The sequence below is a fragment of the Mus caroli genome, unplaced genomic scaffold, assembly GCF_978045245.1.
Source record: "Mus caroli unplaced genomic scaffold, Mus_caroli_1 scaffold_5, whole genome shotgun sequence".
NCBI lineage: Eukaryota > Metazoa > Chordata > Mammalia > Rodentia > Muridae > Mus > Mus caroli.
In genome coordinates, this window is record NW_028227260.1 from 87,821,907 (window position 1) to 87,893,995 (window position 72,089).

General features: G+C 36.9%; 1 protein-coding gene across 1 annotated transcript; it reads left to right on the plus strand.

Moving 5' to 3' along the window:
* Positions 1-6,738: 6,738 nt before the first annotated feature.
* On the plus strand, positions 6,739-55,029 carry LOC110287468 (uncharacterized). The gene is given in 5 exon segments (XM_021154079.1): positions 6,739-6,883; positions 6,885-7,360; positions 40,288-40,482; positions 51,865-52,041; positions 53,537-55,029. Coding segments are annotated over 5 exon segments (2,484 nt in total). The 5' UTR covers positions 6,739-6,740.
* The last annotated feature ends 17,060 nt before the right edge of the window (positions 55,030-72,089 follow it).

The window sequence follows — 72,089 nt, forward strand, 5'->3', positions numbered from 1 at the left end:
GTCCAATGGACCTCTCTTTCCAGTGGTGGCTGACTAGGCCATCTTTCCATACATAAGCAGCTAGAGACAAGAACTCCGGGGTACTAGTTAGTTCATCATGTTGTTCCAATGATAGGGTTGCAGATCCCTTTAACTCCTTGGGTACTTTCTCTAGCTTCTCCATTGGGAGCCCTGTGATCCATTCAATAGCTGACTTGAGCATTCACTTCTGTGTTTGCTAGGCCTCGGCATAGTCTCACAAGAGACAGCTATATCTGGGTCCTTTCAGCAAAATCTTGCTAGTGTATGCAATGGTGTCAGCGTTTGGAAGCTGATTATGGGGTGGATCCCTGGATATTGCAGTCTCTAGATGGTCCATCCTTTCATCACAGCTCCAAACTTTGTCTCTGTAACTCCTTCCATGGGTGTTTTGTTCCCAATTCTAAAAAGGGGCATAGTGTCCACACTTTGGTCTTCATTCTTCTTGAGTTTCATGCGTTTAGCAAATTGTATCTTGTATCTTGGGTAGCCTAAGTTTTGGGCTAATATGCACTTATCAGTGAGTACATATTGTGTGAGTTCCTTTGTGATTGTGTTACCTCACTCAAGATGATGCCCTCCAGGTCCATCCATTTGGCTAGGAATTTCATAAATTCATTCTTTTTAATAGCTGAGTAGTACTCCATTTTGTAAATGTACCATAATTTCTGTATCCATTCCTCTGTTGAGGGGCATCTGGGTTCTTTCCAGCTTCTGGCTATTATAAATAAGGCTGCTATGAATATAGTGGAGCATGTGTCCTTCTTACCGGTTTGGACATCTTCTGGATATATGCCCAGGAGAGGTATTGCTGGATCCTCCGGTATTACTATGTCCAATTTTCTGAGGAACCGCCAGACTGATTTCCAGAGTGGTTGTACAAGCTTGCAATCCCATGAACAATGGAGGAGTGTTTCTCTGTGGGTTCATTTCTGGGTCTTCAATTCTATTCCATTGGTCTACTTGTCTGTCACTATACCAGTAACACATAGTTTTTATCACAATTGCTCTGTAGTAAAGCTTTAGGTCTATCATGGTGATTCCACCAGAGGTTCTTTTATCCTTGAGAAGAGATTTTGCTATCCTAGGTTTTTTGTTATTCCAGATGAATTTGCAGATTGCACATTCTACTGCATTGAAGAATTGAGTTGGAATTTTGATGGGGATTGCATTGAATCTGTAGATTGCTTTTGGCAAGATAGCCATTTTTACAATGTTGATCCTGCCAATCCATGAGCATGGGAGATACATCTGAAATTCTTACAGAAAAAAAAATTAAGTTAACATTATCTAGCATCCTAAGATATTAACAGAAAAAATAACAAAAGAAAAGACATTTACATTTAGGTGAAAATAAAAATTACTGCCATTTTAAAAAAATTGATCATTGCTGGTCTGTGTAATAACATACACATATTTTATCATTTTTTTTACAAAGGGATATATACATTGTAATAAATCACCCCCTGCAGATACCAAAGAAGTTGTACAGATATGAAACCTTTTTGTATATACAGTTTTCTTTCTGTATTCATATTTTCAGAACAGATCATTTTCCTGGGTATTCTTGATTCTTTGTTGGGTGAGTTTACAAATATAGAATTCCTAAATATGAAGGACATGAATCATGTATATCATATGTACATACATTTACAGTAAATTATATATAAATTAGAAACACTAAGATTTCAATTGCAACAGAATAAAATCAAGCAATTATAATGATATATTGTGGCAAACATTAAATTAATGTTATTTTTCAAAACCTCATATTGTGTTGTATCCACATTGCTGTGGTTATAGAGGATGATATGGTGCCTATATAATAATTTAAAAAATTGGGTCACTCAACCATCATTATGTAGCAATAGCCTAGTACAGATTATATGCATAAACACTCTAATTGTGATATAACCAATTATTTATATATATTGCACAAATATACTGAATAAATGAGAAATACATATCTTTTTTTTCAAGATTTATTTATTTATTATATGTAAGTACACTGTAGCTATCTTCAGACACACCAGAAGAGGGCATCAGATCTCGTTACGGATGGTTGTGAGCCACCATGTGGTTGCTGGGATTTGAACTCCGGACCTTTGGAAGAGCAGTCGGGTACTCTTACCCACTGAGCCTTCTCACCAGCCCGAGAAATACATATCTTAAGTAAGGAGGAGCATGACTACATGGGATACCATTCCCATTCTTAATAGCATGATTGCATGGGATTTAATTCCCAACTCAGCAAAGTATGCAATTTAAAACTTATGAGTTGTTGATTTCTGCAATGTTCTTTTTAATGATTTCAAGCTACTGCTGACCACGGATAACTAAAAGTTTCTGACTACTTTTCTGACTACTACTTACCATATATATATGAACATTGTCATCTCTCTTTGAATTTGAGCAAGAACTCTAATGGATTAATTTAAAAACATGTCCCTTACTTTTGACAGCTGATCAAATTCCTCATTTCATTGATCTTGTATTTGACCACCTTGGTAGTTAAATCCTTTATCTTCCACTTTGCACATCTTATTACTTTGTTCTTTTTTCAACAACACACCTATTAAGTTGATTAGCCAGAATGCTAGAAGGCTACTTGTTCTATAGTTTGTCATTAGTCCTTAATTATTTGCCTTATTTCTTTTCTTTTCTTTTCTTTCTTTCTTTCTTTCTTTCTTTCTTTCTTTCTTTCTTTCTTTCTTTCTTTCTTTCTTTCTTTCTTGTTTTCTTTCTTTCTTTCTTTCTTTCTTTTTTGTTTTGTTTTTGTTTGTTTGTTTGTTTGTTTGTTTGAGACAGGGTTCCTCTGTGTAGCCCTGTCTGTCCTGATACACATGCTGTAGACCAGGCTGGCCTTGAACTTAGAAATTCTCCTGCCTCTGCCTCCCAAGTGCTGGGAATAAAAGCGTGCGCCACCATGCCCAGCAGCCTTATTTCTTGAGTATAAATTTTCACTTGTCCATGTATTGTGAGGTCCTCTGAATAAAATATGTTTATTATCTTTAACAAATATGATTATTTTCCTTTAAAAAACTGCCCTAACATATGATTTCTAAAACCTTCACAATACATTATAATTTGAATATTTTTTTTTCAAAACTAAGAAGAACAGAAAGCATCAGAATACATGTGAGTAACATGTCTTCATTATTTACCAGTGTAAAATAATGATTTGTGTATATAACATACTGTAAATTACTACAAAACTAATACAAGGAATCCTTTCTTTCTAACTATTAACCACATTGGAGATGTTCACACACACTTTTATTCTCAGCATTCAAAAGAAAGAGACAAGCAGATCTTTCTGGGTTTGAAGCCATTCTGGTCTATGTAGTTAGGCACTGTCGCAAGAAACAAAACAAAAAACAAAAACAAAAGCAAAAACAAAAGCAAAAGCAAGAACAAAGACAAACCCCACACTTATTCACCTCTTTGTTCTTCAGCTATAAATTCCCACTAATTGGTATGAGAGTCCTCTGAAGAAAATCTATTACCTTCACTAAAACTTCACTAAAAACTCTTCTATTAAAAGAAATAATAATGAAGAACTATAGATTGTTTAAATTTTCTCTTCTTTTCACACCTCTCACTAGTTTTTCTGCCTTCTTTATTTTATTTCCTTTCACTGTACAAATGCGCCTACATTTTGGTTAAGAAAATAGACTTGATATTTTTCCACTGTTATGTAATCTCTCATTAATTTTTCCAAGTTATTGTTGAGGAACTCAAAGCTCATGGACTTTGAGAGTTATTCATCTCACATAATAAGATAGTCAACAATGTGCACATGTTTATTATAATTAGAATGCTCTTCCAATACCCAAGAGAGAAGTTGATTATAATAGTAAGCTCTCTAAATAAATGCATTGACATTTTTAATGAAGAGGTTCAAGAAAGGCATGCCACTAAGGATCTTTAACATTTCTTAATGGAAAATAGGAGCCAAGGAAATGGAAAAAGAGTAATAGTACACTATTAGACAAGATCTCTGTTTATTATGATTACCTTGAAAAGTCTGTGTCTTTCTATGGGTTCTTGATTTTTTATAAATGCATAGAATACTCAGAAACAAAACTCTTTTAAATGGAATGTATCAATGACACCAAAATGAGAAGAAAGAGAAGAATCACTTTTTTTTCAACAACCTTGGCAACATTTGAGCAACAAAAATATATTTGTCAGATTCGTATGCAAAATATAGTTTACTGCATTGAAGATGTAGACAGTGGATATCTCCTTTCTTAGAGATTCTCCTTGAAACATATGATTAACAGAATGCTGACATCTTCTAATATAAGTAAGTGGCAATGGTCAGTATTTCCTTTTAAAATTTGTCAGTGTATGACTATACATTTTAGAGGTAAATAGAAGATTTCTCACTTACTTGGACAAGGGCATAGACCTCTTTTGGTGATTATAAAATCTTGTTTTAAATTCTAAAGGAAACAAGGCTTTAAAAACTTATTCTTGAAGATATAGTCAATGAATGGTAAGACATGATAAGAAATGGGGTTGGACAGTGTTTGTATAGAGGACCTGGTTTCAGCTCCCAGATCCCTTACTGGGCAGCTTACAACTATCTGTAATTAAAATTCCAGACAGTCTGATACTCACTAGCCTCATTAAGCACCTACACATATATTGGGCACAATAGTCCTGCACAAATGTGCGCCTAAACACATAAATAAAAATACATGGGAGAAATAAACTCAATTACATGTAGGTATGGACCCCAAATCATCTTGTATGAGGTAGTTGCCTGAAAATTCACCATTGAGCCTATCTGCTTTCATACACCTTTTCTCTTTTATCCCTTTCCCTCTTTTATCTACAAATGCCCAAATCTGAAATTTCCTTTTTCAAACACTAGGAGCATTGTCATTGTCTGAAGTGTCATTCCCTAGCCTAATACACTCAATTCACTCGGAGTTTCACTGCCGAGTTGGCACTTTTTTTTTTTTTTTACTTCTAGCTCAGTAATTATTCTTTGTATTTTTTCTCCTTTTGCCAACTCCGTATGCCCAAGTGTTAACATCTCCAGCGTGCTTGAGTGCTTGAATTATTCTTTTCTTTCTCCATTTTCAAAAGGCAGCTTCTTGTATGAGTATATTTTTAAAATTATTGTATCTATAAAACCAAGAACCTAAAAAAAGGATCCAGATGGAATAAACGGTTTGTTGTAATGCATTAGATGCTTATTTCTTTCATGATAAAATACTCTCTCTCTCTCTCTCTCTCTCTCTCTCTCACACACACACACACACACACACACACACACACAAACATATATATATTTGTCAGCATCATATATATATGTTCCTAAATCAGCTCTTGTATGGTATAGTATGGAACCGCCTTTTCAGAGTCTCTTACTCATTTCTATTAATATTCTTTTATTTTCATTAATATTTACTTCTCTTCATGAGCTTTGGATAAAAAGTAAAACAAACAAGTTATTGGTTCCACTTTCTGCTTTCCTCTTTAAAGTCATTTTTGAACTATCACTAGATATGTACACCATCATTTGAAAGAATGGTATTTTCTAAACTTAAAATAATTATTTTTGTCAGTGTAAAGAAGTATTGCTTCTTAGTTGAATGAGATAATAAAATAATTTGGTTTAGCTGACAGAGAATCATGAATTTTTTTCAGAAATTGGCGAGTCCACAAAGAGAAAACTACATGTTCAGTGGTTTATAATTTTCAGTAGATTTTACTTATCTGTATACTTATTTTTCTTATATTTAATATATTTATTTAAAATATGTACACCAATGGAACTTGACTAGAACGTATGAGGATTTGGATTCAACTCCTAATACTGTAAAAAAATTATTTTGGGGGTCCAGGCTTGAGGGCACAGATCCTTCATCTCAGTACTTGGGAAACAGAAGCAGGTGGAGCCCCATAAATTTAAGGCCATCATTATCTACAATGTGAATTACAGGAAAGCCAGGGCTACATAAAGAAATTCTGTCTTAAAATAAATAAATAAAACAAAAAATTTTCATTTAATTTAAAATAAATAGAGGAACATTGTTTGGACAAAATAAATTATCAATTAGCCCCTCTGGAAAAATATTTCTTAATGAATAATCCTCTTCTTTCATATTGTTGCTATAGGGATTACTGAATGAAAGGGGAAAAATACTTTAGTAAATTTATGCCACTTTATGACTAAGATATTGGAAGCTGAAAGTTATATTAAGTATAAATAAATCCAGTTCTAATCATTTACTGGTGCTACATGATGGGATTTATACTGAATATTTAAAAGAATTGTGCTGTGATTATATGACTTGTTTAAACTGGAAAGCAGGGGACTGGAGCAGTGGCTCAGCAGTTAAGAGCACTCGTTCTTCCAGAAGTTCTAAGTTCAATTCCAGTAACTACACAGTGGCTCACAACCATCTGTAAACATTGCCTCCTCTGGTATGAAGATAGTCAAACACATAAAATAACCGTATAAAATACTTTTATTTATTCATATTACTCTATTTCTTAAATGGTTTCAGTCTTATGACTCAGTGGGGCTATGTGAACCATTCTAGAATGCCTGGGGGAATAACTGAATTCTAACAGTCCAAGCCTCGTGGTATCGTGGTCAAATGAACCGGAGCAAACGTTCAGAGCCGTTTCTTCTCTTACAGATCCTACGTATTTTCCATTAAAAACTGCTCAATTCAGAGGATCCAGCTCTATCAAGGTTCATGCGTTGCTCTCATGCTCTTCTCAATGTAGATGGAATGACCTGCCTCAAGGTTGAAAACTTGGCACACCACACTTCATCTTATACTTTGAAGCACGTCTTTGAGGATTATGGACCTCTTGGTGATGTATACATCCCCCGAAATAACTGAAGAGCACTGTGGCTTTGCTTTCAGCCATTTCTACAACAAATGTGATGCCAATGATGCCGTACATTCCCTAAATGGATTTTTACTGGATGGTTGTAAACTGAAGGTACAGATGGTATACAATGATGATCCACATTATGCTCAACCTGATTCTAGCTCGGGAAGGCAATACCATTACAAGGAAGAAAACCATGACCTTCAGAGCGAATGTGAAAGACACCATTTTTCCAACACCAGAATCCAAACCAGATCTCACAGCAGATTTTCTGGAGACCACTCAGAATTCAAATCTCAATCTTCTAATCACTTGCATAGAAGATCATCATCAACCAGATCCAAGACCCAGTCTTCAGTGTCTACTCAACAACTGCCAAACAGGGCCTGTCCAAAGTCCAGAAACCTTCCAGGAAAAAAGAAGAAACCCAAACCTAAACCTTCATATAAGAGTGCCTCCAAATATCCTTCAGGAGGAGGTAGGCATAAATAGGTTAAATATTTCTGAACAAGTATTCTATGTTAGGAATTTTATCCATATCTTTCAGATTTTCCATTTGTTGGAGAACAGATTTTTAAAATATATCCTTAATATTTTCTGGATTTTCTTGGTGTCTGTTTTTATATCCCCCATTTTGTCTCTAATTCTATTAATTTGGATATTGTCTCTCTACCTTTTAGTTAATTTGGGTAGGTGTTTATCAATCTTATTGGTTTTCTCAAAGAACCAATTCTTCATTTCATTGATTCTTTATGTACTGTTTTGTTTGTTTCTGTTTTATTATCAGACCTATTGATTATTTATTGTTCTCTATTCCTTTGAGATTTAATTTCTCATTTTTCATCTAGAGCACTAATGTCTGCCCTTAAGTTGGTAATATGAAACCTCTCCAGTTTTTTCTATGTAAGTATTTGATGCTATGCATTTTCCTCTACAACACCTTCCTTTTGTCCTATAAGTTTGTATATATTGTGTTTTCAGTTTCATTCAATTCTAAATATTTTTAATTTCCTTCTTAATTTATATCTTGACCAACTTTCACTCAGGAGTAAGTTGCTCAGTTTTAATGAGTTGGTAAACATTTTGTTGTTTCTGTTCTTGGTGTTCAGCTTTAATCTATGGTGCTCATGTAGGATACAAGGTGCTATTTAAATTTTCTTATAATCATTGAGGTGTGCTTTGTGTTCAAGCTCTTGATCAACTTTGGAACAAGTTCCACCAACTACTGACAAGCTGGGTTGAAATGTTATATAAATGTTTGCTAAGTTCAATTGATTTGTGATGTTATTTGCTACAGTATTTCTCTATTTAGTTTTTGTCTGGAGAGCCTGTCTATTGGTGAGAGTGGGGTATTAAATTTAAGCATTATCACTGTGAGGATTACAATATACAGTTTTATCTGTATTAGTATATTTTTTATGAAGTTGTGTGCCCTCAGGTTTGGTATCTAAATGCTTAGAATTGCAATATCCTCTTGGTAGATTTTTTTTTCTTTGTTGAGTATATAGTGTCCTCTGTATCTTCTGATTAGGTTTTGTTGAATTATTTTGCATCAGATGTTTAAATGGCTCCACTTGCTTGCTTCTTGGGCCCATTTGCTTAGATTGTATTTATCCATCCTTCTATCCTGAGGTGATGTCTATTTTTGATGTGAAGGTGCTTTCCTTGCACACAGCAGAAAGCTGGTTCCTGTTTTTTATAATCCAATATGTTAGATTGTATCTTTTTACTGATGAATTATTAATATTGACAAGTATCAGTGAGAAGTCCTTATTGACTTCAGGTATATTGTTACTATTGTTTTGGTCCCACCCCCATCTTTTTATTTGTTGGCTGGAGATTATTTATTAATTGTGTTTTATTGAGTTTGAACAACCAGTTTTGGTTGAAGATTTTCCTCTAGTGCCTTTTGTCAAGCAGAATTTGTAAGATAAGATACTGTATAAATTACATTTTATCATGAAATTATTTTCTTCATATATTGTGATTGATAGTTTTACTGCATATAGTACTCTAGTCTGGCATCTTTTGTTTTTTTTTCCATTTGAAGAACAGGTACATGCTCTTCAGGGTCTAAGAGTCTCCACTAAAAAGTTAGGTGTTCTCATACAGGCAAAAGAGAGGGGGGAGGGCACATGTGGGATGGGGACATTGGTGGGTGGTTGGGGGGTAACAGGGAACTCGGATAGCATTTGAGATGTAAAGAAATGGAATGATTAATAATTTAAAAAAGTCAGGTGTTAATATAATGGTTCTGCCTTCATATAATACTTTCTCATTTTATTTTTCAGCTTTTAATACTCTTTCTTTGTTTTTTATGATTATTACTTTAAGTATCATGTTCTAAGGGGACTTTCTTTTCTGATTCAGTCTAATTGATGTGTTATATGCTTCTTGTGCCTTGATACACAACTTGCTTTGGAAGTTAGTGAAATTTTCTTCTATGATTTTTAGAATATTTTATGGGCCTTTGACATATTTCTTCTAACTTATTACTATTGTCATTGATTTGACCTTTTCATGGTATCCCAGATTTCCTGGATGTGTTTTGCTTGGGCATTTTTAGACTTAACACTTTCTTTAACAGATACATACATTTCTTCTGCCTTGCAGTCAATAATTGAAAAATCTCTTTTTAAAGACTCTGTTGGTGCAGCTTATTTCTGAGAGGTTTGTTAAATTTTCTAAGTTTTCCATTTCCAGTTTAATCGGAGTTTGCATTTCCTTAGTAATTTTATTTCTTTGTAAATTCTAGTGTAATGTCAGGGATTTCTTTCATTATTTCATTCCACTGTAATTTCACAGAATCCATTAGGCTGCATAGTTGAGGGTTCTTCTGCAGGTAGGTAGGTGGCAAAAATGAATAGATGTGAGCTAGGAGAAAAATCTAACAGGGGCCTCAGGAAAGAATTAAGGGGATCATGATTACACTTTAAAAGTGAGTGCCCATATGGAGTCAGAGCTGTGGTAGAAAGAGAAGATCCTGTATGAAGGTTGCAGTAAGGCAAAGAAACATCTAGAGAGATAGAAATTAATGGGCTATGAGAATCTTGGGTCAGAAACAGGAGTGGGACTCTTGAATAATTGAAGTTGAAATGGGAGGAAGGACACCTGTAAGCAGGTTATTACCATTCAGAGGGTGAGAATTAAGAGTTCTTTGTTCTTTTCAGAGGGCAAAAAATAATTTGTGGACCTGAGGCCCTGGCAAGTGTGTTCACTAGTAGTGTAGAAAATGTTTCTAGGTAGCGATGCTCAAAGAAAAAGATGAGGGTAGACTAGAAAGGTGGATGAATGGGCTCACAAAATATAGGAATGCTGGGATTCTATATCTAACTGTAAGCAGAGTTGCCAAGGAGGGGGAGCTGGGATCACAGACTGTTCCAAATGTACTACTGCAAGACTGGCAATGTAGCTAGAAGAATTATGGAGAGAGAGAGAGAGAGAGAGAGAGAGAGAGAGAGAGAGAGAGAGAGAGAGAGAGAGAGAGAGAGAGAGAGATTCCTTTTTTGGATTTTTTATTAGATATTTTCTTTATTTACATTTCAAATGAAATCCCCTTTACTCGTTTCCCCTCCAGAAATCCCCTAAGCCATCCCCTCTCCCCCTGCTTCTATGACAGTGTTCAACATGCACCCACCCACTCCCACTTCTGTGTCTTGGCATTTCCCTACATTGGAGCATCGAGCCTTCATAGGACCAAGGACCTTTCCTCCCATTGATGCCCAACAAGGCCATCCTATGCTACATATGCAGCTAGAGCCATGGGTCCCTCTATGTTTACTCTTTGGTTGGTGGTTTATTCCCTGGGAGCTCTGGGGGATCTGGTAGGTTGATATTGTTGTCCCTGCCCTTCTTGATTCTAAGTTCTGAGATAGAGAGTTAGATTTAATATTTAATTTGACTGGTTTATGTCATGCTTAAGCCAGTGATCATTACTAGCAATGAAAATGACTATTTAGATATATAACATGGCATATTTAGATATGGCTTATTCTAAATCCCTCCCTTAGGACAATTTATTCAGTTGTACTAAACCAAATAGACCAAGATTTTGGAGGTAAATTATTTCTCTTTGGTAAAGAAGAATACTGAAATAAGTAGGTTAAGTAGATATTAAGCAGGCAAAAATTAATAATTTCTAACAAAAAGTAATAAAACACCTATGTCTATTATTTTGATCAAACAATGCAAAATCCAAATTATAGACTGCATTGATTATTTCTTAATGAATCAATTTCACATTCTTATCATAAGCCCTTAGTTTATAGTCCAGGTTTCAAGGTGAGTGAAATCCTTTCAATATTGTTGCTAGTCTCAGACATATTTATTTCCCCAACACATGCAAATGCAGAATTACAAAATCTTCTATTTAAAAACTCACAGTTACATTTCAGGATTCAGATTTAATTATAATAACTTTGTGGAAGATTTTCCAACTTCTTTTTTTTAATATTTTTATTACATATTTTCCTCAATTACATTTCCAATGCTATCCCAAAAGTCCCCCATACTTTCCCCCACTTCCCTACCCACCCATTCCCATTTTTTTTTGGCCCGGGCGTTCCCCTGTACTGGAGCATATAAAGTTACAAGTCCAATGGGCCTCTCTTTCCATTGATGGCCGACTAGGCCATCTTTTGATACATATGCAGCTAGAGTCAAGAGCTCCGGGGTACTGGTTAGTTCATAATGTTGTTCCACCTATAGGGTTGCAGATCCCTTTAGCTCCTTGGGTACTTTCTCTAGCCCCTCCATTGGGAGCCCTGTGATCCATCCACTAGCTGACTGTGAGCATCCATTTTTGTGTTTGCTAGGCCCCGGCATAGTCTCACAAGAGACAGCTATATCTGGGTCCTTTCAGCAAATTCTTGCTGGTGTATGCAATGGTGTAAGCGTTTGGAAGCTGATTATGGGGTGGATCCCTGGATATGGCAGTCTCTAGATGGTCCATCCTTTCTTCACAGCTCCAAACTTTATCTCTGTAACTCTTTCCATGGGTGTTTTGTTCCCAATTCTAAGGAGGGGCATAGTGTCCACACTTCAGTCTTCATTCTTCTTGAGTTTCATGTGTTTAGCAAATTGTATCTTATATCTTGGGTATCCTAAGTTTTGGGCTAATATCCACTTATCAGTGAGTACATATTGTGTGAGTTCCTTTGTGATTGTGTTACCTCACTCAGGATGATGCCCTCCAGGTCAATTCTTATGCTTCTGAAAATGAATATTGCTTCATATAATTAGCATTACCTTGGGAGGGCATTTTGAAGCACATGGCCTATTTATTATACAACTAGCACTAATCCCTATAACTTAGCTTAAAATAATTGGAACACATTAGAAAATATAAGGGTCTATAAAAACAAGAACCGGTGGTTGAAAGCCAGTGATAGGTAGTGGTTTGTATACCAAAGTAACATGGAAATACTTTCTGATTTGGGGTGAAATAAAACTTAATAAGCATTTGGTACCCACTTTGAAAAATGCAAAAGATAATGAGAACCTTCTCTTTGTTGGCACTGTTACAGATTGTGTATGTAGGAAAGTTTTGTCTTAGGCTGAGAGTCATAGAGATGAGAGAGTCTTGGATAAGGAGGAACCACTTCTGAGGCAAAATTAAAAGTATTGAATTCTGCTACTAATATTTTAAGAGTCAAGAAGATTAAAACACACCTCTTGTTTTTTAACACTGGGGTAAGAGTCATTGTTCAAATTGTTCAACAAGATAGAAAGGCTGATTTTCTAATAGTGAAAGGAGTGAAAGTATAGCACTCAAGAGATAACAAATATAGATTGGCTCAGGATGAAGTTTTCTATCAATTTCTGAACAACCTGGAGGAAGATCATAAGTTTATTAGGGAAAACACTGTACCAGGCATCATAAGTTAAAGTGCAATTCTTCTTTGATTTTTCTCAAGTGTTATAAACTTTTTATTGTAATGGCCTTTTAGCTTCTTTCTCAATTTTATTTCAAATATTCAATTAGTTTTAGAGGAGATATTAAGTGGAACAGTTCAACCTGATTTTCTAGTAGCATCCTCATTGTCAATGTATAGAAAGTTTCTTTTTCTGAAAATATTTACCAAATCTCAGAGTTTTATAATAAAATTCTGGATTTTTAAAATATAGCATCATATATTCTGCAAGAATAATTCTAGGATTTTATGAAACTATGGTGTGAATACCAATGTCTTCTTCCTGATATTTAGAGGAAATATTTTCTGATTTCCCTGAACTTATTATATAGTATTTACTTTAAGTATGTCATGTGTAGCATCCATTTTTATGAATTCTTTTTAAAAAAATTATTAGATATTTTCTTTATTTGCATTTCAAATGTTATCTCCTTTCCTAGTTTCCTATCTGAAAATCACTTATCCCCTCCCAACTCTCCCTGAACCCAACCCACATACACCCATTCCTGGTCCTGGCATTCACATATACTGGGGCATAGAACCTTCACAGGACCTAGGGCCTCTCCTCCCATTGATGACTTACTAGGTCATCCTATGATACTACCTATACAGCTAGAGCCACAAGTTCCACCTTGTGTTTTCTTTGATTAGTGGTATAGTTCCAAGGAGCTCTGGGGGTACTGGTTAGTTAATATTGATGTTCCTCCTATGGGGTTTCAGACCCCTTCAGCTCCCTGAGTACTTTCTCTAGCTCCTTCATTGGGGACCCTGTGTTCCATCCTATAGATGACTGTGAGCATCCACTTCTGTATTTACTAGGCACTGGCATAGCCTCACAAGAGAAAGCTATATCAGGGTCCTGTCAGGAAGCTCTTGTTGGCATCTACCATACTGTCTGAGTTTGGTTGTTTATGGGATGGATGCCCAAGTTGGGCAGTCTCTGGGTGGTTGTTCCTTCAGTATCTACTCTGAATTTTGTCTCTGTAACTCCTTCCATGGTTATTTTGTTCCCCTTTAGAAAAAGGATTCTGAGCTTCTGGGATAATATTCACTTATTGGTGAGTGCACATCATGTGTGTTTTTGTGATTGGGTTACCTCACTTAAGATGATATCCTCCAGATCCATCGATTTGTCTAAGAATTTCATAAATTCTTTGTTTTTAATAGCTGAGTAGTACTCCATTGTGTAAATGTGCCACATTTTCTGTATCCATTCCAATGTTGAGGAACATTTGTGTTCTTTCCAGCTTCTGGCTATTAAAATACGGCTGCTATGAACATTGTGAAGCATATATCCTTATTACAAGTTGGAAACTCTTCTGGGTATATGCCCAGGAGTGGTAACACTGGATATTCTGGTAGAACTATGTCCAATTTTCAGAGGAACCACCAAACTGATTTCCAGAGTAGTTGTACCAGCTTGTAGTCCCACAAACAATGGAGGAGTGTTCCTCTTTCTCCATATCCTTGCCAGTATCTGATGTCACCTGGATTTTTTATCTTAGCCATTCTGACTGGTGTGAGGTGGAATCTCAGGGTTGTTTTGATTTGCATTTCCCTGATGATTAAGGATGTTGAACATTTTTTCAGGTGCTTCTCAGCCATTTAGTATTCCTCAGTAGAGAATTCTTTCTTTAGTTCTGTACCACATTTTTTAATAGGGTGGTGTAGTTTTCTGGAGTCCAACTTCTTTAGTTCTTTATATATATTGGATATAAGCCCCCATCAGACTTAGGATTGGTAAAGATCATTTCCCAATTTGTGAGTTGCTTTTTGTCTTATTGACAGTGTCTTTTGCGTTACAAAATCTTTGCAATTTTATGAGGTTCCATTTGTTAATTCTTGATCTTACAGCACAAGCTATTAGTACAAATCAGTGGCATTTCTCTACACAAAGGAGAAACAGGCTGAGAAAGAAATAACGGAAATAACACCCTTCAAAATAGTTACAAATAATATAAAATACCTTGGTGTGACTCTAACTAAGGACTTGAAATATATGTATGATAAGAACTTCAAGTCTCTGAAGAAAGAAATCAATTTATCTCAGAAGATGGAAAGATCTCACATGCTCATGGATTGGCAGGATTAATATAATCAAAATGGCTATCTTGCTGAAAGCAATCTATAGATTCAATGCCATCCCCATCAAAATTCCAACTCAATTCTTCACAGAGTTAGAAAGGGCAATTTGAAAATTCATCTGGAATAATAAAAATCCTAGGAGAGCAAAAACTAGTCTCAACAATAAAAGAACCTCTGGTGGAATCACCATCCCAGAATTCAAGCTGTATTACAGAGCAATTGTGATAAAACAAAACAAAACAAAACAAAAAACAAAAACAAAACAGCAACAAAAAAAACCTGGGTCATTGAACACCCTTATGTCCAAGGGCCTCTCCTTCCACTGATGTCCAATATGGCCAGCACCATGGATCACTCCATGTGTATTCTTTGTTTAGTGGTCCAGTCTCCAGGAGCTCCATATTGTTCTGGCCTGTTGATAATGTGTCTCCCTCCATGGGGATGCAAACCCCCTCAGCTCCTTCAGTCCCTTTTCCAACTTCTCCATTGGAGAACCCCTAGCTCAGTCCGATGGTTGGCTACAAGCTCCCACCTCTGTATTTGTCAAAAGGTTGCCCCACCTTGGGATCCACTCCATATAAGTAGCTTTTAAAAAAGTGTCATCAGGAAACTATTTTAAACTTGATCAAAGGCCTTTTCTGTATTTATTGAGATGGTTAATTATTTCTTTATCAGTCTATTTATGGGGTACATTATAGTTCTTTATTTGCATATATTTAAACATACTTATGTGTCTGTAATAAATTTGGTTCAATTGCAGTGTCTAGTTTTTAAGTATTTTTCATTAAATTAGCAAATATTTTAACATTTGTGTATATATTCAGCCTTAGGCCATGGTGGTCTGATAGGATGCATGGGACAATTTCAATATTTTTGTATCTGTTGAGGCTTGTTTTGTGACCAATTATGTGGTCAGTTTTGGAGAAGGTACCATGAGGTACTGAGAAGAAAGTATATCCTTTTCTTTTAGGATAAAATGTTCTGTAGATATCTGTAAGATCCATTTGTTTCATAACTTCTGTTAGTTTCACTGTGTCCCTGTTTAGTTTCTGTTTCCATGATCTGTCCATTGGTGAAATTGGTGTGTTTAACTCTCCCACTATTATTGTGTGTGGTGCAATGTGTGCTTTGAACTTTACTAAAGATTCTTTTTTTTTTTGAATTAATTTTTTATTAGGTATTTTCCTCATTTACATTTCCAATGCTATCCAAAAAGGACCCAATACACACACCCCCAACTCCCCTACACACCCACTCCCACATTTTGGCCCTGGCATTCCCCTGTACTGGGGCACACAAAGTTTGCAAGACCCATGGGCCTCTCTTGCCAGTGATGACCTACTAGGCCATCTTTTGATATATATGCAGCTAGAGTCAAGAGCTCTGGGGTACTGGTTATTTCATAATGTTGTTCCACCCACAGGGTTGCAGTTCCCTTCAGCTCCTTGGGTACTTTCTCTAGCTCCTCCATTGGGGACCCTGTGATCCATTCAATAGCTGACTGTGAGCATCCACTTCTGTGTTTGCTAGGCCCCGGCATTGTCTCGAAAGAGAGAGCTATATCTGGGAACTTTCAGCAAAATCTTGCTAGTGTATGCAATGGTGTCAGCGTTTGGAAGCTGATTATGGTATGGATCCCTGGATATGGCAGTCTTTAGATGGTCCATCCTTTCTTCACAGGTCCAAACTTTATCTCTGTAACTCTTTCAATGGGTGTTTTGTTCCCAGTTCTAAGAAGGGGCATACTGTCCACACTTTGGTCTTCGTTCTTCTTGAGTTTCATGTGTTTAACAAATTGTATCTTATTTCTTGGGTATCCTAAGTTTTTGGGCTAATATCCACTTATCAGTGAGTAAATATTGTGTGAGTTTCTTTGTGATTGTGTTACCTCACTCAGGATGATGCCCTCCAGGTCCATCCATTTGCCTAGGAATTTCATAAATTCATTCATTTTAATAGCTGAGTAGTACTCCATTGTGTAAATGTACCACATTTTCTGTATCCATTCCTCTGTTGAGGGGCATCTGGGTTCTTTCCAGCTTCTGGCTATTATAAATAAGGCTGCTGTGTACATAGTGGAGCATGTGTCCTTCTTACCGGTTGGAACATCTTCTGGATATATGCCCAGGAGCGATATTGCTGGAGCCTCTGGTAGTATTATGTCCAATTTTCTGAGGAACCGCCAAATTGATTTCCAGAGTGGTTGTACAAGCTTGCAATCCCACCAACACTGAAGGAGTCTCCCTCTTTCTCCACATCCTTGCCAACATCTGCTGTCACCAGAATTTTTGATCTTAGCCATTCTGACTGGTGTGAGGTGGAATCTCAAGGTTGTTTTGATTTGCATTTCCCTGATGATTAAGGATGTTGAACAATTTTTCAGGTGCTTCTCTGCCATTCAGTATTCCTCAGGTGAGAATTCTTTGTTCAGTTCTGAGCCCCATTTTTTAATGGGGTTATTTGATTTTCTGGACTCCACCTTCTTGAGTTCTTTATATATATTGGATATTAGTCCCCTATCTGATTTAGGATAGGTAAAGATACTTAACCAATCTGTTGGTGGTCTTTTTGTCTTATTGACAGTGTCTTTTGCCTTGCAGAAACTTTGCAACTTTATGAGGTCCCATTTATCGATTCTCAATCTTATAGCACAAGCCTTTGCTGTTCAATTCAGGAATTTTTCCCCTGTACCCATATCTTCGAGGATTTTCCCTACTTTATCCTCTATAAGTTTCAGTGCCTCTGGTTTTATGTGGAGTTCCTTAATCCACTTAGATTTGACCTTAGTACAAGGTGATAGGAATGGAACGATTCAAATTCTTCTACATGATAACAGCCAGTTGTGCCAGCACCATTTGTTGAAAATGCTTTTTTTTTCCACTGGATGGTTTTAGCTCCCTTGTCAAAGATCAAGTAACCATAGGTTTGTGGGTTCATCTCAGGATCTTCAATTCTCTTTTGTTGGTCTACTTGTCTGTCCTTATACCAGTACCATGCAGTTCTTATCACAATTGCTCTGTAGTACAGCTTTAGGTCAGGCGTGGTGATTCCACCAGAGGATCTTTTATCCTTGAGAAGAGTTTTTGCTATCCTAGGTTTTTTGTTGTTCCAGATGAATTTGCAGATTGCCCTTTCTAATTAGTTGAAGAATTGAGTTGGAATTTTGATGGGGATTGCATTGAATCTGTAGATTGCTTTTGGTAAGATAGCCATTTTTACAATGTTGATCCTGCCAATCCATGAGCATGGGAGGTCTTTCCATCTTCTGAGATCTTCTTTAATTTCTTTCTTCAGAGACTTGAAGTTTTTATCATACATATCTTTTACTTCCTTAGTTAGAGTCACACAAAGATATTTTATATTATTTGTGACTATTGAGAAGGGTGTAGTTTTCCTAATTGCTTTCTCAGCCTGGTTATTCTTTGTGTAAAGAAAGGCCATTGACTTGCTTGAGTTAATTTTATATCCAGCTACTTCATTGAAGCTGTTTATCAGGCTTAGGAGTTCTCTGGTGGAATTTTTAGGGTCACTTATATATGCTATCATATCATCTGCAAATAATGATATTTGTACTTCATTCTTTCCAATTTGTGTTCCCTTGATCTCCTTTTGTTGTCGAATTGCTCTGGCTAGGACTTCAATACAATATTGAATAGTTAGGGAGAGAGTGGACAGCCTTGTCTAGTCCCTGATTTTAGTGGGATTTCTTCCAGCTTCTCACCATTTACTTTGATGTTGGCTACTGGTTTGCTGTAATTTGCTTTTATCATGTTGAGGTATGGGACTTGATTTCCTGATCTTTCCAAGACTATTATCATGAAAAGGTGTTGGATTTTGTCAAAAGCTTTCTCAGCATCTAATGAGATGATCATGTGGTTTTTGTCTTTTTGTTTGTTTTTATACTGGATTACATTGATGGATTTCCGTATATTGAACCATCCTTGCATCCCTGGGATGAAACCTACTTGGACAGGATGGATGATTGTTTTGATGTGTTCTTAGATTCGGTTAGTGAGAACTTTATTGAGGATTATTGCATTGATATTCATAAGGGAAATTGGTCTGAAGTTCTCTATCTTTGTTGGGTCTTTTTGGGGTTTAGGTATCAGAGTAATTCTGGCTTCATAGAATGAGTTGGATAGAGTACCTTCTGTTTCTATTTTGTGGAATAGTTTGTGAAGAACTGGGATTAGATCTTCTTTGAAGGTCTGATAGAACTCTGCACTAAACCCATCTGGTCCTGGGCTTTTTTTGGTTGGGAGACTATTAATGACTGCTTCTATTTCTTTAGGGGATATGGGACTATTTAGATCATTAACCTGATCTTTGTTTAACCTTGGTACCTGGTATATGTCTAGATACTTGTCCCTTTCATCCAGGTTCTCCAGTTTTGTTGTGTATAGCCTTTTGTAGAAGGATCTGATGGTGTTTTGGATCTCTTCAGGATCTGTTGTTTTGCCTCCCTTTTCATTTCTGATTTTCTTAATTAGAATACTTTCCCTATGCCCTCTAGTGAGTCTGGCTAATGGTTTATCAATCTTGTTGATTTTCTCAAAGAACCAATTCCTCGATTGGTTGATTCTTTGAATAGTTCTTCTTGTTTCCACTTGGTTGATTTCACTCCTGAGTTTGATTATTTCCTGCAGTCTTCTGCTCTTGTGTGAATTTGCTCCCTTTCGTTCTAGAGCTTTTAGGTGTGTTGTCAAGCTGCTAATGTTTGCTCGCTCTAGTTTCTTTTTGGAGGCACTCAGAGATATGAGTTTTCCTCTTAGAAATGCTTTCATTGTGTCCTATAAGTTTGGGTATGTTGTGGCTTCATTTTTATTAAACTCCAAAAAGTCCTTAATTTCTTTCTTTATTCCTTCTGTGACCACGGTATCATTGAGAAGAGTGTTGTTCAGTTTCCACGTGAATGTTGGCTTTCTATTATTTATTTTGTTATTGAAGATCAGCCTTAGTCCATGGTGATCTGATAGGATGCATGGGGCAATTTCAATATCTTTGTATCTGTTGAGGCTTGTTTTGTGACCAATTATGTGGTCAGTTTTGGAGATGGTCCCGTGAGGTGCTGAGAAGAATGTATATCCTTTTGTTTTAGGATAAAATGTTCTGTAGATATCTGTCAGATCCATTTGTTTCATAACCTCTCTTAGTTTCACTGTGTCTCTGTTTAGTTTCTGCTTCCATGATCTGTCCATTGGTAAAAGTGGTGTGTTAAAGTCTCCCACTATTATTGTGTGAGTTGCAATGTGTGCTTTGAGCTTTACTAAAGTATCTTTAATGAATGTGGCTGCCCTTGTATTTGGAGCATAGATATTCAGAATTGATAGCTCCTCTGGAGGATTTTACCTTTGATGAGAATGAAGTACCCTTCCTTGTCTTTTTTTGATGACTTTGGGTTGGAAGTCGATTTTATTAAATATTAGGATGGCTACTCCAGCTTGTTTCTTCCTACCATTTGCTTGGAAAATTGTTTTCCAGCCTTTCATTCTGAGGTAGTGTCTATCTTTTTCTCTTTGATGAGTTTCCTGTAAGCAGCAAAATGTTGGGTCCTCTTTGTGTAGCCAGTCTGTTAGTCTATGTCTTTTTATTGGGGAGTTGAGTCCATTGATATTAAGAGATATCAAGGAAAAGTAATTGTTGCTTCCTTTTATTTTTGTTGTTAGAGTTGGCATTCAGTTCTTGTGGCAGTCTTCTTTTAGGTTTGTTGAGAGATTACCTTCTTGCTTTTTCTAGGACATGGTTTCCATCCTTGTATTGTTTTTTTTTTTTTTTCTGTTATTATCCTTTGAAGGGCTGGATTCGTGGAAAGATAATGTGTGAATTTGGTTTTGTCGTGGAATACTTTGGTTTCTCCATCTATGGTAATTTAGAGTTTGGCTGGGTATAGTAGCCTGGGCTGGAATTTGTGTTCTCTTAGTTTCTGTATGACATCTGTCCATGCCCTTCTGGCTTTCATAGTCTCTGTTGAAAAATCTGGTGTAATTCTGATAGACTTGCCTTTATATGTTACTTGACCTTTTTCTCTTACTGCTTTTAGTGTTGTATCTTTATTTAGTGCATTTGTTGTTCTGATTATTTTGTGTCGGGAGAAATTTCTTTACTGGTCCAGTCTATTTGGAGTACTGTAGGCTTGTTGTATGTTCATGGGCATCTCTTTCTTTAGGTTTGTGAAGTTTTCTTCTATAATTTTGTTGAAGATGTTTGCTGGTCCTTTGAGTTGAAAATCTTCATTCTCATCTACTCCTATTATCTGTAGGTTTGGTCTTCTCATTGTGTCCTGGATTTCCTGGATGTTTTGAGTTAGGATCTTTTTGCATTTTCCATTTTCTTTGATTGTTGTGCTGATGTTCTCCATGAAATCTTCTGCACCTGAGATTCTCTCTTCCATCTCTTGTATTCTGTTTCTGATGCTCGTATCTATGGTTCCAGATTTCTTTCCTAGGGTTTCTATCTACAGCGTTGCCTCACCTTGGGTTTTCTTCATTGTGTCTACTTACCTTTTTAGGTCTAGTATGGTTTTGTTCATTTCCATCACCTGTTTGGATGCGTTTTCCTGTTTTTCTTTAATGACTTCTACCAGTTTGGTTGTGTTTTCCTGTTTTTCTTTAAGGACTTGTAACTCTTTAGCAGTGTTCTCCTATATTTCTTTAAGTGAGTTATTAAAGTCCTTCTTGATATCCTCTACCATCATCATGAGATATGCTTTTAAATCTGGGTCTAGCTTTTCAGGTGTGTTGGGGTGCCCTGGACTGGGCGAGGTGGGAGTGCTGGGTTCTGATGATGGTGAGTGGTCTTGGTTTCTGTTAGTAAGATTCTTACATTTTCCTTTTGCTATCTGGTAATCTTTGGAGTTAGTTGTTATAGTTGTCTCTGTTTAGAGATTGTTCCTCTTGTGATTCTGTTACCCTCTATCAGCAGACCTGCGAGACTAGCTCTCTCCTCTGAGTTTCAGTGGTCAGAGCATGCAAGCTCACCTCTTACAGGGAAGGTGCACAGTTATTTGGTGTTTGGACCTCCTCCTGGATCAAGATGAAGGGCCAAAGTATAACCTTTCCCGGAAGCTGTGTTGCTTTGGCCTGTCCCAGAAGGTGTTAATTTCAGTAGTCCACACTCTCACCTGTGCGGACTACTTTCTGCGGAGTCCCGGAACCAAAATGGCTTCCGTGTATCCTGAGGCTAGGGACTCCTTTGCTGGGTGTACTCCTGACCTCTGGCCAGGTAGGTGGCTGGATGTCTGGAGCCCATAAATGGTGCTGCCTCAGAACTTCTGTGGCTCTCGCCTGTCCTAGAAGCTGTTAGCTTTTGTGGTCCACACTCTTGCCTGTGCAGACAACTTTCTTCTGATTGTATCTTAAATTCAGTGATCCACTGCATCACCCAGAGGCAGATTGGAATCTGTTGTCCTACCTTTGAAATAAAGGCAAAGATACTTTGTGATGACCAAAACATGAAATGTTATTATAGAATTGACAAGAAATGCTTTTGTAATAGACAGTGATGCTTATGAAACCATCATTAGGAAATCTGTGAAATATGGTGTTTATTTATTTTGATTTATCTGTTTTTACATATTAATTAATTTTATTTTGATATATTTGTTTTTCACATATTAATTAATACTATTCACCATTTTCATATATCTGGGTTAGCAATTTTATTGTTGTATTCTAGGGGTTTCAGACATTCCACACATTTAGCAGCAAATAGAAATATAAAACTTTATCAAATAGAACTTAATTGGAGACAACTGGGCTCTCCAAGAGGGCATACATAAATTTCCTAAAATAGTTATGGGTTTCCAAAATAAAAGCAAGGATGGTACTATACTCATTTAGCTTAACCTATAGTCTAGGGGTGATGATATGCTTCTTACATTAAAGATAACTTCCTGATACAGGTACTAGACACCCAAACTGAAATATATTGATGTTTAGAAATTCAGTTTTAACCACAGGGCTACAATTTTGTCCCAGTGAGAAATGGGAATGAGTAATATCTTTAAAAATCCTCCTGAAAATTAGTTATTGATTATGACAGACTAATATCAGCCTTGAGAATAGTCTTCTTTCAATATATTTATTTATTCACTTTGTAACCCAATATCAGCTCTTTGTCTCCTACCAGTACCCCTTCACACAAGTCCTCCTTTATTCCACCTTTCCCTTATCTTTTGAGAAGAATAAGCCAAACATTTGGTGTCACCACTCACTCTCCCCCTTCACATCATGTTGTTGCACAACCTTTCCCACTGAAGCTAGGTGAAGAGATCCTTTTGAGGGTATTTGATCCATATTGAGGCAAGCAATAATCTTAGGGACAAGTTTGCTTGTCCTTCTGCTCCAGTTGTTGGGGAATGAGCACAAAGACGAAGGTGCTCATCTGCTACATGCATGCAGGGCGTCTAGTTCCAGCCTGTGCTTTGTCTTTGGTTGGTGATTTAATCTCTGGGGGCTCTCAAGGGTCCAGGTTAGTAGATTATCTTAATTTTCCTCTGAAGTCCCTGTTGTTTTCCGGTCCTTCAATCCTTCTCCCAACTCTTCCATAATACTCTGCAAACTCCATATTTGGATGTGAGTCTCTTCATCTCTTTCCATTAGCTGCTAGATAGAAGCTCTCAGAGGATGATTATGCTAGGTTCCGGTCTGCAGGCATAACAGAGTATCATTAATAGTGTCAGTGACTGGTTCTTGCCTGTGGAATGGGTTTCAATTTAGGGCAGAAATTGGCTGTTATTTTTCCTTCCCTTCCCTTCCCTTCCCTTCCCTTCCCTTCCCTTCCCTTCCCTTCCCTTCCCTTCCCTTCCCTTCCCTTCCCTTCCCTTCCCTTCCCTTCCCTTCCCTTCCCTTCCCTTCCCTTCCCTTCCCTTCCCTTCCCTTCCCTTCCCTTCCCTTCCCTTCCCTTCCCTTCCCTTCCCTTCCCTTCCCTTCCCTTCCCTTCCCTTCTTCCCTTCCCTTCCCTTCCCTTCCCTTCCCTTCCCTTCCCTTCCCTTCCCTTCCCTTCCCTTCCCTTCCCTTCCCTTCCTCTTCCTTCCTTCCTTCCTTCCTTCTTCCTTCCTTCCTTCCTTCCTTCCTTCCTTCCTTCCTTCCTTCCTTCCTTCCTTCCTTCCTTCCTTTCTTTCTTTCTTTCTTTCTTTCTTTCTTTCTTTCTTTCTTTCTTTCTTTCTTTCTTTCTTTCTTTCTTTCTTTCTTTCTTTCTTTCTTTCTTTCTGAAAAGTTCCAAAGATTTTTACCAGTATTTTTTACTGGTTATTTTATTTATTTAATCAAATGTTATCCCCCATCCTAGTTTCCCCTTCACAAACACCTTATCCCCTTTGCATCTCTCCTGCCTCTATGAGGGTGGTCCCCCACCCACCCAACTACTCCTGCCCCATTGCCCTTGGATTCCACAATCCTGGGTCACCAATCCTCCACAAGACCAAGGGCTCCCCTCCAATTGATGCCAGGTAATGCAGTCTTCTGATACATAGTCATCTGAAGCCATAAATCACTCCCGCACCCCAACCCCGTGTACTTTTTGGTCCCTGGGCGTTATGGGAGGTCTGATTGGTTAATGTTTTTCTTAACCTTAGTGCTAGAGCTATTGGTGTTTGGTTCAGGATCTTGTCTCTTGTACCAATGAGTTCAAGGCTTTTTGCTTCATTCTCTTCTTTTTGCTCTATTTGAGTTTGTGTATCTAGTTTTACATTGAAGTCTTTGGTGCATTTGCACTTGAGTTTTTTGCAGGGTGATACATATGGAACTATTTGTGTTCTTCCACACACAGATATCCAGATAGAAGAGAACCATTTGTTGAAGATAATCTCCCCTTTCCATTGTATGATTTTGGTTTCTTTGTCAAAAATCTAGTGTCTGAAGGTTTATCAGTTTATTTCTGGGTCTTTGAACCAACACCATTGTTCCACCTGTTTGTTTCTATATCAATACTATGCAGTTTTTATTACTACTGCTATATAGTGTATCTTGAGGCCAGGGATAGTGATACCTATAGGAGTTCTTTTATTGTTCAAGATGATTTTATACATCCTCCAATTTTTGTTTTTTCCATGTGAAGTTGAGAAATTTTCTTTGAAGATGTGTAAACAATATTGTTGGACTTTCCCTGGGTTTTGAATTGAAACTGTAAAAAAAAATTGGTAATATGGCTATTTTCACTATGTTATTATTATGTTATTATAATCTATTAACATGGGAGATCTTTCCACCTTCTTATATCTTTCTCAATTTCTTAGGAGTCTTGAAGTCCTCATACAGGTCTTTCTCTTGTTTGGAATAACACCAAGATATTGTATATAATTTGTTGTTATCATAAATGGTACTCTCTCTCTAACATTTTTCTAAGCCCATTTATTACTTGTGTGGATGGGGTTACTGGTTTCTTTGAGTTAGCTTTGTATCCAGACAATTTGTTGAAGGTGTTTATCAGTTTCAGGAGTTCTCTGCTAGAAGTTTTTGTGTCACTTAGGTATACTATCATATCTGTGAATATCAATAACCTGATATCTTCCCTTACCAGGTTTTATTTCCTTCATCTCCTTCAGTTGTCTTACTGCTCTAGCTAGAACTTCAAGTACTATACTAGAGAGATCGAGGGAGAGTGGACAGCCTCCTTGTCTTGTTCCAATTTTAGTTGAAATGCTTTCAGTTTCTCTCCATTTAATTTGATTCTGGCTATTTGCTTACCATTATTGTGTTTAGGTATGCATATACCTAACTGCTCTCTGAAGTACTTTTATTAAAAAGGGATGTTGCATGTTATCAAATTCTTTTTCACCATCTAGTGAGATAATCATGTGAAGTTATTTTTCAGTTTGTTTATATTATGGAATACATTGACAGATTTTTATAAATTGCATCCCTGTGATGAAGCCTACTTGATTTTAGTGGATAATGTTTTTGATGTTTATTTAAATTGTAAGTATTTTTTAGTACTTTTGCATCAATGTTCATGAGAGAAATTGGTCTGAAATTCTCTTTCATTGTGGAGTCTTTGTGTACTTTTGTACCATGGTGACTGTGGCATCAGAGAATGAATTTGTCAGTGTTCCTTCTGTTTCTATATTTGTGGACTAGTTTGAGGACTACTGATATTAGTTCTTCTTTGAAAGGGTGGTAGAATGTTGCATTGAAACCATCTAGCCTACGACATGTTAAGTTTTTATTTGTTTGTTTGTTTATTTATTGGTGGAGAGATTTTAATTATTGCTTCTATTTTATTAGGGTTTATAGGACTATTCAGATAGTTTATCTGGTCTTCATTTAGATTTAGCAATTGGTATCTGTCTAGAAAATCATCAATTTCATTGTGATTGTACAATTTTGACGAGTATAGGCCTTGGAAGTAAGATTTAATGATTCTTAGAATTTCCACAATGTCCGTTGTTATGTCTCCATTAATTTCTGATTTTTGTTAATTTGGGCACTATATCTCTGCATTTTTAATAGCTTTGTTGTGTCTTATATAAAAGAAAGAAAGAGCATGGATATGTTTTTTTTTTGCCATAAAATCTTTTTTTTTGATTTTTAATATTTTTATTACATATTTTCCTCAATTACATTTCCAATGCTATCCCAAAAGTCCCCCATAGCGCCCCCCACTTCCCTACCCACCCATTCCCATTCTTTTGGCCCTGGCATTCCCCTATATTGGGGCATATAAAGTTTGCAAGTCCAATGGGCCTCTCTTTCCATTGATGGCCGACTAGGCCATCTTTCGATACATATGCAGCTAGAGACAAGAGCTCCGGGGTTCTGGTTAGTACATCATGTTGTTCCAACAATAGGGTTGCAGATCCCTTTAGCTCCTTGGGTACTTTCTCTAGCTTCTCCATTGGGAGCCCTGTGATACATCCAATAGCTGACTGTGAACATCCACTCCTGTGTTTGCTAGGCTCCGGCATCGTCTCACAAGAGACAGCTATATTTGGGTCCTTTCAGCAAAATCTTGCTAGTGTATGCAATGGTGTCAGCATTTAGAAGCTGATTATGGGATGGATCCCTGGATACGGCAGTCTCTAAATGGTCCATCCTTTCATCACAGCTACGAACTTTGTCTCTGTAACTCCTTCCCTGGGTGTTTTGTTCCCAATTCTAAGAAGGTGCACAGTGTCCACACTTTGGTCTTCATTCTTCTTGAGTTTCATGCGTTTAGCAAATAGTATCTTATATCTTGGGTATCCTAAGTTTTGGGCTAATATCCACTTATCAGTGAATACATATTGTGTGAGATCTTTTGTGATTGTGTTATTTCATTCAAGATGATGCCCTCCAGGTCCATCCATTTGGCTAGGAATTTCATAAATTCATTCTTTTTAATAGCTGAGTAGTACTCCATTGTGTAAATGTACCATAATTTCTGTATCCATTCCTCTGTTGAGGGACATCTGGGTTCTTTCCAGCTTCTGGCTATTATAAATAGGGCTGCTATGAACATAGTGGAACATGTGTCCTTTTTACCGGTTGGGACATCTTCTGGATATATGCCCAGGAGAGGTATTGCTGGGTCCTCCAGTAGTACTATGTCCAATTTTCTGAGGAACCGCCAGACTGATTTCCAGAGTGGTTTACAAGATTGCAATCCCACCAACAATGGAGGAGTGTTCCTCTTTCTCCACATCCTCGCCAGCATCTGCTGTCACCTGAATTTTTGATCTTAGCCATTCTGACTGGTGTGAGGTGGAATCTCAGGGTTGTTTTGATTTGCATTTCCCTGATGATTAAGGATGTTGAACATTTTTTCAGGTGTTTCTCTGCCATTTGGTATTCCTCAGGTGAGAATTCTTTGTTCAGTTCTGAGCCCCATTTTTTAATGGGGTTATTTGACTTTCTGGAGTCCACCTTCTTGAGTTCTTTATATATATTGGATATTAGTCCCTTATCTGATTTAGGATAGGTGAAGATCCTTTCCCAATCTGTTGGTGGTTTTTTTGTCTTATTGATGGTGTCTTTAGCCTTGCAGAAGCTTTGTAGTTTCATGAGGTCCCACTTGTCAATTCTCGATCTTACAGCACAAGCCATTACTGTTCTATTCAGGAATTTTTCCCCTGTGCCCATATCTTCAAGGCTTTTCCCCACTTTCTCCTCTATAAGTTTCAGTGTCTCTGGTTTTATGTGAAGTTCCTTGATCCAGTTAGACTTGACCTTAGTACAAGGAGATAGGAATGGATCGATTCCAATTCTTCTACATGTTAACAACCAGTTGTGCCAGCACCATTTGTTGAAAATGCTGTCTTTCTTCCACTGGATGTTTTTAGCTCCCTTGTCGAAGATCAAGTGACCATAGGTGTGTGGGTTCATTTCTGGGTCTTCAATTCTATTCCATTGGTCTTATTTGTCTGTCACTATACCAGTACCATGCAGTTTTTATCACAATTGCTCTGTAGTAGAGCTTTAGGTCCGGCATGGTGATTCCACCAGAGGTTCTTTTATCCTTGAGAAGAGTTTTTGCTATCCTAGGTTTTTTGTTATTCCAGATGAATTTGCAGATTGCGCTTTCTAATTCGTTGAAGAATTGATTTGGAATTTTGATGGGGATTGCATTGAATCTGTAGATTGCTTTTGGCAAGATAGCCATTTTTACAATGTTGATCCTGCCAATCCATGACCATGGGAGATCTTTCCATCTTCTGAGATCTTCTATAATTTCTTTCTTCAGAGACTTGAAGTTTTTATTATACAAATCTTTCACTTCCTTAGTTAGAGTCAAGCCAAGATATTTTATATTATTTGTGACTATTGAGAAGGGTGTTGTTTCCCTAATTTCTTTCTCAGCCTGTTTATTCTTTGTGTAGAGAAAGGCCATTGATTTGTTTGAGTTAATTTTATATCCAGCTACTTCACCGAAGCTGTTTATCAGGCTTAGGAGTTCTCTGGTGGAATTTTTAGGGTCACTTATATATACTATCATATCATCTGCAAAAAGTGATATTTTGACTTCATCTTTTCCAATTTGTATCCCTTTGATCTCCTTTTGTTGTCGAATTGCTCTGGCTAGGACTTCCAGTACAATGTTGAATAGGTATGGAGAAAGTGGACAGCCTTGTCTAGTCCCTGATTTTAGAGGGATTGCTTCAAGCTTCTCACCATTTACTTTGATGTTGGCTACTGGTTTGCTGAAGATTGCTTTTATCATGTTTAGGTATGGGCCTTGAATTCCTGATCTTTCCAAGACTTTTATCATGAATGGGTGTTGGATCTTGTCAAATGCTTTTTCCGCATATAACGAGATGACCATGTGGTTTTTGTGTTTGAGTTTGTTTATATACTGGATTACGTTGATAGATTTCCGTATAGTGAACCATCCCTGCATCCCTGGGATGAAACCTACTTGGTCAGGATGGATGATTGTTTTGATGTGTTCTTGGATTCGGTTAGCAAGAACTTTATTGAGGATTTTTGCATCAATATTCATAAGGGATATTGGTCTGAAGTTTTCTATCTTTGTTGGGCTTTTTTGTGGTTTAGGTATCAGAGTAATTGTCGTTTCATAGAATGAGTTGGGTAGAGTACCTTCTGTTTCTATTTTGTGGAATAGTTTGTGAAGAACTGGGATTAGATCTTCTTTGAAGGTCTGATAGAACTCTGCACTAAACCCATCTGGTCCTGGGCTTTTTTTAGTTGGGAGACTATTAATGACTGCTTCTATTTCTTTGGGGGATATAAGGCTGTTTAGATCATTGACCTGATCTTGATTCAACTTTGGTACCTGGTATCTGTCTAGGAACTTCTCCATTTCATCCAGGTTCTCCAGTTTTGTTGAGTATAGCCTTTGGTAGAAGGATCTGATGGTGTTTTGGATGTCTTCAGGATCTGTTGTTATGTCTCCTTTTTTATTTCTGATTTTGTTAATTAGGATGCTTTCCCTGTGCCCTCTAGTGAGTCTGGCTAAGGGTTTATCTATCTTGTTGATTTTCTCAAAGAACCAGCTCCTTGATTGGTTGATTCTTTGAATAGTTTTTCTTGTTTCCACTTGGTTGATTTCACCCCTGAGTTTGATTATTTCCTGCTGTCTACTCCTCTTGGGTGAATTTGCTTCCTTTTGTTCTAGTGCTTTTAGGTGTGTTGTCAAGCTGCTAATGTGTGCTCTCTCTAGTTTCCTTTTGGAGTCACTCAGAGCTATGAGTTTTCCTCTTAGAAATGCTTTCATTGCGTCCCATAAGTTTGGGTATGTTGTGGCTTCATTTTCATTGAACTCTAAAAAGTCCTTAATTTCTTTCTTTATTCCTTCCTTGACCAAGGTATCATTGAGAAGAGTGTTGTTCAGTTTCCATGTGAAGGTTGGCTTTCTATTATTTATTTTGTTATTGAAGATCAGCCTTAGTCCATGGTGATCTGATAGGATGCATGGGACAATTTCAATATTTTTGTATCTGTTGAGGCCTGTTTTGTGACCAATTATGTGGTCAATTTTGGAGAAGGTACCATGAGGTGCTGAGAAGAAGGTATATCCTTTTGTTTAAGGATAGAATGTTCTGTAGATATCTGCCAGATCCATTTGATTCATAATTTCTCTTAGTTTCTCTGTGTCCCTGTTTAGTTTCTGTTTCCATGATCTTTCCATTGGTGAAAGTGGTGTGTTGAAGTCTCCCACTATTATTGTATGAGGTGCAATGTGTGCTTTGAGATTTACTAAAGTTTCTTTAATGAATGTGGCTGCCTTTGTATTTGGAGCATAGATATTCAGGATTGATAGTTCCTCTTGGAGGATTTTACCTTTGATGAGTATGAAGTGTCCCTCCCTGTCTTTTTTAATGACTTTGGGTTGGAAGTCAATCTTATCAGATATTAGAATGGCTACTCCAGCTTGTTTCTTCATGCCATTTGCTTGGAAAATTGTTTTCCAGCCTTTCATTCTGAGGTAGTGTCTATCCTTTTCTCTGAGATGAGTTTCCTGTAAGCAGCAAAATATTGGGTCTTGTTTGTGTAGCCAGTTTGTTAGTCTATGTCTTTTTATCGGGGAGTTGAGTCCATTGATATTAAGAGATATTAAGGAAAAGTAATTGTTGTTTCCTGTTATTTTTGTTGTTAAAGTTGGCATTTTGTTCTTGTGGCTGTCTTCTTTTAGGTTTGTTGAGGGATTACCTTCTTGTTGTTTCTAGGGCGTGGTTCCTGTCCTTGTATTGGTTTTTTTCTGTTATTATCCTTTGAAGGGCTGGATTCGTGGAGAGATAATGTGTGAATTTGGTTTTGTCGTGGAATACTTTGGTTTCTCCATCTATGTTAATTGAGAGTTTGGCTGGGTATAGTAGCCTGGGCTGTAATTTGTGTTCTTTTAGTGTCTGTATAACATCCGTCCAGGATCTTCTGGCTTTCATAGTCTCTGGTGAAAAATCTGGTGTAATTCTGATAGGCTTGCCTTTATATGTTACTTGGCCTTTTTCTCTTACTGCTTTTAGTATTCTATCTTTATTTAGAGCATTTGTTGTTCTGATTATTATGTGTTGGGAGGTATTTCTTTTCTGGTCCAGTCTATTTGGAGTTCTGTAGGCTTCTTGTATGTTCATGGGCATCTCTTTCTTTAGATTTGGGAAGTTTTCTTCTATAATTTTGTTGAAGATGCTTGCTGGTCCTTTGAGTTGAAAATCTTCATTCTCATCCACTCCTATTATCTGTAGGTTTGGTCTTCTCATTGTGTCCTGTATTTCTTGGATGTTTTGAGTTAGGATCTTTTTGCATTTTACATTTTCCTTGATTGTTGTGCCCATGTTCTCTATGGAATCTTCTGCACCTGAGATTCTTTCTTTCATCTCTTGTATTCTGTTGCTGATGCTGGTATCTATGGTTCCAGATTTCTTTCCTAGGGTTTCTATCTCCAGTGTTGCCTCATTTTGTGTTTTCTTTATTGTGTCTACTTCCCTTTTTAGGTCTAGTATGGTTTTGTTCATTTCCATCATCTGTTTGGATGTGTTTTCCTGTTTTTCTGTAAGGACTTCTCCCTGTTTGATTATGTTATCCTGTTTTTCTTTAAGGATTTGTAACTCTTTAGCAGTGTTCTCCTGCAATTCTTTAAGGGATTTTTGTGCTTCCTCTTTAATGTCTTCTACCTGTTTAGCAGTGTTCTCCTGTATTTCTTTAAGTGTGTTATTAAAGTCCTTCTTGAAGTCCTCTACCATCATCAGGAGATATGCTTTTAGATCCGTGTCTAGCTTTTCCGGTGTGTTGGGGTGCCCTGGACTGGGCGAAGTGGGGGTGCTGGGTTCTGATGATGGTGAGTGGTCTTGGTTTCTGTTAGTAAGATTATTACGTTTACCTTTCGCCATCTGGTAATCTCTGGGCTTAGTTGTTATCGTTGTCACTGTTTAAAGATTGGAGCAGAAGCTGTGTTCCACTCACCAGCAGTCTCAAAATCCTGCGGCGGGGGTCGTGGGTAGCTGGCGGGTGTCAGGCAACCCTGCGCTCCAGCAACCCTGGCGCTGATCCGGCCGGAAGTGGCCTGTGGCCCTACTCAGGCCGGTTTCTGCTTCCCTAACTAATGCAGTCTCAGGTCCCGCGCGCAATTGGATTGGAGCAGAAGCTGTGCTCCACTCACCAGAAGTCTTAAGATCCTGTGGCGGGTGTTGTGGGTAGCTGGCGAGTGTCAGCCGACCCTGCGCCCCAGCTGCCCTGGTGCTTTTCTGACCGGAAGACGGATATGTTTTTAAAGGTGAAGTATGCTGAGGTAGAAGGGGGTGCCTCTGTGGACCCATGCTGATGCATCACTTCTTCCTGAAGTACTAGCCATACAACAGATACAGTGTGGAGAAGGATAATTGAGGAAGGAGTAGAAATATAGAAATACAAAGGGAGAGATAGGGGTGAGGAGAAGAGGCTGGTCAGGAACAAGTGGAGAGATATGGGGGTGGGGGAAGAGGAATGGGAAGAAAAGGTACAGAGAGGGTAAGGGAGCAAAATGTTATGAGAGTAAGATAGTGAGGAGAGGGCAAAAGGCCCCTTTTATAATGAGTCAAGCATACTTGACTGTTGTCTGGTAAATGTGGTGGAGCATAGAAGCAATGCTAACAAGCTTGACTAAGGATTTGTGTATCTTGGTGGTTTTCTAAAAGAACTAGCTCTTGGTTTTGTTAATTTTTTGTATAGTTCCCTTTGTTTCTAATTGACTATTTCAGCCCATAGTTTCATTATTTCCTGCTGTCTACTTCTCCTTTGTGTATTTGCTTCTTTTTTCTATTTTCCTTGAACCCTCAGATATACCTTTAATTCATTAATATGAAAATTCTTCTATTTCTTTATGAGTGCACTTAGTGCTATGAATTTTCCTCTCAGCAATGCTTTCATTGTATCTCATAACTTTGTATACATTGTACCAGGTTTTCAATGAATTCTAGGAAGTCTTTGATGTCTTTATTTCTTCCCTGAAATTGAAAAAGAGCTGTTCATTTTCCAAGAACATGTAGATTTTCTGCTGTTTCATTTGTTGTTGAAGTCCAGCTTTATTCCATGGGGTTATTTCTTCTTATATTGTGGAGGCTTGTTTTGTGTCTCATTATTTTGTCAACTTAGGGGAAGGATCCATGAAGTGCTGAGAAGTAGACATATTCGTTTATGTATGTGTAAAATATTCTATGGATAACTATTAAGTCCATTTAAATCATAACCTCTGTAAGTTTCATTATTTCTCTGTTTAGCTTTAGACTCAATGACCTGTCAATTAGTGAGAATGGGATGTTGAAGTCTCCAACTATTAACGCATGCAGTTTGATTTGCAATTTAAACTTTACTGATGATTCTTTTACAAATGTGGTTGCATTAGAAGAAGTCTTGATGTTGAGATTTGAGATGTTTTTTTGATGGATTTTTTTTCTTTGATGAGTATGAAGTGTCCTTTTCTGTCTCATTATGTTGCTTTATGTTGAAAGTTTATTTCACTGGACATTAAAATGGCTACTTCAGCTTGTTTCTTGGGCCCATTTGATTAGGAAATCTTTCTCTAGGCCTTTATAGTGAGATAATGTCTATCTTTGTTACTGAGATCTGTTTCTTCTACCCAGTAGAATGATGATTTCTGTTTACATATACATTCTGTTGCACTGTTTCTTTTTACTTGAGAATTAAGTCCAATGATTTTTTGAGAGATATTAATCACCATTGATTGCTACTTCCTATTATTTTGATGATGGTGGTGGTTGTGGGTCTGTGCCAAAGTGTGTGGGTATGATTCTCTTAGATTGGTTTAATAGTATGAAATTACTTTTTATGTTTTCTTGAGTGTAGTTAGCCTCTGTCTTAGTCAAGGTTTCAATTCCTGGAAAAAACATCATGACCAAGAACCAAATTGTGGAGGAAAGGGTTTATTCAGCTTACACTTCCACTTTGCTTTTCAACACCAAAGGAAGTCAGGACTGGAACTCAAGCAGGTCAGGAAGCAGAAGCTGATGCAGAGGCCATAGGGTGATATTTCTTGCTGGCTTGATTCTCCTGATTTACATACCTTGCTTTCTTATAGAACCCAAGACTACTAGCCCAGAGATGGTACCATGCAAAAGTGGCCCTCCTTCCTTGATCAATAATTGAGAAAATAACTTACAGCTGGATCTCATGGAGGCATTTCTTCACCCAAAACTCCGTTTTCTGTGATAAGTCCATCTTGTGTCAAGTTGACACAAAACCAGGCAGTACAATTGACACCTTGTCAACTTGACACACAAACATATCACTGTTAAGTCTCAACCCTTACTTTCTTATTCTTCCCCAAGATCTAAATAACTTTAAAAGTCCCAGAGTTTTGTATATTAAAAGTTCAACCCCTTTAAAATATCCAATATCTTTTAAAACTGCAAGGTCTTTTAAAAATTCAGTCTCTTAACTGTGGGCTCCACTAAAACACCTTCTTACTTCAAGAAGGAAAAATATCCGGGCACAGTCGCATTCAAATACAAAATCAAACTCCAACCTTCCAATGTCTGGGATCCACTCACAATATTCTAGGCTCCTTCCAGAGCTTGGGTCACTTCTCCAGCTCTCTCCTTTGTAACACACACCTTGTATTCTAGGCTCCAGATACTTGTATTACACTGCTGCTGCTGTTCGTGTTGGTCATCTTATGGTACTGGCATCTCCAAAACACTGCTATCTTTGGCTGTAACTAGGCTTGACCAATAACCTCTCATGGGCTCTTTTCATGGTGACAAGCCTCAACTCCTTTGCATGACCCCTCTGTCCTGGGCCATGAATTGCAACTGAGGCTCTACCTTCAACAATGGCCTTTCACAACTTTTCACAGTGCCAAGTCTCAGATGCTCTTCATGATCCTGTCATGCCTTCAAAACCAGTACCACATGGGTGACTCTTACACATTATCAAGTCCAGTTACTGCAGGAGGTACAACCTTGACTATCTCTGGACCACAGCTTCTTAGTGCTCTGACAAAACTTCCCAGATGGGTTCACCTCAATGTTGCTGGTCTCTTCTTAATCACAGCTAATTTCTTAGCTCTAGCTAACCACCAACCATAGTCCCAGTAATGCAGTTTTCCCTTTAGTAGTTCTGGTATTTTGTTAATCACAGATGATTCTTCAGGTCCAGCTAACCAAAACCTCAAAATCTTCACAATCAAAATACCAACTGCCCTGATAATCATCTTTAATCTTCCCTCTGAAATTAAAAAATCCAGGCCTCCATCTTATGCACTATTCTTAGCATTATCTTCTATGCTCCTACATAACATCCCACAGAGATCTTTACACCAAATGGGTCTTCTAGAGATTTCGCTGGTGAATTCCAGTTCATTCTTCTAGATTCCTCTGACTGTTGTCTCTTTCATTCCAACATTCTTCCCAACTATGGAGTTGTTATTCCAGTGGTTGCTTACTTGTTACAAAGTCCTTCCACATTCCTCCCCAAAACATGGTCATGTTGAAACACCATTTCTGGTACCATTTTGTCATAGTCAGGGTTTCTATTCCTGGACAAAACAAGAACCAAATTGGGATGGAAAGGGTTTATTCAGCTTACACTTCCAAGTTGATGTTCAACACCAAAGGAAGTCAGGAATAGATCACAAGCAGGTCAGGAAGCAGAAGCTGATGCAGAGGCCATAGAGGGATATTACTGGCTTGCTTCCTCTGACATACTCAGCTTGCTTTCTTATAGTTCCCAAGACTTCCAGCCCAGAGATGATACCACCCAAATGTGGTTCTCCCCCTTGATCACTAACTGAGATAATGCCTTACATCTGGATCTCATTGAGACATTTCATCACCCAAAACTCCCTTTTCTGTGATAACTCCAGTTGTATTAAGTTGACACAAAACCAGCCAGTACAGCTACCAAATATTATTTGATATACAAGATGGGTTCTTAAAAATAAAGCCATCTGACCCAAAATGCCATTAGTTATTATGTTTAGAAACCGTGCTCTAACCTCCATATTTTTTCTCTTCCAGTGAGAAATAAGAAATCTTATAATCAAACAAATTGTAAGCAAAATACTTTAGTCTGTGGCTAGGCTCTTTCATGCATACAAGGAAGAATCTACTAGTTTTCATGTCCAAGTGGAAACTACAATTCCTCAAAAGGTTGTAAAAACTCCAAAATGATAGTCTTGACTTTGCTCAAGATACGGTATAAAGAGATTGCTAGTGGAGAGGTGTAAACCTACATTTGGCACTACTTAGGCATGAGTAAAATGCTTCCATCAGCCAGAAAGGACCACTTCCTTTGCCATATAAATGTGCTTACATGTCAAAGCATAAAACTAACTTCTAGGCAACTCTGCTTTCTGGAACTTTATAGTTATGAATATCACAGCCTCCACATTAGTTTTCTGGTCCTTCTCAACTCCCCCACTATTCCACTACTATGTTACTTCCAAAACTAACTAAACTTTTTAGCTCTTCAACAGAACCTCTTATAACTGTCAGGAATCTTAAATTATTTTTGCTATTTTCTCTTCTCTGGAGAGATTTCCCTGGTGATTTCCAGTTGATTCTTGGAGATTCCTCTGACTGTTTTCTCTTTCATACCAACCTTCTTACAGTGGTTTCTTAATTGTGCACTTGCTTTCACTAGTCTACTCTAATAGTTTGGTTATTTAATATTTTTATTAGATTTTTTTAAATTTACATTTCAAATTTTAACCCCTTTCCTTATTTCCCTTCTGACCCCCCCCCCCCATATCCCTTGCACTGCTCACTAACCCACCCACACTCACTTCCCTGTCCTGGCATTCCTCTACAGTGGGGAATTGAGCCTTCACAAGACCAAGGGACTCTCCTCTCACTGATGCCCAAAAAGGCCATCCTCTGCTACATATGTGGCTGAAGCGTTGAGTTCCTCCTTGTGTACTCTTTGGTTGGTAGTTTAGTCCCTTGGAGTTCTGGTGTTACTTGTTGTATCATGTTGTTGTTCCTACTATGGGGTTACAAAACCTTTCAGCTCCTTGGATCCTTTCTCTATTACAGTACAATTGATCCACATACTCATTTGATATGATCTACAATTTCAAGCCAATTCAAATTCCTAGTAAATATGTGAGTTATATTTTTTTAAATTTCCATTGTCAACAATAGATATATTTAAAGAAATCTCATGCATTATTAAATTTATATGTATTATTAAATGTACCCTAGATATAAAAGTATATGTAACTACTATAAAAGTATAACTAATAAAAATCAAATAAAATTGAAATCTGAACTAAAACATTAGTATTGAATATTAACTGTAACATATTTGTTGAATCATCTTAGTATCTTTACCATTAACTAAAAAGAAATTAGTTTTTGATAATTCCTACACAGTTATATAAATAAGGGGGGTATTTTTTTTCTATTTTCCTTTTTATTAGATATTTTCTTTATTTACATTTCAAATGCTATCCCAAAAGTCCCCTATACCCTTCCCCTGCCCTGCTCCCATACCTACTAATTCCTACTTCTTGGCCATGGCTTTCACCTGTACTGGCATATAAAGTTTGGTAGACCACGGGGCCTCTCTTCCCAATGATGGCCAATTAGGCCATCTTCTGCTACATATGTAGCTAGAGACACGAGTTCTGGTGGTACTGATTAGTTCATATTGTTGTTCCACCTATAGGGTTGCAGACACCTTCAGCTCTTGGGTACTTTCTCTAGCTCCTCCATTGGGGGCCCTGTGTTCCATTCTATAGATGACTATGAGCATCCACTTCTGTATTTAGCAGTCACTGGCAAAGCCTCACAGGGGACAGCTCTATCAGGGTCCTTTCAGCAAAGTCTTGCTGGCATATGCAATAGCGTCTGCATTTCGTGGCTGATTATGGGATAGAGCCGCAGGTGGGGCAGTCTCTACATAGTTCATCCTTTCGTCTTAGCTCCAAACTTTCTCTCTGCAACTCCTCCCATGGATATTTTATTCCTTATTCTATGGAGGAATGAAGTATCCACGAGTTGGTCTTCCTTATTGATTTTCTTGTGTTTTGGAAGTTGTATCTTGGGTATTCTAGGTTCCTGGGCTAATAATATCCACTTATCAGTGAGTGCATATCAAGTGACCTCTTTTCTGATTGGGTTACCTCCCTCAGGATGATGTCCTCCAGATACATCCATTTGCCCAATAATTTCATAAATTCATTGTTTTTAATAGCTGAGGAGTACTCTAATGTGTAAATGTACCACATTTTCTGTATCCATTCTTCTGTTGAGGGACATCTGTGTTCTTTCCAGCTTTTGGATATTATAAATAAGGATGCTATGAACATAGTGAAGCATGTGTCCTTATTACCAGTTGGAACATCTTCTGCGTATATGCCCAGGAGAGGTATTGCAGGATTTACCGGTAGTACTATGTCCAGTTTTCTGAGGAACTGCCAGACTGATTTCCAGAGTGTACAAGCTTGCAATCCCACCAGCAATGTAGGAGTATTCCTCTTTCTCCACCTCCTAGCCAGTATCTGCTGTCACCTGAATTTTTGATTCTAGCCATTCTGACTGGTTTTGAGGTGGAATCTCAGCGTTGTTTTTATTTGCATTTCCCTGATGATTAATGATGTTGAACATTTTTTCAAGTGCTTTTCAGCCCTTCAGTATTCCTCAGTTGAGAATTCGTTCTTTAGCTCTCTACCCCATTTTTAATGGGGTTATTTGAATTTCTGGAGTTCAGCTTCTTGAGCTCTTTGTATATATTGGCTATTAGTCCCTTATTAGATTTAGGATTGGCAAAAACTCTTTCCCAATCTGTTGGTGGCCTTCTTGTCTTATTGACAGTATCTTTTGCCCTACAGAAGCTTTGCAATTTTACGAGGTCCAATATGTCTATTTTGATCTTACAGCACAGGCCATTGCTATTCTGTTTAGGAATTTTTCCCCCTGTGCTATATCTTCGAGGGTTTTCCCCAATTTCTCCTTTATAAATTTCAGTGTTTCTGGTTTTTATGTGGTATTCTTTGATCCTCTTATCCTTGAGCTTTGTACAAGGAAATAAGAATGGATCAAGTCACATTCTTCTACATGCTAACCACCAGTTGTGCCAGTTTACATTGGTAAATTTGATTCTGAAAATAATACATCATAATGAAATATCTAGTTCTCTAGACTCATCTCCATGTGGTTTTTTTTATATTGAAAATACATTCTTCTCACATACCATATACCTCTAACATAGTTTTCTCTCCTTAAACTCCACTAGCTCCACTCACACTTCCCTTCTCTACCATAACTATTTCCTCCTCTGTTTTCCTTTAGAAAAGAGCCAGCCTCCAAAAGACAACAGCCAAATAGGGTAAAACAAGACACAATTAGAAAAGGCAAAAGGAGGGCCGGAGAGGTGGCCCATCAATTAAGAGCACTGACTGCTCTTCTAGAGGTCCTCAGTTCAATTCCCATCAACCACATGGTGGCTCACAACCATCTATAATGAGAAATGATGCCTTCTTCTGGTGTGTTCGAAGATGGCAACAGTGTACTCACATACACAAAATAAATAAATATATCTTTAAAACAAAAAAAAAAAAACAAAGAAAAGATGAAACAACTAATATCCAGGCTAGACATGGAAACCCAATAAATGGAATAGAGTTTAAAGAACAGGAAAAAGAGTCAGAGACACACTCACTCACACTGTTAGAAGCCCTACAAAACAGGAAGCTAACAGCTATAAAATACAAGCAGAGAACTTAGTTCATGTAGTTTATAAAATAAAATTTTTAAGTAATATTTTATGATGAGTATGATATTTAGAATTCTTTCATACTTCTTCTCTTTTGTAACAACAAATAAAGGAAAGCCTATACATGATATGCTTAGTTGAGATACTGCTATTTTCCATCCAATTAGTATAGAACAATTTGAAGTCATACCAGAAGAAACACAAAAACAATGCCCATCTTGGACAGAAACATTTCTTATAAATTTGCACTCATAATATCAGGAACGTAGACAGTGTTGATAATTATGAAAACCCAAATCTAAAACATTACCATTTGTACTTTGCAGGACTTCTTGTGGGAGGAAAAATGGAGAACAACCAGAGGCAAGTGGAAAATGTACAATCCAATTCTATGTTTGAAAATCCATGTAGAACAAAAGTAAATGCAACTCATACATTGATAACACGTCCATCTACCAGAAGTCAGACAAGAAAAAGATTAAGAAGCCCACAAAATTCAGGAGAAAATTCAAAGTCGGAAAGTAAGTTGTATTAAGTGATCATATGATTGCTTCATGGTATGGAAAATTTTAATTTTTTTAGGGGGGGTGGTGGCAGTGGACAACCAGAGGCATTTCAAGGAGTACAGAACCAAGAGAGAAAGGCAAAGTAGAAGAAACATAGAGAGCATTCTAAACATGCCCATTGATATCTGTGAGAGATGGGAGAATAGCAGCAGATAGACAATACAGAAATCATAGTGAGAATAGCAGAATAAGGTACACAGAATAGTGGGAATAGATAGATGATAAGTATTATCAGTATCTTCAGGAGAACTGTGTGGGAGATTTGAAATGTATTTGTCCATAGACAATGAAGTATCCTAGAGGCCAACATGGACCTTAATATGATGAAAATCAACATTAGTATATGCTAATTGGAGAGTAGTATGCACCTTTTGCAAGATGTAAAGGAAATGACTCCTTTTGGTAGTCAGAGAGTTAGCTTCACAAGTTCCTAAGGGATGGTGGCTTTTATCTAACTGCTACAAATCCTACTATAGTACAGACTGATCTGATTTCACGATATTTAGACTGCCTTTTGGAGATCAGGTAATTTGTATTTCCTTTGGACCAGACATAAGTCACCACTAAATTCAATGCATAAAATTTTCTGGATTTTTTTTCATTTTTTTTAATCAAAAATTACTATTCAGTAGAGTGTATTCCATGGAACAGTGAATTTGTGACATGGAATTTGTATCTTTTTTCACAGGTATTTTCTTTTTTTAAAGATTATTTATTAGGTATTTTCTCTATTTACATTTCAAATGTTACCCCCTTTCCTGATTTCCTCTCAGAAAACCCCCTATTCCCTCCCCCTGCCCCTGCTTACCCACCCACCCACTCCCTTATTCTTCCCCTGGCATTCCCCTACAATGGGAAATAGAGCCTTCACAGGACCAAAGGCTTCTCCTCTCATTGATTTCCAACAAGGCTATCCTCTGCTAGATATGTGGCTGAAGCCTTGAGTCCCACCATGTGTACTCTTTGGTTGGTGGTTTAGTCCCTGGGAGCTCTGGTGGTACTGGATAGTTCATACTGTTTTTCCTCCTATGAGACTACAAACCCCTTCAGTTAATTGGATCCTTTCTCTAGCTTCTTCATTGGGAACCCTGTGCTCAGTCCAATGGATGGCTGTGAGCATCCACTTCTGTATTTGTCAGGTACTTGCAGAGCCTCTCAGGAGACAGCTATATCATGCTCCTGTCAGCAAGTACTTATTGTCATCCACAAAATTATCTGGATTTGATGGTTTTATATGGGTGGGGCAGTCTCGGGATGACCATTCCTTCATTCGCTGCTCCAAATGTTGTGTCTGTAACTCCTTCCATGGGAATTTTGTCCCCTCTTCTAAGAAGGATCAAAATATCCACACTTTGGTCTTTCTTCATCTTGTGTTTCATGTGGTTTGTGATTGTATCTTGGGTATTCCAAACTTCTGGGCTAATATCCTCTTACCAATGAGTGCATATCATGTGCGTTCTTTTGTGACGGGGTAACCTTACTCAGGATGATATCCTCCAGATCCATCCATTTGCCTAAGAATTTCATAATTTCATTGTTTTTAATAGCTGAGTATCACTTCATTGTGTAAATGTACCACATTTGTGTAAATGTTCCACATTTTCTGTATCTGCTCCTCTGTTGAGGGACATCTAGGTTGAGGGGCATCTGGGTTCTTTCTAGTTTCTGGCTATTATAAATAAGGCTGCTCTTATACCATGCAGGGTCTCCTTATCAAGGGGTAGAACTAACCATATCGGGTTGTATTCTCTCTAATAACTAATTAAGCAAAGTCACATCAGACTTATCTATCGACAAATATAATGAAGGAATTTTCTTTTTCTTTTAATTTAGAAGTAATTTTTATTAGGTATTTCCTCATTTACATTTCCAATGTTATCCAAAAAGTCCCCAATACACTCCCCCCCCACTCCTGTACCCACCCACTCCCACTTTTTGGCCTTGGCATTCCCCTGTAATGGGGCATATAAAGTTTGCAAGTCCAATGGGCCTCTCTTTTCAGTGATGGCCGACTAGGCCATCTTTTGATACGTATGCAGCTAGAGTCAAGAGCTCTGGGGTACTGGTTAATTCATAATTATTGTTCCACCTATAGGGTTGCAGATCCCATTAGCTCTTTGGGTACTTTCTCTAGCTCCTCCATTGGGAGCCCTGTGATCCATCCAATAGCTGACTGTGAGCATCCACTTCTGTGTTCGCTAGGCACCAGCAGTGTCTCACAAGAGACAGCTATATCTGGGTCCTTTCAGCAAAAGCTTGCTAGTGTATGCAATAGTGTCAGCGTTTGGAAGCTGATTATGGGGTGGATCCCTGGATATGGCAGTCTTTAGATAGTCCATCCTTTCGTCACAGTGCCAACCATTATCTCTGTAACTCTTTCCATGGGTGATTTGTTCCCAATTCTAAGAAGGGGCACAGTGTCTACAGTTTGGTCTTCGTTCTTCTTGAGTTTCATGCATTTAACAAATTGTATCTTATATCTTGGGTATCCTAAGATTTTGAGCTAATGTCCACTTATCAGTGAGTACATATTGTTTGAATTCCTTTGTGATTGTGTTACCTCACTCAATATGATGCCCTCCAGGTCAATCCATTTGCCTAGGAATTTCGTAAATTCATTCCTCTTAATAGCTGAGTAGTACTCCACTGTATAAATGTACCACATTTTCTGCATCAATTCCTCTGTTGAGGGGCATTTGGATTCTTCCCAGCTTCTGGCTATTATAAATAAGGCTGCTATGAACATAGTGGAGCATGTGTCCTTCTTACCTGTTGGAACATCTTCTGGATATATGCCCAGGAGAGTTATTACTGGATCCTCTGGTGGTATTATGTCCAATTTATTGAGGAACCTCCAAACTGATTTCCAGAGTGGTTGTACAAGCTTGCAATCCAACCAACAATGAAGGAGTGTTCCTCTTTCTCCACATCCTTACCAGAATCTGCTGTCACCTGAATTTTTTATCTTAGCCGTTCTGACTGGTGTGAGGTGGAATCTCAGGGTTGTTTTGAGTTGCATTTCCCTGATGATTAAGGATGTTGAACATTTTTTCAGGTGCTTCTCTGCCATTCAGTATTCCTCAGGTGAGAATTCTTTGTTCAGTTCTGAGCACCATTTTTTAATGGGGTTACTTGATTTTCTGGAATCCACCTTCTTGAGTTCTTTATATATATTGAATATTAGTCCCCTGATTTAGGATAGGTAAAGATCCTTTTCCAATATGTTGGTGGTCTTTTTGTCTTATTTACAGTGCCTTTTGCCTTGCAGAAGCTTTGCAACTTTATGAGGTCCCATTTATCGGTTCTCGATCTTACAGTACAAACCATTGCTGTTCTATTCAGGAATTTTTCCCCTGTACCCATATCTTCGAGGATTTTCTCTACTTTCTCCTCTATAAGTTTCAGTGTCTCTAGTTTTATGTGGAGTTCCTTAATCCACTTAGACTTGACCTTAGTACAAGGAGATAGGAATGGATCAATTCGCATTCTTCTACATGATAACTGCCAGTTGTGCCAGCACCATTTGTTGAAAATGCTGTCTTTTTTTCCACTGGATGGTTTTTTTCTCACTTGTGAAATATCAAGTGACCATAGGTGGGTGGGTTCATCTCAGGGTCTTCAATTATGTTCCATTGGTCTTCTTGTCTGTTGTTATACCAGTACCATGCAGTTTTAATCTCAATTGCTCTGTAGTATAGCTTTAGGTCAGGCATGGTGATTCCACCAGAGGTTCTTTTATCCTTGAGAAGAATTTTTGCTATCCTAGGTATTTTGTTGTTCCAGATGAATTTGCAGATTGCCCGTTCTAATTCCTTGAAGAATTGAGTTGGAATTTTGATGGGGATTGCATTGAATCTGTAGATTGCTTTTGGCAAGACAGCCATTTTTACAATGTTAATTCTGCCAATCCATGAGCATGGGAGATCTTTCCATCTTCTGAGATCTTCTTTAATTTCTTTCTTCAGAGACTTGAAGTTCTTATCATACAGATTTTTCTCTTCCTTAGAGTCAGGCCAAGGTATTTTATATTGTTTGTGATTATTGAGAAGGGTGTTGTTTCTCTTATTCCTTTCTCAGCCTGTTTATCCTTTGTGTACAGAAAGGCCATTGACTTGCTTGAGTTAAATTTTTATCCAGCTACTTCATTGAAGCTGATAATCAGGCTTTGGAGTTCTCTGGTGGAATTTTAGGGTCACTTATATATACTATCATATCATCTGCAAAGAGTGATATTTTGACTTCATCTTTTCCAATTTGTATCCCTTGATCTTGTTTTGTTTTCTAATTGCTCTGGCTAGAACTTCAAGTACAATGTTGAATAGGTAGGGAGAGATTGGACAGCCTTTTCTAGTCCCTGATTTTAGTGGGATTTCTTCCAGCTTCTCACCATTTACTTTGATGTTGGCTACTGGTTTGCTGTAATTTGCTTTTATCATGGTTAGGTATTGACCTTGAATTCCTGATCTTTCCAAGATTTTTATCATGAATGGGTGTTGGATTTTTTCAAATGCTTTCTCAGCATCTAACAAGATGATCATGTGGTTTTTGTGTTTGAGTTTGTTTATATACTGGATTATGTTGATGGATTTCCGTATATTGAACCATCCTTGCATCCCTGGGATCAAACCTACTTGGTCAGGATGGATGATTGTTTTGATGTGTTCTTGGATTAGGTTAGCCAGAACCTTATTGAGGATTTTTGCATTGATATTCATAAGGGAAATTGGTCTGAAGTTCTCTATCTTTGTTGGGTCTTTTTGTGGTTTAGGTATCAGAGTAATTGTGGCTTCATAGAATTAGTTGGGTAGAGTATCTTCTGTTTATATTTTGTGGAATAGTTTGTGAAGAACTGGGATTAGATCTTCTTTGAAGGTCTGATAGAACTCTGCACTAAACTCATCTGGTCCTTGGCTGTTTTTGGTTGGGAGACTATTAATGACTGCTTCTATTCCTTTAGGGGATATGGGACTGTTTAGATCATTAACCTGATCTTGATTTAACTTTGGTAGCTGGTATCTGTCTAGAAACTTGTCCCTTTCATCCAGGTTCTCCATTTTTTTTGAGTATAGCCTTTTGTAAAATGATCTGATGGTGTGTTGGTTTTCTTCAGGATCTGTTGTTATGTCTCCCATTTCTTGTCTGATATTGTTAATTAGAATACATTCCCTGTGCCCTCTAGTGAGTCTCGCTAAGAGTTTATCTATCTTGTTGATTTTCTCAAAGAACCAGCTCCTCGATTGTTTGACTCTTTGAATAGTTCTTCTTGTTTCCACTTGGTTGATTTCACTCCTGAGTTTGATTATTTCCTGCAGTCTTCTGCTCTTGGGTGAATTTGCTTCCTTTTGTTCTAGAGCTTTTAGTTGTGTTGTAAAGCTGCTAATGTGTGTTCTCTCTAGTTTCTATTTGGAAGCACTCAGAGCTATGAGTTTTCCCCTTAGAAATGCTTTCATTGTGTCCCATAAGTTTGGGTATGTTGTGGCTTCATTTACATTAAACTCCAAAAAGTCCTTAATTTCTTTCTTTATTCCTTCCTTGACCAAGGTATCATTGAGAAGAATGTTGTTTAGTTTCCACGTGTGTGTTTGCTCTCTATTATTTATTTTGTTATTGAAGATCAGCCTTATTCCACAGTGATCTGATAGGATGCATGGGACATTTTCAATATCTTTGTATCTGTTGAGGCATGTTTTGTGAACAATTATGTGATCAATTTTGGAGAAGGTACCGTGAGGTGCAGAGAAGAAGGTATATCCTTTTGTTTTAGGATAAAATGTTCTGTAGATATCTGGCAGATCCATTTGTTTCATAACCTCTGTTACTTTCACTGTGTCCCTGTTTAGTTTCTGTTTCCATGATCTGTCCATTGGTGAAAGTGGTGTGTTGAAATCTCCCACTATTATTGTGTGAGGTGCAATATGTGCTTTGAGCTTTACTAAAGTATCTTTAAAGAATATGGCTGCCCTTTATTTGGAGCATAGATATTCAGAATTGATAGTTCCTCTTGGAGGATTTTACCTTTGATGAGTATGAAGTGCCCTTCCTTCACTTATTTGAAGACTTTGGGTTGGAAGTCAATTGTATTAGATATTAGGATGGCTACTCCAGCTTGTTTCTTCCTACCATTTGCTTGGAAAATTGTTTTCCAGCCTTTCATTCTGAGGTAGTGTCTATCTTTTTCTCTGACATGAGTTTCCTGTAAGCATCAAAATGTCGGTTCCTGTTTGTGTAGTCAGTCTGTTAATCTATGTCTTTTTATTGGGGAGTTGAGTCCATTGATATTAAGAGATATCAAGGAAAAGTAATTGTTGCTTCCTTTTATTTTTGTTGTTGAAGTTGGCAGTCTGTTCTTGTGGCTGTCCTCTTTTAGGTTTGTTGAGAGATTACCTTCTTGCTTTTTCTGGGGCGTGGTTCCTGTCCTTATATTGGTTTTTTTCTGTTGCTATCCTTTGAAGGGCTGGATTCATGGGAAGATAATGTGTTAATTTAATTTTGTTGTGGAATACTTTGGTTCCTCCATCTATGGTATTTGAGAGTTTGGGTGAGTATAGTAGCCTGGGCTTAAATTTGTGTTCTCTTCGTTTCTGTATAACATCTGCCCAGGCCCTTCTGGCTTTCATAGTCTCTGGTGAAAAATCTGGTGTAATTCTGATAGGCTTGCCTTTATATGTTACTTGGCCTTTTTCTCTTACTGCTTTTAGTATTCTATCTTTATTTAGTGCATTTGTTGTTCTGATTATTATGTGCCGGGTGGAATTTCTTTACTGGTCCAGTCTATTTGGAGTTCTGTAGGCTTCTTGTATATTCATGGGCATCTCTTTCTTTAGGTTTGGGAAGTTTTCTTCTACAATTTTGTTGAAGATATTTGCTGGTCCTTTGAGTTGAAAATCTTCATTCTCATCTACTCCTATTATCTGTAGGTTTGGTCTTCTCATTGTGTCCTGGATTTCCTGGATGTTTTGAGTTAGAATCTTTTTGGATTTTGTATTTTCTTTGATTTTTGTGCAGATGTTCTCTATGGGTCTTCTGCACCTGAGATTCTCTCTTCCATCTCTTGTATTCTGTTCCTTATGCTCACATCTATGCTTCCAGATTTCTTTCCTTGGGTTTCTATCTCCAGCGTTGCCTCAATTTGTGTTTTCTTTATTGTGTCTACTTCCTTTTTTAGGTCTTGGATGGTTTTATTCAATTCCATCACCTGTTTGGTTTGGTTTTCCTGTCATTCTTTAAGGGATTTTTGTGCTTCCTCTTCAATGTCTTCTACTTGTTTAGCTGTGTTCTCTTGCAATTCTTTAAGGGATTTTGTGCTTCCTCTTTAATGTCTTCTACCTGTTTAGCTGTGTTCTCCTGTATTTCTTTAAGTGTGTTATTAAAGTCCTACTTCATGTTCTTTACCATCATCATGAGGTATGCTTTTAGATACGGGTCTAGCTTTTCTGGTGTGTTGAGGTGCCCTGGACTAGGCGAAGTGGGAGTGGTGGGTTCTGATGATAGTGAGTGTTCTTAGTTTCTGTTAGTAAGATTATTACATTTACCTTTTGCCATCTGGTAATCTCTGGAGTTAGTTGTTATAGTTGTCTCTGTTTAGAGATTGTTCTTCTGGTGATTCTGTTAGCCTCTATCAGCAGACCTGGGAGACAGGCTCTCTCCTTTTAGTTTCAGTGGTCAGAGCACTCTCTGCAGGCAAGCTCTCCTCTTACAGGGAAGTTGCACAGATATCTGGTGTTTGGACCTCCTCCTGGAAGAAGATGCAGGCCGAAAACATGACCTTTCCCAGAAGCTGTGTTGCTTTGGCGGGTCATAGAAGCTGTCAGCTTGTGTGGTGCACACTCTCACCTGTGCAGACTATGTTGGTGGAGTCCCGGAACCAAGATGGCTACCGCCAATCTAGAGGCAAAAGCCTCCCGGGCTGGTTGGACACCTGTCCTCTGGCCAGGAAGGTGGCCGGATGTCTGGGACCCGAAAAGGGTGCTGCCTCAGTAGCTCTCTGGCTCCCGCCTGTTTCAGAAGCTGTCAGCTTCTGTGGTACACACTCTCACCTGTGCAGACTAAGTTCAGTGGAGTCCCGGAACCAAGATGGCTCCTGCCGATCCTGAGGCACAGGGCTCCCAGGCTGGGTGGACACCTGTCCTCTGGCCTGGAGGGTGGCCAGACGTCTGGGGCCCATAAAGGGTGCTGCCTCAGAGGTTCTGTGGCTCCCGCCTGTCCCAGAAGCTGTCAGCTTCTGTGGTGCACACTCTCACCTGTGCAGACTAAGTTCCTAAGTTCGGTGGAGTCCCAGAACCAAGATGGCTACTGCAGGTCCTGAGGCTAAGGGCTCTCTGGCCGGGCAGACACCTGTCCTCTGGCCACGAGGGTGGCCAGATGTCTTGAGCCCAAAAAGGGTGCTGTCTCAGAGTTTCTGTGGCTCCCGTCTATCCCAGAAGCTGTCAGCCTCTGTGGTGCACACTCTTACCTGTGCAGACTAAGTTCAGCAGAGTCCCGGAACCAAGATGGCTCCCGCTGATCCTGAGGCAAAAGGCTCCTGGTCCGGGTGGAGACCTTTTCTCTGGCCGGGAGGGTGGCCGGATTACCTGAAGTCTTAAGATCCCATGGCTGGAGTCGTGAGTAGCTGGCGGGTGTCTGCTGACTCTGCGCCCTAGCTAACCCAGTGCTGGTCGGTCAGGAAGGGGCTTGTGCCTTTACTCAGACTGGGTTTTCTGCTTCCCTAACTAATGCAGTCTCAGGTCCCACGCGATTGGATTGGAGCAGATGCTGTGTTCCACTCACCAGAAATCTTAAGATCCCGTGGTGGGTGTTGTGGGTAGCTGGCGGGTGTCAGCCAACTCTGAGCCCTAGCTACCCGGGTGCTTGTGCCCCTACTCAATGAAGGAAGTTTATTAATTGAGATTCCCTCTTCCCAGATGACAAGTTGACAGAAAAAAACAAACAAACAGAAAATCAGAAACAAAACCCAGTACTAAAATATTATCTGAAAAAACAACCTAAATCTATGTTAAATATAAGCAACATCATTTTGCATAATATTAAAATACACCAAATTTTCTAGGATTTCAGAAATTGCATAAATCAAAGAAAATTTGTTTGTATCTTTATTGACATTGATTTTGAATTTTGAAAATCAAGTTACATCCAAATTTTTCTTTGTTTACCACTGACATCCTGATATGCTCACCAATTGTTGTAAACCATTCAGTTCTTTCTTCCTTATAATGAAACCAGAAGAGCATACTAGATTCTGCAGTGCATTATGTAAGTTAGTTACATGAACTTTATGTGTTATTTCGCTATGGCAAATGAACATTAATAACATGTATCAAAAATATGTATCAGCAAAATGGACATAGTCAAATGATTTCAAAACTATATAGACATGACTTCATTTTTCAGTCTCTGCAGTAGGCATATTTTGTGAAGATAACAGGTATCAAGTTCATGTTAGATAATATCCTATAAATAATTCCATGGTATAATAATAATTACATAAAAATATAAGTTGAATTACAAAACTAGTATTCTATCTTACCTATAATATATATTACTTGCCCATATGAGTATCTTGAAAGTGGACTTGGGCATATCTTCCACAATAAAATATCCCTAATACCCTTATATTCCCCTTTGTACTATCCATCTCACAAACAGTGACATAATTAAAGGTGTTTTTAAGTCTCTAGTTACTGGAAAAGTCAGGTTTCCATGACATGTATTAGGCCCTAGGATCTGAACAATTGCTAGCTTATCACTTTTCTGAGAAGTTAGTCTCACTGTATCCTAGCTCAGTCTATATTTCCACTAAATGGAATACTGTACTAATGTCATTCAGCATTTCCCTTCTAAGTACAATTAGTCTACATACTAGAATCCAAAGAACAGTACCATGTCACTTGCCTTGGGTTCCCATAGTGGTTTGTGCAGAAAGAAAAAAAAATTCCTTTGCTGAATTCCCATAATCATTTCATCAACAAGAGTCTGCTTCGTTTTTCTTCTTTTTTAAACTTTTATTTTATTTCTAGAATTTTATACATGAGTACACTGTATTTACATCATTTCCACCTCTCACTTTTCACTGAAACTTCTCTCATATATCCCTGAATTTTTCTCAAATTCATGACCATTCCTTTAAATAATGTAATATGTTGATATAATAACCTGTTGATCAAATTTATTGTTGTTTATGAGTATACACACACACACATATATGTGTGTGTGTGTGTGTATGTGTATATATATGTGTGTGTGTGTGTGTGTGTGTGTGTGTGTGTGTATGATGGGCTGGGTACTTTGGATTGAAGAATGGATGAACTATGGTGAGAGTCTCATCTCTAGCAAAAATTCACTATAAATACACTCTCAGCACTCACTGGCTGTCTCTTGCCCTTCATCTACATGTGGATCCTTAATAGATGTACCCTATACATATTGACACATGTACTGGTGAGGAAATTATGCAGTTTTGTTTAAGTAGCTATATTGAAAATATCTTCTTGCAGTTATTCCCATAAAATGCAAAAAGCAAAGATTTGGTTTTGTACTTTTAAGGTATGTAGACCCTACAATTTGAATCTCATTGCATTTAAAATCTGTAGAGTGATACGTGTAGGGTTCTCTTTTTACACATCTGTTTTATATTCTGTTACTTTTTTATTTGGTTTTCACATCCCAGTCTGCTTATACGGCTATCACAGGGGCTCTTCTCTCTTCTCTACCTCTCCTCTACAAATTTTCTGGTACTGAGTGTACAGTTTAAAATTTTGGAGACGTATTCTTCATCTTCATCTCCACCTCCAAACATATAAGTTTCATTCAGTTCATAGTAGAAGTAGCCCTTATAAACAATGAGCCTTTCAGGATAAACATGTCACTTTTTTGTTGTTGCTGAAAATCATGTTTTACTGCCATGACTGACCTTATCAGATAGCTGCTCTCCTGCTATCCCTGATTGACCCTGGAAACTATAACAAACCTTGATATAGTATGATCTTCCATCATCTTTGCCACTTGCTATTACTCTTTTGTAGTGAAATTTCAAAGCACAGCTATGTGATTTCTCTCCATTTTGGAGTTCCTTTCCAATCTTGTGCTGTTTGATGGTAACTTGTGTAGGCAATTCTTTGTAGCATGTCCTTAGCGTTAATTTTAAGAGTCTGCCTAATCTCTTGTTGTTTTTTTTTATGTTATTAAAATATGGCAGATAGTGAACTAAGAAAACACCAACCTTGGACAGCAACAGATCACAGTAATTCAATCATCCCAATGTCAGTAGAGTGGTAAGTGTTAATTAACGTGTATTGTACAATCTTGACTGCATGAAACACTTATTTGTAAAATTTCTTGCAGGAAAATATGCAGAAAATAAAAAAAGGCAAATGGAATATCCAGAGTATCAGTCAATAATTAAAAAAACATATTTATCAAATGAAATTGAACCTGAAATATTGACCGTATATGATAGAATTCAGAGAAGAACAAGAAGGAGGAGCCAAGGACTTTCAAGATCCAACAACTCGAATAGATGTCAGTAACATTTTAATTTTCCAAATTTAATATTATGTTAATTTTCATATATTACTTAACTCTTTTGAACATATTACAGTGAAAGAAGCAGTGAAATTTTAGCAAGACAAATAATTTATTGGCATATAAGAAGATTTAAGTTGCAAATAATAGGTGGTTTTTAGGCTTTTCCAACAAGGAATGTTCTCAAAACACTATAAATGATGGAAGATATATAGGAACTATCCTCTATAATTTTAGTTTTTCTGGATTATAAATTGTAAACCATATATTATTATAATTAGTAGTAGTAATAGTAGTACTAAACTCTTGTAAACAAGTGAGAGAGCATCTCAGTGTAATTTTGATACACCATTACTTCCTGATGGCAAAAGACATTCATCACTTTTTCCATGTGTTTGTTGCTTACTTGTAATTATTCTTCTAAGAATTCATAAAAGAATGTGTATAACAACAAATGAAATTTTGCATAATTCTATTCCCCTCCTCAGAGCCATCCATTAATGTCTGCAAATCATTTTTGACTATGATGATTGGTAGTATCCATGGATATATTTAATCTATGCAGTGTAACAAGGCTAAGAATGCTTCTAGTCTTCTTACCATACAGTCCCATCCCACCCAAGCACATGCCTCTCAATATTGTTGGTACTTCAGTTAAAAGTCCTACTTGAAACCAAGAATTTTTGTTTCTCCTTCAGGAAGCAATAGCAAATTTTGATATATAATTAATGCTCACTACTATGTTTTATTTATTCTTTAATTTCCAATAAAGAGATGTAGTTCATGAGCCAGAAATAAATTTACATAGTAATAAATATTTAAAAACAAAAATTGAACTTTGAAACAAGTGTTTTATCTAGTGCAAAATTTGTTTTGAAGGTTAAAAAGGTAACTCAGCAGTTAAGATCACCTTGTGTTGTTCCAGAGGACCTGTGTTCAATTTCTTTCCCCAGTTTGGGTATCTCATAAATGTTTAGAACTCTAGATCAGGGAAATCTTATTCTTCCTTGTTTAAATAGGCATCTGAACATATTTAACACACACACACACACACACACACACACACACACACAGATGTATACACATGTATATAACATAAGTAAAACTTTTAAAAACCTTTGTTTTAGAATTTTAGGGGTATTTTGTGTGTTTATATTAGTGTCTTGAATACATTCCTCTCCATGGTGATTTATAAAATTCTGAAAATGAATGAAATGTTCTCTGATTCCCTTTAAATTTTCATAAACTTATCTAATATAAGCTGTTATTTCAACGGTGGTTTTAAGACCCTCTTTCCTTGTAAATTTAGATTTGTATGCTTTGCAATTTTATTGATTTGTAATGACTCTATACAAAATCTGAATGAAATTCACATTAAAATATCTAAATCATTAGGTGTTTGTTTTCATTCTCTTTTGAAGCACTGCCAAAAAAAGTATACATTCTAACTTTGACAATTTCTTTCTGATTAACTTCCATTATATATTTACAGGTGGAGCAAATACTGCAGATGTTTTGCATAGTGTTGATTCTGAAAGCAGCCAACTTAACTCACTACAACAATCTGAAAAGAGAACAAAAATGGGGATAGAGGAGTGTGGGTTTTGGACAGCAAAAAATCAGGGTAACTCAAGCAATGATATCACTAGTAGGATGAGATTTACCTGTAATAAAGGGAACACAATTCCACAAAATGACCTTTCAGGGCTTAGTTGTCATGACAGTAACAGAAAAATCCATAAGCAATTAGACTATGAAGAACTTGAGTCAATGCGTGTAACTCCATGTACACAAGAAGGAAATATAACTGAAGTTTTAATGGAAGACAAATGTAGTAAAGATACAAGTACTAGAAGAAAGTGTCCAGACGTTCTGATACCTAAAGAAACAATTGAAAGTAGGCTACATCCAGATACCAAGGATGTGGCACTGGGGGGACCTCATTATTGTTTATCACCTGAAACTTTTGAAGATCTTAGGAAAGATGAGGCTTACATTTTTTCTAATAGTCACATATTTTTACCATTGAGAGACGATTTAGCCATATCTGAGTTGCAAAAACTATATTTCTTTCCATCATTTCCAACAATAGAACATATATTGACAGAGAGCACTGCTCATAGAAGTCAGTCTACATCTGTAACACCAACTAACTTTACCACTGTGGAAACTGATCAAAAAGAATACACAAAGACCTCTTCATGTTCTAACCACACAGGTATACAAATTTCTGACATAATTTCTGATGATGAAACTTTAAATACTAATTTAGAATGTACAATACCTTCAGCTCCTTGTGAAACATCAGGGAACATCATGCTAGGAGTTTTTGAGGTAGATGATAATTTCACTGAGTTTGACTTACAGTCTTGTGACTCATTGTCAACTCAAAATAATAGAAGAGTTCATTCTGGCCACAGTAGAATTTCCAGATCTGTTTCCAGCTTAAATTCAAATTCCACCACTAATTCTAGTACAAATCACTCACTTCTTTCTCTATTAAATTACAGTCAACAGTTTTTACCTGTTTCTAGTACTACTGACAATATTATTGGCAATGACATAAATTTACCACATACCTCACAAATTAATCAAGAATATAATGAATTCATTTTATTTAATTGCCCAACTTTTGAGGCCAGGCAACAAATGCATGTTACAAGCCCAGAGACATCTAATGATAGTGATTATTGGCCAGTTTTGCCTGATTTTTCAAACTTCAATGATATTCATACTAACCACCCTAAAGGACTTACCGAAGAACAGATTAATACTTTACCAGTAATTTTTTTTTGTGAAAATGATAAAATAAGCCACTGCAGTATTTGTCTTGCACCATACGTAAAAAACAGTAGGATCCGTGTACTACCTTGCTTTCATGAATATCATGATAAATGTATTGATCGCTGGCTGTCTGACAACTCTACCTGTCCTATTTGTCGCAAACATGTAATAAATCCTGATGACACAGAATTTCTATTTTGAGTCCTGAAACTCAGATAAATAAATTGTTATAATATTGAATGAATCATTTTCATTTACTGTCTTACTTTGAGTTTCTAATGGTTTGAAAAATTCCATGACCAAAAGCAATATTGGGCAAATTATACTCAAACAAGACAGGAACCTAGAAGCATAAGCTGATTCAGAGAGCATAGAAGAGTGGTGCTTACTGGCTTCTGCTTTATACAGTCATTTTTCTTTCACAAAATTCAATGAGATGAGATGGGCCTACCCACATTAATCACCAACTAAGGAAACACCCTTAAGGATTGCCTGCCTATAATCCAATTTAATGGGATCATTTTCTCAGTTGAATTTCACTACTCTCGGATGACTCTAGCTTGTGTCACATAAACAAAAATTAGCCAGTAAAATTGATACTTTGTCAACTTGTCGCACAAACATCATCACATGTAAGACATACCTTTTCCGTTCTGGAGAACCTCAAGAGCTTAATCAATTTTGCAATGTAAAACATTTAAACTTTCAACATCTTACAGTCTTTCTTTATAAATTCTGATACTGTAAAAGTTCAGTCTCTCTCTCTCTCTCTCTCTCTCTCTCTCTCTCTCTCTCTCTCTCTCTCTCTCTCTCTCTCTCCCTCTCCCTCTCCCTCTCCCTCTCCCTCTCCCTCTCCCTCTCCCTCTCCCTCTCCCTCTCCCTCTCCCTCTCCCTCTCCCTCTCCCTCTCCCTCTCCCTCTCCCTCTCCCTCTCCCTCTCTGTTCTCTCTCTCTCATTTTTAAATCATTGTCTCTATAAACTCTAAAGTGTCTTTAAAAGTTCAAAGTCTCTCAAGTGTGGGCTCTTACAAAATTAAAATAAGTTAAATATTTTCTTATTACAATAAGGAAGAATAGGGCATAATTACTATCATACCAAAGCAAAATCAAACTCCAACAATGTATATTTTAGTAAAAGACTTCTAGGATTCATGCCAGATTTTCTTGACTCTTCCAAAGGACCTGTCAAAACAGCTTGTGGCATAGGCTCAGGAAACCTCCACTTGATATTTGCTGCTCTCCTTGGTGGCAATTGCATGGTTCTGGCTTCTCCAAAATTCCAGGTTTTCCTCCTATAACTTGGCTTCACTTTTATCAATTGTATCTTCTGGGCTTTCTTTATGGTACCAGCAATAAATTCTCTCCATGATCCCATCAATCCTGAGACTTCAACTGACACTGAGGCTATACCATCACCAATGACTTCTCATGGCTTCTTACAGTTTCAAGCCTCAGCTGTTCTTCAAGATTCCTTCATGTCTTCAAAACTGGTAGCCCCTAGTAGATTCTTTAATGTGACAAGGTTGGCTGCCACTATTATTTTTACTGACCCTCAATTCTGAATGTCTATGCCCCAAACACAAGGCCACTGACTACTGTAAAGGAAACATTGCTAAAGATTACATTGCACACCAAACACCCACACATTAATAGCGGGAGACTTTCACATCCCAGTCTTACCAATTGACAGGTCATCCGGACAAAAACTAAATAAAGAAATGATGAAACTCAGTGACATTATGAATTAAATGGACCTAATAGACATGTACAGATTACTTCACCCAAACACAAAATAATATACCTTCTTTTTAGCACATCATATATGCTTCTTCAAAAATGACCATATAATCAGTCACAAACTGAGCCTCAACAGATACACAAAAGTTACAATAATGCCTATTTCTTATCAGAACACCATGGATTGAAGCTGCACTTCAACAACAGAAACACCAGAAAGCCTATACACTGACGGAAATTTAACAACTCTACTCTAAGAGATCTGGGTTATGGAAGAAGTTAAGATATTAAATAATTTCTAGAATTAAATGAAATGAAGTCATGACATTCAAAATTATGGTACAAAATGAAAGCATTTCTAAGAGGCAAGTTCATAGCACTAAATTCCTCCATAATCAAGTTGGAGAGTTCTCATACTAGCAATTTAAAAGTATAACTGTAAACTATAAACACACACACACACACACACACACACACGAAAGAGGAATAGAAGTCAGAAATAATTAAATTCAGTGCTGAAATCAATCAGGTAGAAACAAAGAAAACAATATATAGAATCAATAAAATCAAGATCTGATGCTTTGACAAAATCAACAAGATAGAAAATCCCTACATGACAAAAAAATGGAGCAGAGATGGAAGGAAAGGCCATATATAGACCTCCCCATCTTGGGAAACATTCCATCTGTAGACACCAAACCTGAACACTATTGTTGATGCCATGATCAACTTGCAGACAGGAACACAGTAGGGCTGTCCTCTGAGAGGCTCTGCCAGCACCTGACGAAGACAGATGCAGAGACTCACAATCAACCATTGGACTGAGGCCAGTAACCTCAATGGAGGAGTTAGGGGATGGACTGAAGGAACTGAAGGGAATTATAACCCCATAGGAAGAACAAAAGTATCAACTAACCAGAACCCTCAGAGCTCCCAGGGACTAAACCACCAACCAAAGAGTATACATGTGTGGGTCAAAGGCTCCCACTACATATGTAGCAGAGGATAGCTTTACCTGACATCAATGGGAGGAGAGGCCCTTGGTCCTGCAGAACCTTGATGCCCCAGTGAAGGGTAATGCTAGAGAAGTAAGGTGTTTGTGTGTGTGTGTGTGTGTGTGTGTGTTCGAGAATACACTATAAGCAGCAAAGGAGAGGTGGGATTGGGTGGTGGGTTTGCAGAGGGGAGACCAGGAAAAGGGACAATTGAAATATAAATAAAATAATCAATGAAATAATAAAGAAAATGCTCAAAATAAAACAAACAAACAACAATGTAAAGAAAAGAAAAAAAGAAAAGAAAAACCCTTAGGTTAGTTTTAACCAAAAGACAGAGACACAGTATCCAAACAAACAAAATCAGAAATGAGACACCCAGACAACTAGCAAATTCATCTAATCATTACATCTTACTTCAAAAGCCTGTATTCCAGAAAATTGGAAAATCTTAATGAAATGGATGATTTTATAGACAGATACCATTTCTCAACGTTAAAATAAGATCATGTAATCTATTTAAACAGCCCCATAGCAGAATTTTGTCACCCATTTTCAGAACTGGCCATTTCTCCTCAAATAAAACAACTTACAATGTACATCAGAAATATGTCCAGAGATTATATGCAAAGCGATGCTAAATCCTCTCAATTTTTCATTTTTAATTATAGTTTCATAAATTTTTATTTTTTTGGACAAATAGGAAAATTGAATTCTGACAACATGATAGGACATTCATATTCAATTTGGGCTTCATACATCTAGCGATATTTTGTATGTTCAGACAAAATTTTTATCCTGCTTCACGTTCTTGATTTTTATGAAGTTTTGCTTCAATTTCCTGATCAGTCTGAGCTTCAGAACAGGTTTTGTTCTTTTCAATGTTTTTTTATTTTATTTTTGAACCTTAGATGGGAACTCAAATTACACTGTTCTATGTCTTTAAACTGTCACTGGAATATGTTTTATCAAGTTTATTTACTTTGCTAGTTTATGCTTAAGGAGTTTGTTGTATGCATAGAAGTATTTAAATTTAAGAAGCTTTTGTTATGGCTATATACATTCATGCTGATCGTTGATTCCCTACAGAGTTAGATGGATCATTGAGTTCAAGACTGATATGTTCTACAAATCAAGGTCTGGAAAAGCCAGTCCTATAGAAAAAAACCTGGACTTGAAAACTACCATAGCACTAAAGCAACAGCAGCAGCAGTAGCAAAAACAACAACAAAGCTACTGTTGTTCTACTGAAATCCACAAGGTTTGAAATAATATGGACAAATTATTTTAAAGATATACTTAAAATATTTAAATTGTTTGGATTAAATTATTCCTCACTTGAAGGCAAGAGTGGTTGTAACAAAAAGTACCTTTTCTATAAGATTAAATGATTTTATGCTTAATTCTGACAGGGTTTATGTCTCTGCATTATTTCAGTTACTCTTGAAATTCACTTACATTGCCCTTAAAAATTTAAAACTAAAAGAGAATAAACAAAAACAAACAAACAAAAATCCCCCAAAAAAACTTTTCTTCATTTCTAATGCCTCATAGTTTACTGAGAAAATTATCAACTAATCTCGTGTTTAGATACTTACTAAAACTGTCTTATACATGAAAACTTAATTTTAAAATATTTCTTCCTTCTTTTCATGTTTCCTATTGTGCTATAATCAAATGTGCCCCTTCTCTTTAACTAAATAAGAGTAAATGAAGTACACAAAGTAATTGAATGTCTTTAGAAAATGATGCCAATTCTCAAAGATATAGAGGGGAAAAATAAGAACTGATCAAATTTATTTAAATTTCTCAATAAGATGTTGCCAATGCTTATTAAAGTTTAATAGGTATGTTTTCCATTTTGTCTGCTAGGTCACTAATAATCAACTGTCTTCCTCTCCTCAGTGGTTTATAAGCTACAATAATAGAGCCTCTGTTGGTAGGATTAAAACAATGAATATTATTGTTTAGATAGAGTATAAATGCCCGTCTATTTGGTATTAATTATTGCCATGCAGCTATCTTACTTGAAGTAATGTATTCAAAATTGCCTTTTCCACTATTCATCTTGATGAGGCCACACAACATTCAAATTTCTTCCTCAAAAAATAAGATAAACAAGATGACTTTTCATTGTAAAATATCCAGCACTTGATTATTTGCTATAGCAGTGAAAAATTGAGTACTGCAGAGGATTAAGGTAATGATTATCTTTCTGTATACTACATTCATCTTTCTTTGGGTAAAGGGTAATAGTGATGTTCTGAAATAGGGAAATCTGAAGAAGTTCTCTAGAAAGATAGACTTAAAGAAAACATTGTGATTGCAAATTCTAATAAGAATATTTATCAGTTTGAGTCCTATCTCTAAAACAGCTCAGTGAACTATAGAAAAATTTAAAAAACCCATATAGGTCTCTAATTTTTAAAGGTTCTGGGTTTTAAAAACTTAATTTCAAGGCAGAACACACTGTTTTAATTCTTCTGTAATTCATTCAATATAATTTTAATGTAATCTTAAAATATGACTTGTTCTATATGATAAGCTAAATATTCATTCTCAAATAAAATATATTTTGCTCGTAACTTTCAAAAGCTTAAAGTCAACTGGCAAAGAAACAATAAAAGTTGAAACCAAATTCATGCAATTATACATGCTGAAATTATCTTAAAATAAAAAGTAGAGTGTTTTGAGAAATAGTAATAATAACCATCATGGTATATTTTGAAAATTGCTTTGAAGATTTCCTAGGGATAGAAGTTAGTATTTCTAGAAGAATAAGCAGGTTGATGAAATGTAAAATGTCCAACACAAATATTCTTACTGTCATTGATAGAGAAATATATAAACATAAAAGATAGACAAAAATCAAATTGAATAGGTTTCATGTACACTTTACTTTGATTGATGCTTTAGTCATCGGACTGAATGAGAAAAAACTTTGATGAATGATATTTTTAACCTATAGTCCACTTAAAAAGTAAGTACAGTTTATTAATTATGAAAACTCAGGCTACTCTTTTTCACACTTTAAAATTATGAAATGACTAAGAAAGGAATATAGAGTAATCTTGAGATATTTCCTGTGGAAGGATTGTGGGATTTTTATTAGCAAAAACTACCAGGAGTATTCCTCATCTTACTGACTCTTCTATAAATTTGCTTCAGATACATCTTCTTGTCATACTGAAAGAAATAGTCTTCATTTTGGAAGATAATACTTCTATTTGAAAAGAACATTCAGTATACTGTGATATTTTTTAAGGAATTTCATGCATCTGACTCATATACCATAGTCACGTTCCCACTACTTCTTTAATCCCTCTCAAATATCAAGGAATAGTCATTTACATGATTTAATATCCTCAAAACAATTTTCGACCAACCCTGAACCTATTGTACTAATATCCCTATTATTACAGAAAGTATTGTCATCCTTTTCATGTCTATGATATCTCTACTTTCTGTTGTAATTCCCTTGCAGGCTTTGCAGCAGGTGAGGAAGGCAATTAGAGTGAGGTAAGAAAGAAACTTGGCTCAGCTCAATTTTATTGTAACAAACCAGGAATTCTAGAGTCTGGCCCAGATCATTTTTCTTTAGTAATATTTAAGCACAGAATGATTTTTTTTAATCGGATACTAATTATAATGGCTGAGTGTGTGTGTGCGTGTGTGTGTATCAACTTGACACAACTTGGAGTTATCACACAGAAAGGAGCCTCCCTTGGGGAAATGCTTCCATGAGATACAGCTGCACGTTACTTTCTCAATTAGTGATCAAGGTAAGAGGGCCCAGACCGCTGTGGGTGGTGCCATCCCTGGGCTGATAATCCTAGGTTCTATAAGAAAGCAAGCTGAGCAAGACAGGGGAAGCAATCCAGTAAGCAACACACCTCCATGGTATCTGCATCAACTCCTTGCTCCAAATTTCTGCCCTGTGTGTGTTTCTGTCCTGACTTCATTTCATAATGAACAATAATGTGGAAGTGTAAGCTGAATAAACCCTTTCATCCCCAACTTACTTCTTGTTCATGATTTTTTGTGCAGGAATACAAACCCTGACTAAGACACCAATTGACTCAGTTCCAAGTGCTCAACAATTTAATACATATTTGCACTGGGGTTAGTTACAAGGTGCATCTGCCTTCTATCACGAAAATAGGCACTGTTAACTCAGAGAGAGTGGCCAGAATTTAGAGTGTGGGGAGATTGACTGAGGTAAACATAAAGTAAGTGGGTGTCAGGATTGGCTTGGCCTTAAGATAACACAGAAGTCACTTAGGCTGCTGTAAAGTAAAAGTTTGGTTTTAGGGCCTGGAATCAATGCTCAAAATTTAGGGGGAAATAGTCTTCGATAAGTAGAACAAATTCTGCGAGATATGGGCAAACCCTGTCTCATCAAACAGCAAAGGATCACCAGATTGTAAACCCACATCATTCTTGGCAATCTAGCAGAACAGCTACATACCTCATTCTGTTGAAATGTAAGGTGTTTGTACAGTATTCCTAGTTTTTCGGTGCTTTACTGTGTGCACAAGGCCTTTTTGCTCTCTACAATTTTCTTTAGAAAATAACGTGAACTTTCCACTTTCATTTTACTCCTTTTCATTTCCCAAACTGAGACAATATAGCTCCTTCTCTAATCACTTACCCAAGAAGTATTAATAACACCACCTAAAACTTCTGGTTTATTGCACTTAAAACTAGAAGTCACATTACCACTAAAAGCTAATGTACTGGTACTCACCTTGATTTCTCTGAGAGTCTTTACCTCTTCGATTTCTACAATTACTTTTCTTATATCTTTTTCTACTATAGTACCATCATTTTTGATTTCTAGAAATTCTTTCACAAAATGTTCAAGTATATGCATAATTATAAAGGATATACTATATTGTGGATGATTCTAACATTTATTCTCATTTATAATAAAAAAGATGTTTGTTATTAGTTTTTGTTACCATATATTTCAATTAAAATTTTTGATATCCAGAGACTAGTTTCCTTCCATTAATTAATTTACTAGTGTACTTAGTTATTTATTATTTTCAGTTATGGTAAAATGGATTACTAGAATAAAGGAAAACAAATAAATATTTATTGCTTACTATTTTTGACAGTTCTTAAAGAATATAGCAACAAGAAATGAGGAAGACATAAGCTAAAATAACAATAACTCTCTCACTACTGCAATATTGTATATATAGCTTTCCTAAGAATGATAGATACAACCATAGAACGTTAAGAACTCTCCAGTATATATTTTCATTCTTTCAATAATGTGCCTCTCATATTTAGTTGACTTCTTGCATCCTGAAATACAGAGATAGAAAAGTAAGGTAATTTTAATTTTGTAAAAAGTAATTGAGCTGTAAAATTATTGGCTGTTTTGGGAGGGTTAAAACATGTGACCTCACTATGGAAATCAGCAAGGTCCTCAAAGAGTTGAAAATAATGTACTACATTATTCAGGTATACTACTCTTTGGGTATTCACACAAAGGTCTACAGAGATCCTTGCTCATCCATCTTTATTGATACTCTATTCATAATACCCAGGAAGTAGATATTTCATACATGTCCATCAAATGATGAATACATGCGGTCTTTTAAAACATGGATTATTCACCTGCTAAGCAAACTGAAATTATGAATTTCCTATTAAATTGATGGAGATGGACATAATCATTCTGAGCTCGGTAAACTAAAACTAAGAAAATATCTTTTGTTTGCACTCATTTGTGGTTGTTAGTTTTCAATCCAAATAAGTGTGTTTTATTTAGAATACTAATATGTATCAGGAAATTAGGAAGGGACCTTGAAGGGGGCATAATTTTAGGGAAGATGAGAAAAAAAAAGTTGTGGCATAAAAGACTAAAGTAAAATAATGGAACAGGAAATGGTAAATGAGTTGAGACATATGGCCAAGTAATGACAGGATTATATTGAGGGATAACATACACTAAAGATATTTTTGAAAACATCATATAGAAGGCCCACTATTACAGATGTGTCATAAAATAAATGTGTCACACATACATACATAAACACACACACACACACACACACACACATATATATATATATATATATATATCCCAAAGTGACACACACACATATATATATGTGTGTGTGTGTGTGTCACTTTGGGAATATTATAATCATCATTTGTCAAAAACAGCTTTGGCACAAAAGGGTAAACTGAGGCAGAGCTGATGAAGCATCAGAGTTGAGAGAAGGTGACATGGATGGATACAAATACTTACAAAGGCTGTAGCAGTTAAAGAAAAGGCAGGGGCTGAGGATCAAATGCATGCCCACCAAATGGTTGAAGCAAGAACAAGCTCTAGCAATTTATTTCTTCTATTAACCCCTGTTTAGACCCCTAGAGACAAAGTTTTTCCTATTATGAAGAAAATTACATCTTCAAAAAGGGATGAAAATTATTACACAAAAGAAAATTGCAACAGAATATTGATTATGTATTTGTTACATGAAACTTGTTTTACCTAAACAATTCCCATCCATCTTTCCAAAGCTTATGGTGACCTCAAAGCATCAACTTTTAGTCATTGATTAACAAAGTTTAAACAAGACACTTGAATAATAGGAAGTTTTTCTCTGTGCTTGGTTGACGACAACCTATGCTTACTAAGGAGCAAATAATCTCTTTTATTTCTCATCTCTTTTATACTAATAATGGAATTATTTGCTCATCATTATAACCTTATTATTCCCTGATAAAAACCAAAATCCTGTTCTAGATCAATGAAATCTGGCCCAATCTAGAATATATGCCTACTTTGATAATTAGCTTGTCCCAAGCCTATTCTTCTCGCCTCTACAATTACATGCTTGTAACACATGAATGCTCACTGTACTCTTTTAACTCAAGCAGCTTTTGCCATTCTATCAGGAAGGGGTATACTTTATTCTTAATTTTATCTTAAAACTATCAATAGTCATAATTTTCCAACTTTATGTTTTCTATCAACTACTCTAACTTCCCAAAATTGTTTAAATCAAAAGAACATTTTTTTAAAATTACTTGAAACAAGTCAGAAATGCCATAAAATCATTAATTCATGTAGGTAGTCTTATCTCAAGAATTTTCATCTTCACATTGATCTGCAAAAAGCTTTCCCAACAGAATGGCCCATCACCCAGGAATCAACTATGCCAAGTGATATTCAGTTAGAGTCTCTTGATATCCACTCACACCCAGCCAAATGAACGAGGAGTATGGCAATGACAAATATAATAAAGCATATCAGTAACAAGAAGCAATCCTGAGATGATGTCTCTGGAGTTGTGCCACACCAGAACTCACTCTTCTCAGCTGAGCAGAACAGTGAACTGTCTCCAAGGAGCTCACTTGCCGACTACAGCTCTTGTTGCATACCATCTGCCTATCATTATTTTCCTTCAAAAAGTTTCATCATAAAAAAAATGTAATGTGATTGCATATTTGGGAAACCTTGTTATAAATATAAAATTTCACAACAATTTTAATTTAATTTAATTTTTTGAAAAAAGTAAATATGAGCCTCCTTGTTATTTCAGCAATAATTTTCTCTATATGTTTCCATAGTGAACAATCTTTAAAGGCATGCTTAGATGAACCTAAAGTTAATCTCTAGGAATTTTTATGGAGAAATATTAAATAAGGAGGCCTAATCTGAGAGTCCTAAGAAGCTGATACCTAGACCAAAACATTTATAAATATCACATAGATGCCAAAAGGGAGAGAAATACAACATAAATACCCACGATTATAAGAAATTATTACTCTGGATCTGTTGTTATAAAAAAGAAAAAATAATTACAGAAAGCATTGTAGAATATATTGAAAATTATTGCTAAATTATATTTTTAAAAATGTATTTATTGAAGGATGGTATAGAAGAACAAGATTATGATAACAATGTCCTCTAAGACACAATGTTTGGATACTATCAACTCCTTTAAGAAGCTATGAATGATAACATCAAAGGAAAAAGCATTCTACATCTATAAATTTTTGGTAGAAATAAGACTTTAGAATATATCACAACCCTCAGAAGAATCATTTCTAATATACAGACTTCCTAATATTATGATCTATGGCCAGCTTAAGAATGATAATTGGAATATTTTAATTCCCCTTCAGTAGGATAATCTATCTCTCTCTCACACACATTTTTTTTTAATTAATGTATTTTTACACTCCATATTTTATTCACCCCATACACTCTCTGACTGCTCCACATGCTACACCCACTCCTCATACCCCGGTCTCCATGGGGATGTCCCCACTCCCCACCTCTAAACTCCATGGAGTCTCTAGTCTCTTGAGGGTTATGTGCATTATCTCTGAGTGAACACAGACCCAGAAGTCCTCTACTCTGTGTGTTGGGGGCCTCATATCAGCTGTTGTATGGTGTCTGTTTGGTGGTCCAGTATTTGAAAGATCTCGGGTATCCAGGTTAATTGAGATTGATGGTCCTCCTACATGATCTCCCTTCTCAGTCTCTCAGGCTTCCCTAATTCAACAACAGGGGTCAGATGCTTCTTTCCATAGATTGGGTGCAAGCCTCTGAATCTGAGTCCTTTATCTGCCCGTTGGGTTTTTTAGAAGGCAGTCATGATAGGTCCCTTTTTGTGAGCACTCCATAGCCTCAGTAATATTTTCAGGCCCTGGGAACCCCTGCCCCAGAGGTGGATCCTGCCTTGGACCCAACCCTGGACCTTCTGTTCCTCAGACTCCTCTCCATTTCCATCCCTGTAATTCTTTCAGACAGGAACAAATATGGATCAGAGATGTGACTTTGGGATGGAAACCCCATCCATCACTTGTCCTGTCTTCCTGCTGTAGGTGTTCTCTATAAGTTCCCTATCCCCACTTTCGGGTACCTCATGCAAGGTCCGTCCCATTGAGTCCTGAGAGTCTCCTACCTCCCAGGTCTGGCCCTCAGGACTTCAGTCCTTTTTCTTACCCATCACCAGATCAGGTTCCACTCCCTCCCCCCACTACCCTCTGTCCACTTTTCCTTACAGTCCCTCCCTCCCTTCTCAGTTGTGATTGTTTTCTTCTCTCTCCCAAGTGGGACCAATATTTCCTCACTTGGACACTTCAGCTTGTTGACCTTTTTGAGTTCTGTGGACTGTATCTTGGGTATTTTGTACATTTTTTTTTTGGCTAATAGCCACTTATTGGTGAGTACATAACATGCATGACCATTTGGGTCTGAGTTACCACACAGGATTATATTTTCTAGTTCCATCATTTGCCTGCAAAACTGAGGTTGTCCTTGTTTTTAATAGCTGAGTGGTGCTCCATTGTGTAAATGCATTAAAATTTTGTATCCATTCTTTTTTGCATCTGCTCTCGACCAGCAAGAACGACACGACACAGTCAGATTCTTCTCAACAGCCTTTATTGCAGGAATGCCTCGATGCTTCTACGGGGACCACAGGTGCCCAAGGAGCCCTGCTTATATGCACTCATCCCCCATCCACTCACGGCAGGCCATGTCACCTCACCAGGCACGCAGCTTCAGCCAATCAGGGCGGCAGGGGCATGTCTCCACCAAATATGGACTTGTTTACACCGCCAGCATCATGGTGCACCTGCACAGCTCTCACGATGGTCGTGGCTTATTTTCAGGTGTATGAGGAAGTCAGGTGCAAGTCATAAGACTTAGCTGCAGTCCTGGGTGCCATCTTGGGACTGCTGCCACATCCGCTCCTCACAATTCTTCTGTAACGGGACATCTAAGATGTATCTAGCTGTTGGCTATCACAAACAAGGCTGCTATGAACATAGTGGAACACATGCCACTGTGGCATGCTGGGTCATCTTTTGGGCATATTTCCAAGAGTGGTATAGCTGGGTCTTCAGGTATATCTATTTCCAGTTCTCTGAAGAATCTCCAGAAGGATTTCCAGAATGGATGTACCAGTGTGCAATCACACCAGCAATGGAGGAGTGTTCTTCTTTCTCCACATCCACTCCAACATGTATTATCACCTGAAGATTTTATCTTAGTCATTCTGTTTGGTGTAAGATGGAATCTCAGGGTAGTTTTTATTTGCATTTCTTGACAATATCAGAACACAATTCTCTCACCACACCAAACCCTGTCTGTCCCAACACACATGTGAAGCAAGTTTAAGATCTAAAATACCATCATATGAATATGATAGAAGACTTTAAGAAGGACATAAATAACGCCCTTAAAGAAATACAGGAGAACAGAGGTAAACAAGTAGAAGTCCTTAAAGAGGAAACACATAAATATCTTAAAGAACAGGAAAACACAATTAAAAAGGTAAAAGAATAGAACAAAATGACCAGGATCTAAAAATGGAAATTGAAACATTAAAGAAAACACAAAGGGAGACAACCCTGGAGATGAAAAACCTAGGAAAGTGATCAGGGGTCACAAATGCAAGCATCATCAACAGAATACAAGAAATAGAAGAGAGAATCTCAGGGATAGAAGGTACCCTAGCAAACATTGACAGTCAAAGAAAATATAAAAAGCAAAAGAATCCTAATTAAAAAAAAAAAGATCCTATGAAAAAAGCAAACCTAAGGACAATAGGTATAGAAGAGAGTGAAGATTCCCAGCTCAAAGGGCCAGCAAAGAACTTCAACGAAATTATAGAAGAAAACATCCCAAACCTAAACAGATACCCATAAAATAGAAGAAGCCTACAGAACAGCAAACAGATGAGACCAGAAAAGAAATTCCTCTTATCATATAATACAAGGGAGACACATCAGAATTACACTAGACTTCTCAAAAGATATTCTAAAAGCTAGAAGATCTTGGGTAGATTTCATACAGACCCCAAGAGAACAAAAATGACTGACAGCCAAGGCTACTATACACATAAACACTCTCAACTACCATATAAGTAAAAACCAAGATATCCCAACAAAGGCACAAACATCAACTTAAAGAGGGAAACTACAAAAAAAAAAAAAAATCAAGAAACTACTTTCCTTACTACAAATGGAAAAAAAAAAAAAAAAGAACCACACAAGCAAAATTCCACCTCTAACAACAAAAATAATGGGAAGCAACTATCACTATCATTGGCCTTTAATATAACTCAATATCAATGGAATCTATTACACAATAAAAACACATAGATGAACAGGCTGGATACGTAAACAGGACCCAGCATTTTGTTGGATACCGAAAACACACCACAGTGACAAAGACAAACACTAACTGAGAATAAAGACTGGAAAAAAATTTCCATGCAAACAGTCCCAAGAAAGAAGGTGGAATAGTAATTCTAGTATCCAATAAAAGAAATGTTCAAACAAAAGTTATATATCAAAAGAAAATTTCCTCAACAGGAACTCTTAACTCTGAACGTCTATGCTCCAAATGCAAGGACACCCACATTTATAAAAGAAACATTAGTGAATGTCAAAGCATACAATGAACCTAACACAATAATATTAGGATACTTTAACACTCCACTCTCACCAACAGACAGACCATGGAAACAAAATATAAAGAGGGAAGCAGTGATACTAATAGAAGTTATGAACCAATTGGACTTATCAAATATCTACAGAATATTTCAGACTATATCTATCTATATATCTATATATCTATATCTATATCTATATCTATATCTATATCTATATCTATATCTATATCTATATCTATATCTATATCTATATCTATATCTATATCTATATCTATATCTATATCTATATCTATATCTATATCTATATATATATATATATATATATATATATATATATATATATATATATATATATCTTCTTCTCAGCACGTCTAAGTATCTTCTCTGAAATTGACCATATAATTGGTTGGGAAAAAAAAGCTTTAACCAATACAAGAAGACTGAAATAATCCTGTGCATCCTTTCTGACCACCTGGAACAAAGGCTGGTCTTCAATAACAGCAACAACAACAACAGCAACAACAATAACAACAAAATAGAAAGCATATATATACATGAAAGCTGATGAACTCTCTATTCAGTGATAACTTAGTCAGGAAATAAATATAGAGAGAAATTAATGACTTTTTAGAATTTAACAAAAATGAAGGCACAACATACCCGAACTTAGGGAACACAATGAAAGCAGAGCTAAGAGAAAAATTCATAGATCTGAGTGCTTCCACAAATAATTTGGAGAGAGCATACATGAGCAGCTTTAACAGCATATCTGAATGCTCTAGAACAAAAAGAAGCAAATAGACCCAAGATGAGTAGATGACAGAAAACAAACTCAAGGCTGAAGTCAACCAAGTGGAAACAAGGAAAACTAGACAAAGAGTCAACAAAATGAGGGGCTGGTTCTTTGAGAAAAATCACTCAGACTAAACATGAGGCACAGAGACAGTCTCCAAATTAATAAAATACTAAATGAAAATGGAGACATAACAACAGAAACTGTGGAAATCCAAAAATCATTAGATCCTACTACAAAAGCTTATACTCTACAAAGCTGGACAATCTATATGAAATGGATGGTTTTCTAGACAGATACCAGTTACCAAAGTTAAATCAGAATGAGATAAACCATCTAAACAGACCCATAACCCCTAAGGAAATGGAAGCAGTCGATAAAGTCTGCGAACCAAAAAAAAAAAAAAAAAAAAAAAAAAATCCATGGGACCAGATGGTTTTAGTGGAGAATTCTATCAGACTTTAAAAGAAGACCTAATGCCAGTACCTCTCAAACTATTTAATATAATAGAAACAGAAGGAATACTACCCACTACATTCTATGAATTCACAGTTATACTGATACTTAAACCACACAAAGACTGAGCAAAGAAAGAGAAATTAAGACCAATAAGCCTCATGAGTATTGAAGTAAAAATATTCCATAAAATTCTTGCAAACCAAATCCAAGAACACATCAAATGATCATTCACCATGACCAAGTAGGCTTCATCCCAGAGATGCAAGGATAGGTCAATATACAAAATGCCATCAATATAATTCACTATATAAACAAACTCAAAGGAAAAAAAAAACACATGGTCATCTCATTAAATGAATAAAAACTCTTTGATAAAATACAACATTCCTTCATGCCTAAAATACTGGAGAGATCAGGAATTCAAGTCCATATCTAAATAAAATAAAAGCAATATACAGCAAGCCCAAAGACAACATCAAACTAAATGGAGAGAAACTTGAATCAATCCTAGTAAAATCAGGGACAAGGCATGGCTGCCCATTCTTCCCCTATCTATTCAATATAGTACTTGAATTACTACCCAGAACAATTAGGCAACAAAGGGAACAAATGGGAAAGGAGAAAGTAAAGATATCCCTATTTGCAGATAATAAGATAGTATACATAAATGACCCGGCCCCCCAAAATCATAAGAGAATGCTTACAGCTAATAAACAACTTAAGCAAAGTGGCTAGATGTAAATTAAACAACTCAGTAGTCTTCCTCTATTCAAAGGATAAAGAGTCTGAGAAAGAAATTAGGGAAATGTCAACCTTTACAATAGTTACAAACAATATTTTGATGCTAACCAAGCAATCATATAACAAGAACTTCAATTCTCTGAAGAAAGAAATTGAAGAAGTCCTCAGAAGACAGAAAGATCTCCCTTTTTCATGGATTGACAGGATAAATATAGTAAAAATGGCCATCTTAACAAAAACAATCTACAGATTCAATGTGATCCACATCAAAATTCCAACACAATTCTTCAAAGAGTTAGAGAAATTAGCAAATTCATTTGGAATAACAAATACCCAGGATAGTGAAAACTGTTCTCAATAATAAAAGGACTTCTGGGGAAATCACCATTCCTTATGTCAAGCTGAATTACAGAGCAATCAAGATAAAAATCAGCCCATCCTTATCTCCTTGTACAAAGCTCAAATCCAGGTGAATCAAGAACCTCCACATAAATCCAGATACACTGAAACTAATGGAAGAGAAAGTGGGGAAGAGCTTCAAGCACATGGGAACAGGGGAATAGTTCCTGAACAGAGCACCAGTGACTTATGCTATAAGTTCAAGAATTGACAAATGGAACCCCATTAAATTGAAAAGTTTCTGTAAGGCAAAGGACACTGTCAATAGGACAAAACAGCAGCCCACTGATTAGGAAACCCTAATCTGATAGTGAATTATCATCCAAAATATACGAAATATATCCCCAAAACAGGATGGATGAGACTGTTGGTTTAGGTTTCTCTTTCTTGTCTTCTTTCATTACATGGATATATCTTGGAGGGAGTAGCTACTTCAGCTAGTCCAGTGGGTTGTAACAAAGTCTTACCAGATGATTATACAGTGAATTTGATCCAGGTGACTGAATATATATAACATTCTTCTTTTTCTTCTACTTCTTCTATTCTTTAATGTTTTGCCCTTTTTTTCTCAGCAAAAAACGTATCCATGGCAAGTAAGCTGTTTGTACATTATTTTGTTGTTGTTGTTGAAGTCCCTTTTCTTTGTTTTTGATTGCATATTTTATTTATTTACATTTCAAATGTCATCCTCTTTCCTGCTTTCCCC